Source organism: Micropterus salmoides, unplaced genomic scaffold, assembly GCF_014851395.1.
Source record: "Micropterus salmoides isolate LMB-PRFRI ecotype aquatic unplaced genomic scaffold, ASM1485139v1 Ms_hic_scaffold_2, whole genome shotgun sequence".
Classification (NCBI taxonomy): Eukaryota; Metazoa; Chordata; class Actinopteri; order Centrarchiformes; family Centrarchidae; genus Micropterus; species Micropterus salmoides.
Window position 1 is genome coordinate 42724459 of NW_024041150.1, and position 71271 is coordinate 42795729.

General features: G+C 40.5%; 3 protein-coding genes and 2 long non-coding RNA genes across 10 annotated transcripts in view; 3 read left to right on the forward strand and 2 right to left on the reverse strand.

The window, feature by feature from the left end:
- Window positions 1–6042: 6042 nt before the first annotated feature.
- Window positions 6043–10882, reverse strand: LOC119911986 (Fc receptor-like A). Its single transcript, XM_038730958.1, has 5 exons — window positions 10860–10882; window positions 9001–9242; window positions 6760–7005; window positions 6401–6685; window positions 6043–6257 (listed from the first exon to the last, which is right to left on the reverse strand). Exons 1-5 carry the CDS (start codon window positions 10880–10882, stop codon window positions 6145–6147), a joined length of 909 nt encoding a protein of 302 aa, XP_038586886.1. The 3' UTR covers window positions 6043–6144.
- Window positions 10883–21652: 10770 nt separating this feature from the next.
- Window positions 21653–26714, forward strand: LOC119911654 (programmed cell death 1 ligand 1-like). Of its 3 annotated transcripts, none has more exons than XR_005445940.1 (4): window positions 21653–21730; window positions 22404–22577; window positions 24488–24828; window positions 26579–26714. XR_005445940.1 is itself a non-coding variant. In XM_038730611.1 (3 exons), exons 1-3 carry the CDS (start codon window positions 23011–23013, stop codon window positions 26690–26692), a joined length of 513 nt encoding a protein of 170 aa, XP_038586539.1. In that variant the 5' UTR covers window positions 22603–23010; the 3' UTR covers window positions 26693–26714. The 3 variants fall into 3 exon arrangements, 1 of the variants encoding a protein (XP_038586539.1); XR_005445941.1 differs by lacking the exon at window positions 21653–21730 and adding an exon at window positions 21856–22211; XM_038730611.1 differs by lacking the exons at window positions 21653–21730; window positions 22404–22577 and adding an exon at window positions 22603–23068.
- Window positions 26715–44622: 17908 nt separating this feature from the next.
- Window positions 44623–56739, forward strand: LOC119911604. Of its 3 annotated transcripts, XM_038730525.1 has the most exons (18): window positions 44623–44806; window positions 45889–45922; window positions 47501–47678; window positions 49927–50122; window positions 50203–50334; window positions 51119–51175; window positions 51296–51352; window positions 51448–51471; window positions 52687–52725; window positions 52817–52855; window positions 52947–52985; window positions 53067–53111; window positions 53217–53258; window positions 53353–53418; window positions 54877–55043; window positions 55633–55697; window positions 56105–56205; window positions 56442–56739. In XM_038730525.1, exons 3-18 carry the CDS (start codon window positions 47604–47606, stop codon window positions 56549–56551), a joined length of 1254 nt encoding a protein of 417 aa, XP_038586453.1. In that variant the 5' UTR covers window positions 44623–44806; window positions 45889–45922; window positions 47501–47603; the 3' UTR covers window positions 56552–56739. The 3 variants fall into 3 exon arrangements, with proteins under 3 accessions (XP_038586453.1, XP_038586454.1, XP_038586455.1); XM_038730526.1 differs by lacking the exon at window positions 47501–47678 and having other exon boundaries at window positions 44625–44806; XM_038730527.1 differs by lacking the exons at window positions 44623–44806; window positions 45889–45922; window positions 47501–47678 and adding an exon at window positions 47833–49458.
- A 3715-nt stretch (window positions 56740–60454) lies between these two features.
- LOC119911686 overlaps window positions 60455–71271 on the forward strand; it is a 16317-nt gene continuing 5500 nt past the window's right edge. The window contains exons 1-2 of the long non-coding RNA XR_005445970.1: window positions 60455–60538; window positions 66799–66802. This is a non-coding gene — a long non-coding RNA (uncharacterized LOC119911686). The remainder of the gene's footprint in view (window positions 60539–66798; window positions 66803–71271) is intronic.
- The window catches only part of LOC119911664, a 10875-nt gene continuing 74 nt past the window's right edge, over window positions 60471–71271 (reverse strand). The window contains exons 1-3 of one of the 2 annotated variants that reach the window (XR_005445946.1): window positions 71190–71271; window positions 68800–69140; window positions 60471–60582 (exon numbers count right to left, since the gene is read on the reverse strand). The exon at window positions 71190–71271 is cut by the window's right edge and continues 74 nt beyond it. This is a non-coding gene — a long non-coding RNA (uncharacterized LOC119911664). Of the gene's footprint in view, window positions 60583–67476; window positions 68635–68799; window positions 69141–71189 lie in introns of those variants that run through there. The other variant, XR_005445945.1, reaches the window with a different exon arrangement.

Consider the following 71271-nt stretch of genomic DNA (forward strand, 5'->3'; position numbering starts at 1 on the left):
CTCACTGTATCGTCCTGTGGAGTCCTTTTGAAATGTAATTACTTTTTCTCTCTGGATGTTTTTATTGTTTTTAGATGTGGTACGAGTGAAACCTGGAGATGACGTCACTCTGTCATGTCAGGCTGGTGAAGCCTCCATCAGAGCTGTAGAGTGGAGCAGACCTGAGCTGGAGCCAGAGTACGTCCTCCTTTACAGAGATGGACGCTCAGATGAAACCCACCAGCATCCATCCTTTAAGGACCGGGTGCAGCTGGTGGACAGAGAGCTGAAGGACGGAAATGTGTCTTTACTTCTGAAGAACGTGAGCAGCAACGACGCTGGAACATACGAGTGTCGAGTTGCAGCAGGAGGTTCAAGACGTAAGAGAGCCGCCATTGAGACTGAGCCAATCAGAATCTACCAGCTGGAGGTTTCAGGTGAGTTTGTGGAGGTCAGTGTGTCTGTGTGCCATGTTGTAGCTGCAGTTTATTCCATGTTGATTCTGAGAGTCAAACATGAGGAATATAGAAGATATAGAAGAGTAAATGGAGGCTGTTCCACTGTTCACTCATTTCCTGACTAATATGCACTTTGATCTTCAGGGTCAAACAGCGGAGACGTCGAGGAGGGAAACTACAGACTTTACTACGGACTGGGAGCAGCTTTTCTTTGTTTAGTCATCTTCGTTGCTGTCATTGACTTCAAACGTAGAAGATGCAGGGAGAACATGGTGATTTGAGCCTGTGAGGAAGTTGAGCTACACATTTTTGAAGACTTGGAGGTTTTGCTCTGGTTTGTTTAGCTGCTGTTGGATTGGTTGTTGGCTAGAAATATAAAATGCTGTGTTCACACTGAAAGCAAATCCAGCGTTTTGGGCGACTTGAAAGAGAGGAATTTGAACTACCTGGTGAGTACAGAAAACATGTGTCTGTAACTTTATTCCAGCTATGGTTGTACTTTACTGTGACCACGTTAACATAGCATAGCCCTGATCGATCCGACCTCCATTCAGAAAACAAACATTTCAACAGTTGTTGTCCGGCTGTCTTGCTGACTGATTTGGCAAAGCAGGAATTCATATGTTTAACAATAGATAAGATGCTTGCCTGTGGTGTGGGAGACCTGGGTTCGATTCCCACTGTGAGATCCGACCATCCTCCATTGTGTCCCTGAGCAAGACACTTAACCCCTAGTTATCCAACGAAGGTTAAAATCAAGGGCTCGTTCTTCAGTTCTGACTGACTGGCAGGGAAACTCAGCTATTTAACCTCAGCCCGGGCCATCGATACCGTTAATGTTCAAAGTTCCCTAGGTTTCTAGTTGCTGTGACGACAGTCGTTACAGTCGTTAAGACTACCTGTGGCCAAGATTGAACGACCATCGTTGGTATCTTCACCTGAGGCCAATAGGTTACGTTTGTTGAGTTTCCTGGGAAGGACTAGGACTAGTTAACCCTAGTTGCTTCAGAGGAGTGCGACCTCTGACATGTATAGCGATTGTAAGTTGCTTTGGATAAAAGCGTCTTTTAAATGTAAAAAGAGGAGGAAGTTACCTGACGGCTTTACAAAATAAAGTGCGTTAACATGTTACAGTAAGGAGAGTAAATGTAGCTGGTTGCTTGCAGCCTCAGCACTCATGTATCACAGGGAGCTTCATGAACAGATTAACCAGCTTTAAACAGAAAAACAGCCTCTGATGTCTGAAATGTCAGCAGACAGAGCGCAAACCAAGCCTGCTGAAACCAGGTGGAGAGAGGTGTGAGTGTCTCAGATCACAGCTAACAACATATTTTATCTATATTGTGAATACTGTATTGTAATGTCTTCTGTTGTAATATGATGATGTTTTTATATAAAACCTGTGGTTTCTGTATATATTTATATGTTATAAGCTAATGATATTAGCTGGTATGTGGCCTTATGTGATTTAAAACTCTACTACTACTTTTGAATTGTATAAACAAACCAAAAAGACTGGACCAAAGCATCTGATATACCTCAATCTGTCCCACGGAGTTCACAGAGTAAGAAATAAACCTGAGTATAATTATTATCTACAAAGCAGAATTACATGATATGTACAGAAAGAACGTGGTTATGTAATAATATGAATTAAACAAAAAGCAATAACTTGCAATCTGCACAAATGTCCTTAAAGTGATTCTTTTAACTATATTTTGGGACAATAAATATTTTCATGTTACATTTAGAAACTTGAGTTGTGTTCTTTATTGTTTTGGTCCATGCTGTATCCAGGACACGTTTAGTTCTTTGATCAGGTGTGTTGTTCCTCATTTATCAGGTAGTTTCCCTCTCATGACTGCAGTGAAGAGAAAGGAGCGACAGAGAGATTCAGATGGAGGATCAAATAAGGTCACTTGTGATTGTAAAGTCAGTCTGACCCAGTAGGTTAGCCTGTTAATTTTTTTTTTTTTGCAGTGTAAATGTGTCTAAAAAAGTTTTAGACTATTTTACATTAATAAAATTGCTCATTTCCTAATTTGATGAAAGACACATTTGGACTTCAGCTAATAATTAAAAAAACTCACTTTTAAACTCCATTAATTTGTTTCAGCTGCACTGCAGTCATCCTCACTCAGAAATTTTCACATCATCTTCAACATGATAACTAGGACAGGAATGTTTCAGTGCACCTGTTTCCAGCTGCCTTGTGTCCACAGAGCTTTAAAGAACAGTGCTGTCTATAGATTTTATTCTGTGCTGAGGATAAATCCACGATGTCCGGAGAGAAGTCTCTGTCCATACATGATGACAGAGTGATCATAAAAGCGGTCATGTTCAAGATCATGTTTCATATATGATTATTATTACTGACACATGCACATGAGCCGTGTGTTAGTGATCTTACCTGATGTTGGCAGTTTACATCAGGAAAATCTTTTTGGTGGCTATAACTTTCCAATTCTTTCAGTGTGTGTGTATCAACCTTTGGACGCTTAAAGCTCTCAATTCAACTTGAAACTTGTGCAAAAAAAACAATGTGAGATGCACACAGGAAAACTTACTTGCAATCAATCCATCTTCCATCCATCATTCAACCATCTTCAACCACGTATGTCTGGTTGGGTCACTGGGGCAGCAGCTCCAGCAAGGGGACCACAAACCTCCTTTTCCTGAGCCACATAAACCAGCTTTGAGAGGGATTACACCGAGGCGTTCCCAGACATATATCTCCACCTAGTCCTGGGTCTTCCCCGAGGCCCCCAGGGGGCGTCCTTACCATGTCTGAACTTTCTTAACTGGCTCCTTTTGATGCAAAGGACTCCATTGTCCCCTCACTCGCAAATAAGACCCCCAGGTACTTGAACTCCCTCTCTTGGGGTAAAGACTAACTGGAGTGAGCACTCAGAGACTTACTTGCAATGTTAGTTTATTATTGCAGAGACAGACATACATCTGTAGGCTGTGGCCAGCACATCTTCCAGGTGTCACTGGATAGTAGTGTAATTCCCTGGAAATCATCCAAAGTGATCCCGGTTCCTAAGATCAGCAAACCAGGGTAACTAAACGATTTCAGGTCTGTTGCTTTAACATCACTAATTATGAGTATTCGAGGTATTAGAGGAAATCATTAAAAACCTGGTCCTATCCCCTGCAATTTGCCTATCGAGCGGGGAGGGGAGTAGAGGATGCAAAGCTTTTTATCATGAATAGCTTATATAAGCATTTAGACAAACCAAAATCCCATGCCGGGCTTCTGTTTGCAGACTTTTCTTCAGCTTTTAATACAATGCAAACACATATTTTAATAGACAAGCTGCGGTGTGATTTTAGCTTGCCTCACCAACTTGTTTTATGGATTTTAGATTTTTAACTGTTAGAGAGCAGAGGGTCTTTGTAAATGGTAATTTCTCAGACTCCTTATTGCTTTCTACAGGATCACCTCAAGGGTGCCTCCTTTCACCGCTTCTTTTTGTCGTGTACACAAATGGCTGCAGAAGCGCCCAGGAGAGCAGCTATTTGGTGAAGTTTTCCGATGACACTGCGTTGTTGTCACTTCTCCCAGGTCCAGTATCTGACCATGGGAATGCTCTGACTGACTTTATCTCATGGTGAGATAACAATTTCCTTGACTTAAATGTATCTAAAACCACATAATTAATTATAGACTTTGGGCAAAATAGAGATGCTGCTTCAGAGAGCATCATACATAATGAAAAGGTGGAAATTCTCTCATCGTATTAAAACTTGGACACCATTTTAAGTTCTATATAAACAGCGCCGCCATTGTGAAGCAGGGGCAACAGAGAATTCATCTTCTCCTCAAACTAAGCTTCACTGTCACGCCGGTCATCCTGTCTAGATTCTATCAGTCTTTTATTGAGAGTCTTTTAAATTTTTATGTTGGTTTCACTATCTGACAGTTAAAGGCAGAAACAGCCTGAACAACACTGTAAAGATCTGTTCTAAAATCATTGGTGTGAAACAGAGAGACCTTAATGTCTCCTGCATCTAACAAATAGTTTGGAAGGCAGCAAGTATCCTAGCCTCTCTGCTCTGCCCGGTGAATTCTCTCTGTTGGCTTCTGGGCGTCATTATACGCTGAGTGTAAGGCGAACCGCCACTCCAAATCTTTTATCCCCTCGTCGATCAAACTTTTAAACTCCCTGTAAGGTTCTTTGGGGTTTTTAAATGTGCACATACTGGCTGCTTGTATGTTGTGAATAATGTGTGTGATTTGTGTTATGTACTGTTGCAAACATGCTGCTCTTAACTAATTGCCCCTTATGGGATTAATAAAGTTGATTTAATTGAACTGAATTGATTATGATGAAATACTCATCATAATTTTCTGTCACAGCTCCATCCCCTGCAGATCCAATCCTATCTGTGTTGAGAATGACCGGCCACATCATGGTATTCTCCCCGTATACATCTCATGGTGTCTTTGTATTCACACAGGCCCACAGGCCTTCTTGCAGCTGTGCAACATCACCATGCCACCACCAAAAATGCTCACAAGGAAAATGCTAACTTGCTAATGAATAGCAGTTATCACAGTTATCATCTTAGTTAGCATGCTTAAATCAGCTAATTAGCAGTAAACACAAAGTCCAGCTGAGGCTGACGGGAATGTCCTTAGTACTGCAGGTATTTATTTATTTAAATGTTGACCTGATGTTGACGCTAGATGAAATGTTAGAGCATCACCAACGATATTGCATTTCAACCTGAATGTCTGAACCACATTTCATGGAAATCCATACAATTTCTAAGAGACAAAGTGTCGTGTTTAGTACAGATATTGATGTGTAGGATCAAAAGAGATCCAGGACAACCAGAGACATGAAGACTTAATTCTGGGGCTGCTTTCACAGGAGAAGTTTCCCAACATGAGGAGCGAGCCTTTTGTCTGTGAGCACTTTCTGTTTGGATCAACCTACGTGAATCTGCCTTCTCCCACATGAAATCAATTAAGTTGAGCTCCACCATGACACATAGGCGTCTATCTACCAACAACAATTATTGTGTTAAGGTCATCCTTACTTTTTGTCAAACAGACAACACACGTCTTATGTTCAGCTTTAACTTTTATTTAACTTAGCATGACACAGAGACTGAGATTTGGTTGATTGCGTGAGGTTTATTAAAAACTTTAACCTCTTGACGCCTGAATTTTTAGAATCAAAAAATTATTTGTGTTTTCATTCGCTTTCAAGATGATGATAAATTAAGTGAAGATTGTTAATTTGTCTATAGAACATGGAAAAGATATAAATTCAGGTATGTGTAGGTATGATGCAAATTAGCGACAACAGGCATAAACGAGAAACCAGGGCTTGCGAAAGGTTCCTAGGTTCGTATCGAATATGCACCAACAGGCATCGGGGGAATCCATGCGCTATCTTGGCTTGCAGTCTGCAAGGAAAAGGTATGATGCGAATTCACGACAATTGGCGTCAAGGGGTTAAAAGCAGTAAATAAGATTAGAAGAGTTTAAAGTGAGACTGTAGCTGCTGCGGAAGTCTGAGATCCTGAGTTCAACATCATCTAAGTCAAACTAGAACATGAGGAGTTCCACAGGGAAGTGTTCTGGGTCCTCTGCTGTTTGTGACCTATGAAGGAAATCTGAGGTTTATTTGCTGATGACTCAAACATTTCAGCTTCATTAAGAGCCAGAACACACTGAACACACTGGATCAACTCAGAAGTGATGCTCTGTGGTGACAGCAGGGATGACATCATCACAGTCATCATCCAATCCCTCCTCAGCCTGGGTGGGTGGCGTCATCACCATTGAGACAGGTAGGCCATTTCCTGCAGTCAGAGCAGGTTATAAAAAAAATGTAGTGAATTTATCTGTTATAGAAAACTGTCGATCATTAACACCAGTGACAGTGTGAGACTGATTGCTTGATTGATGGATCATTGTTTGTAAGGTTAGTGATTAAGAGTGTCACCTGTGGCCCTGCGTCGATATAAAGACACCATGACGACAGTGGAGATGCAGTACGGACAGAACACCACCAGGTGGAAGATCAGTCTGAACACAAGCTGGAGCGGGTCTGAGGCAGGTGATGTCGGAGTGGGCAGAGGAGCAGAGGTGGGCGGGTCTGCAGATGGTGTCAGGTCAAATACAGTAGTTGATGTTGGGGGCGGGTTTGCAGAGGGTGTCAGGTCAAATACAGTAGTTGATGTTGGGGGCAGAGCTCTGTATGTGGGCGGGGCTGTGGTTTTAGGTTTACCTGTAGAGAGAATCCACCTGGTCAGGTGAATCTCTGGATGAAATAAATCCTGAAATCAAAGGTAACCTCCTCACCTGTGACAGAGATCCAGCTGGATGGAGACTCTCCACGACCGCTGATGTTACACTTGTAGAGGCCTTCATCAGACTTGTTAACATGGTGGATGGTCATGTGACCTGTAGGCTCAGTCCTGATGAGGGAGCCATCTTTATAGAAACCAGCTGGGAGGTTGGAGGGAGGGGTCTTTGTTTTACAGTGCAGAGTGACATCATGTCCCTCCATCACAGGGAGGACAGGACTCTGCAGGATCACTGGTCCACCTCAACACAGAGACAAACTACAGCATTTCATCATTTACACACAGCTTCATCAACACTAACACGCTTTTGTGACCTATATATATTATATATTAGGCAGCAAGTCAACATTGTGTCCTCATAGTTGATTTGTTAGAAGCAGGAAAATGGGCAAGTGAACCAGTGACCATGTACACCAGGGCCATAATTGCATATATTATTTGAAACAATAATATGATATTTTTTGTTAACCAAATGTTGTTTCTAGAGCAGCAACAGGATTTACAACAGCAAAGTCACTAATATCTCACTGGAAACAAATCTAAAATGTCAGTAAAATAAACCATATTAACCAACAACATACTGAGTGATGTTTAGAAGGAATGAACAATTCAGTCCCTCCTGTCCTCCTCCCTCTGCTGCTGCTGGAAGAGAGCAGCGTCTGTCTCTGCCACTGAGCTGAGTTTATAATGTGCCATATTTAAGGTAGGCTACTGGCAAACTAAGCTTAATAGTCACTAAAGACAGACAGCTTTCACTATTAGCTGAACTAGCGCTGTGCTTGTGTAAAACCTAAACAGGGCTGCAGTGGATGAGAGACTCAGCAGATTAAAACATCGGGTTTTGCGTGTTTATGCTTATTAAACTGGTGCGTTGGTAAAGTATGGACTTTTATTGCACCATGTACTTAACGAGTGTAGTTGTTGTCAATGTCTAATGTCCACTGATCAGCTGGCCGACTTTGCTCCGTGGTATGTGTGAAGTAGAGGCGCCCTGCAGAGACACAGAGAAGCAGAGAGGCTGCAGGTCGGACAGTTGAGCCTTGATTGGCGGTGATCGGTGCAGCGCATGTGAAACTCAACAAAGAGGAAACGATACAGCTCACTCTTTAGCTTCTTCCATACACTTTTAGTTTACCTTTGTTGTCATTAGATTATGTGCCACATGGAGGTTGCTGCGGTGCTGGATGTGAATTTATAATCCCTGATGTACACCTTTTCTCGGAAACGTTATTCCCTGATGACAGTGGCATCTTTCAACAGGATAATGCGCCCTGTCATAAAGCAAAAGTGGTTCAGGAATGGTTTCGGGAACACAACGACGAGTTCAAGGTGTTGGCTTGGCCTCCTAATTCCAAAGGTTCTACGTCGCAACTTACAGGACTTAAAGGATCTGCTGTTATTGTCTTGGTGCCAGATACCACAGTACACCTTCAGAGGTCTACTGGAGTTCATGCCTCGACGGATCTGGACTGTTTTGGCTTCAAAAACAGGTCCTATACAATATTAGGCATGTGATCATAATGTTATGGCTGATCTGTGTATATCTAAACTCAGCTGGTTTTCGCTTGTAATGTTGGTGGTGTTGTCTCTGCTACAGTAAAGTTGGATTGTTTTGCCGAGATCCAGCAGAAGGTGTGCGTAATACGATTGTCCCAAAAGCTCAACACCAAGCTTAACTTAAAAAGACAAAACAGGAGCAAAATTAACATGTTGATAAATTTGACAACACATGTTGCATCGCTTCTATTCGTGGTGCTTTCTCACTTTGAAGTGTTTTACAAATACTGCGCATGTGTTGTCAAGTTGGTGAAGATAGTGTGAGAACATGCAGTTTGTTATATGAAGACAGTCACCTCTAGTTCAAATCTGCAGGCCTCAGCATGACACGGATGAAAAATCAAAACAAAAGTAATACATGACATGGACACCTGCTGTTTTCCAGCCTGCAAACACACACTGTGTGTGCACTGAACAGACACTACAACAGTATTACACAAATAATTATTTACGTATGGTGGGTTAAGGCTAATTTCTTGGCTACTCTTGGTTCTTCACTCAGTGTCTTCTTTTCTTTCTTTTTATTTCTGGGTTAAAGTTTTGCCTTTGATTTTAGTCAATAGACAAAGAGAAATGCTGAATAACACTGACAAAGTGTTCAGAGTCCCTGTGTTTGTTATTGATCCGGTCACACCTCATTAGACCCATTAAATCACAGATTACAGTAGTCTGAATTTACCAGTGACAGTGATGTTGATGGTGTTCCTGGTTCCTCCCTCGCTGGACTCACACCAGTAAACTCCACTGTCCCATGCAAAAATGTAACTGATGTTACAAGAAGAACCAGCTGATCTTCCCCAGCCAGCTCCACACTGAGTCCTGTTTTCTCTGGTTGTGTTCCTCCTCGGCGTCCATCCAGCAGAGCTGTCGTCCTCCTCACAGCTCAGAGAGAAAAACTGTCCTCTAAACAGCTGAGAGCTGCTGGGACTCACAGTCAGAGAGGCTGGAGGAAGAGACAGAAAGATGTGGTTTAAGAGATAATTTGCGTTTTTTTTTCTCTGCATTCCTCATATTCCTGCTTTCTCACTGTCACTTCTTCACTGCTGAATTGATCTCTGTGTTTCAGAGAAGAAATCTGAATCAAACTGAGATGTGAGCTGACAGACTAATGTTTTCAAATGTTTTTCAATTTTACTCTCAAAGTTTGTGTCAAACACACAGCAGAAGATCTGGCTACATCTGTCTTTCTTACTTATGTAATTCTTACTGCATCATGGGTCTGCACCCATCTACCTAAACTCTATAATACAAACTTATGTTCCTTCTCGGCCGCTACGCTCCTCCAACGAACGCCGCCTGGCTCTGCCATCCCTTCACACAAAGCAAACCAGTCCCGGCTGGTCTCATCTGTGACACCACGACGGTGGAACGACCTACCACACGGCATCAGAGCAGGGGCGTCCCTCTCAAGCTTCAAGAAGCTCTTGAAAACTCATCTCTTCCGAGTACACTTCCTCTAATAACACCTCTAAACTCTTACATGCACTTCCTGTGCTCTTCTTCTTCTATCCCCTTACAATTATCTTGTGTAGTTTGCACTTTTAGTTAGCTCATACTTATTTCCCTTGGTATTTACCCCATTTATGTGATATGTGCTGTGAGCTCCTACTAGTATTTATTGCTGCTCTTACTAGTATGTAGATCTGTATTTGTAATCTCTATTTGATGCTCTGTTGTTGCTTGTTGTTCCTCAAATGTAAGTTGCTTTGGATAAAGGCGTCTGCCAAATGAGTAAATGTAATTGTAAAATGCATCATGCTGTGTAGTTTCAGAATAACATTTTTACAGCAGCAGTTTCAGCTTTGGCTCCAGTCTGCAACACTGTGGCATCAAAACTGCATTCAGTGTTTTATTGTATTTGTAAAGTGGCTGTTTCCCTCCCCAAACACTGTCCTAAACACTAACTGTTCTATCAGGGAGTGAATAACCTTTCAGCTGTGACAGAAGAAGTTTTCTCACCTTGGTTTGTTGTGCAGCTCAGCAGTGAGGTCAGAACTAAAGAGAAAACAGACTCAGGTTGGTTTGAGGTTTTAACATGAAACAAGACATCTGGACTTTCTACAACACAACCTGCTTGTAGTGAACAGAAAAACAGCCACATGTTGATGTTAGATGTGGAAACAACAAATTATATTTGTTTAAGATTCAGTGTAATAAATATTAGGACTGCTTGAGGTAAAAAAAAAATCATATTTCAATTATTTTGTCAGATATTATGATTTGTGATCATTGGGAATTAATTTTGTGCATCAGAATTTTCATTTTCATTGAAAGAAACACAATTGAAACACTTTTTAGTAATGTTTTATTTTTCTTTGCTGATATATTACCAAAGAATGATCACTCAAATTCTTGTTCTCTTGTCGTAGCTAATTTGTATTTGATCATTTGACGGTATTTGGCTGAATTCTGTCTTTGTATTCACATTATTCACTCTGTAACTCGCTGCTGCTTTCAAAAACACCAGACATGTTTTAGAACTAATTTTTGAGACGACATGGAGACAAACATTCACACATTAAGTAGATTTTTACTTACCTAACAGCCACAGTAAAGACCATTCCTCCATTTTAGATCTTGGTCATCTGAGATCAACATTTACCACTCGCACCAAGCAAATCCCACCTCCTTCCTCTTTCTATATCACTGATACCGTTGTGGTTTTCTCTAAAGCAGTTAGCAGGAAATAAGGTTTGTGTTTAGTCAAAACAAGCATCTAAGTGAATAACTGAGCAGGTTGTGCCGAGCTACATGGCTGACACATACAGAGAAACAAATCACACATTTTTCGAAAGTTAGAGTTGCTAATAAACTTGTATGTTTTTGACTGAGAGGACACAGACAGGAGAGCTGCAAAACAGTAAAGCTCAGCAGACTGTCTATTAGCTAGTCTGTGGAAAATGCCCATGTTGTAACACTGATAATGACCTCAGATCAGACCAGAACGAGCCCTCAGGTGTCCTGAAACAGGACATGGACACCAAGTCGTGCATTGTTTTTTTTTAACCCTGTCACGCCCAGCAGCCTGGGATGCAGTATGAGGAGCTGTATACCGTGTATACTGCTAAGTACCATGTTTGCTTTAACAAGAAAGTTTTAAATTTAAGTCCGGTATCGTCTTTTTGTATTTATTTAATTAGCCTATTGGGCAGAAATGGGGGTGGGGGGCACAAACATCACACAAACAGACAGGACAACCTATTGACATGCATAAAGAATAATGCAACTAACTGTTGACAACCAAGGATACCTAATTTCTTTGTGTTTTGTGTGTGTCTGTGGGTGTATATGTCTGTGTGTGTGTGTTTGTGTGTATCTGTAAGTGTGTGGGTGTACATGTTGGTCTGTGGGTGTTTATACAGTCCCCTCCAAAAGTATTGGAGGGTTCAGACAGAGTTCAGACAGAGTTCAGACAGAGTTCTGGTATTCACATCTTGATGTGTTAAACAACTCAGGACATACCACCTTTATTGTTAGTGAGAGTGCATGCTCCGGGACTCCAGGGGCCCCCCACCCTCAACCCCCTCACCCACCTGTGTAAATGTATTGTATTGTGTTGGATGCATGTCATGGTTTGTTATTTGTTGTATGGTGGAAATTGAAAGTATCTGGAAGCAGGTACAGGTACAACTTTTCCACTATGGAAAACCAAAAAAAGGAGAGTAGAGTCGAGCTGGTACCATGCGGTGGAAAAAGGGGCTCTTGAGGAGCCTCGGGTGGATGTCGTCGGGTCCTCTGGCCTCGATGATCTGGGTTCTGGTGAGCTGTCGTCTCACCTGACTGGTTGTAATGACTTGGGGGGAGGGGTGGAGACTGAAGCTTGATTTATACTTGCCATGCATTCATACTTGTACTTGTGTCGGTGTCTCCGTCATTCTGCAATTACACCTCCAAACACTAGTCGGCGGTAGCGCTACAGCGTCCACTGTGTTTACTTTTGCCAGCTGAGCAGGCTAACTTCCAGTTCAGCTCTCCGCTAACGCGAATGGGGGTAAAATTGTATACGTGCGGCTGTACGGCTGTTGTAGACCAGATGGATCACCTCATTCTGATAGTGAAACCAGTCATTTCGCTCGGGTTGTGACAGTCAAATATATTGATCCACGATCAATGTTGCCTTGCAGCAGCAACATAGCAATGTTTGAACGGGGGAAGCGGGGAGCCGCTGGGACACTCCCGCTCTACCAGCCAGAGGAAGGTGGTAGCAACAGTCTTCTGTGGGTCCAGCCTGTCTGACCAGGCAGGCTGTGTCATATGAGCCCTCAAAACAGACATTACGCTTCTTACAACAACTACAGTGGTGTTATCCTATTGCGGCTCAACACATTACGCATGTCCCTCCCGGCAGAGCCCGGCTGCGGGCTCGTGCGTGACCACAGCATCACCGACGCAGTCCCTCCTCCTGCATCCAGAGGTGTGTGACATCGTTGTGCACTGTGCATGTGTGATGTTTGCCAAACGAGAGAAAGCTCAGTGTGCCCTGTGGTTTTCACTGAGCCCGCGGGACGACCCCCGTTTCTCGCTGACTCACTCACTACTGTGTTTTGGCTGAGTGATTTTCCCTCGTGAGTGTGCGGTGCGCCAGCTGCTCGCGCTGGCCCTGCTCTCTGAGGCGGTCGTGACCTTGCCTGCATCTGTACAGCTGTGGGCCCCCCCCCCCCCCCCCGCCCGATTCCCGGCTATTACACATGGGTCGGTCCTCTGCCTCCCATGTCGTGCCGTTGGTGCTCGTGTGCACGCCAACACCAATGCTGTGGACTGCGAGTGACTGGGTGGCTCATTGTATGGCTCTGGGTAGGTGGGTTTGTGCTTGGTGCTACCTTATGGGCTTGGAGAGGCATTGACTCATCCTGCTTGGCCTCTGACCCAATAACAACAGCCTTAGAGGGCGAAGCGGTAGTTACGGTAGTTACGTATCGTAACTCCAGATTCTACGAGTATAGGCGCAGTCCTCTAACTTGAAGGCCTCACTGGACCTTGCTTCTCAGTGCTGAAGAAAAGGCACGAAGCCACCAATCTAGTGGTATTCATTCAATGAATAATGCAAGTGTGTAATGTTTGTGTATACTGTGACGCCCTGTGGGGTTATGTGTGTGCGTGGCCAATCTCTCTGAGAGTGATTGCAGTAACTCTGGGCACCAGGAGCCGGTTGCACCAACAGGGCTTTACTAAGCCTGGTCCTAACTGCTAAGTAGGTCTTAGTTAAGACCAGTCTTTAGAGTTGACCTAATGCCAAACTTAAGCCTAGGGTTAACTACACCTGTTCTTAGCGATGCGCGTTCATGTGAATGGCCACAGAACTATAGCAGATGCCTAACAGCGTGCGTTACATTGTTCCACTTCCACTGTTTTGTTAACTTGTAGCCGTATCAATGTAAATGCTCCGTACTTGTATAGCGCCTTTCTAGTCTTTTACATACGAAAGTTAATAGAGCTGTACAGTCAGCACAGACACACAGTGATTGCCAATCAATCAAACTCAATAACTAACAAGAAGAAACAAACAACAGATAACAGAGGTGATTAACGATTGCTTGACCGTGTGAATTGTGAAGGTGTGTAGCCTATATATATTAGAGTAGCCTACAATAACAGTTTTAGTAGTTGTCAGATAACAGTAGGCCTATGATAGATTCTCTGTATTTTCAGACTCGATCGAGGCCCCAGTCACTCCACAAAGTTCTCAGCAGTGGTGCACCGCCGGTGAAACGGAGGAGGAGGCTGGACGACCTGCAGCAGACACTTCTTGAGAAAGAAATTACAGACCGAGCAGGAAAATCTGGAACTTGAAAAACAAAAAATATCGTTAGAAATACAGTTGCTCCAACAACAGATAAGCAGGTCATCTTCGCCTGTTTCTGAAGAGGACGGGCGGTCTTTTGTAATTCTGTAAATAAGCCTAATTGCAAATTGTGTGCAATGAATCAATGACAATTGTATGTAAATTTAAAAAAGTTTATTATAAACCTACTGGACTTTCTTTGTGGCTTATTTTTCAGAATTATTTTAAGTGAAGCAATAGTTTACAACAGTTTAATAAAGCATTAATAATGCGTGTACGGACTAGTCGTCCACCGACACCGTCATGCCCTGCATGGTCCACAGGGTCGGCACCTTCCTCCGGCACCGGCTGATGGTGTTGCCTAGGGAGACACAGATGTTGTGGAGGACAGTGCACGCTGCTATTACGGTGCAGACTCACTCAGGGTGCATCCACATCTCTCCATGAAGACAATGAAACCTAGAAAAAACAATGATACATGTTAATGATTACTGTAAAACCTAAATGTGTCACTTTTGGCGAGTTTTGTTCTATAGTCTAGGCCTAGTCTATTTATATAGTCTTCAGTGATCTAGTGGCCGCACTAAATCAGCACCATGGATAGCAGCACAGACACTGTGCTTGAGGACCACGATGCACCGCTCAACGAGGGACCTAGTGGTGGTGTGGATGGTGTTATACCGTCGTTCTTGCTCAGTCCTCGGAGCAATTATAGGCGTCATCAGCCAGTGTTTCAGTGGGTCTCCGCTGTCGCCGAGAAGCAGCCCGTTTACTCTTCCAGCCTTGAAATCCTGGTATAACGCACTCTCTCGGAGGATGCGTGCATCATGGGTAGATCCAGGCCACCGTGCCACCAAATTAAAGATGTTATAATTGGCGTAACAAGCAATCTGCACATTTATTGAATGTTATCCCGTGCGGTTGACATACAGATACTCATGCTCAGATGGTGCCGGACCATTTGCATAAAAACGTAGTGCTATTAACAGCTGTAATGCAGGTGTCAGTGCTGCGTTGCGGGTGTCAGCTCTTCAACAGGTTCATAATAGGCTATCTCTCCGACAGAATTGTAGTGAACAACGGTGTGGATTTGTGCATTTTATATTGAATAAATTTGGAGCTACCCTAAATTCCTTTCTCCTCCCCAGAGAAGAAGGGGAGGGGCCAAAGTTGCTTTCTCTAAGTGCTATCCCGACCATAAAACTGGCACCTTTTTGATTCCGAAGCTGATAACGCGGGGCCTGACTGTTAAACTGACAAAGGGACACGAACCAGCCATTGGCATCTCCCTGAACAGCCTATCAAAACTGGCCCCCCACACACGTTTCCGTGGCAACTGACCTTATTCTTTGTTTTATTACCACATCAAAAGGGAAAACCCCTGTCTCACCTAAGTGTGACATGTTCCAGACACTGAACTTTCAATGTAAAAGGACTGCAGTCTCCAAAGACTCAAAGCATTTCATTGAGTTAATTAAATCTTTAGTTACCTGATTACGTTTGCCTCTATTTGAGTAGTTATGTTAACTGTTGTTGCTATCTGTTGTTAATATTAGTGCTGAAAAGAAGTTACTTGTGCAATGTTTTTATTTTCAGCAAGACACTCCTTCATCTAATGTAATCCAAGCTTTCCTCATGTATAAATATCCTGACCAATAATGTGACAATTGTTTCCTGTTACCAAATGCCTAGAACAGTACAACCGTTCAACCACTGAGGTTTGATTGTGGAAAATCTTTGATTATAATACGTGCAAATAGATTTCTTTTCTTTAGACATTAAGTTTAGAAAGGCAGTCCCTTGGGAAACCTGAGACGCCCCCTGGGGAATCACGCCCCAGGCAACAAAAGCTCTCTTCTCTTCGCTGTTGGCTCTCTTCCACTCTGCTCGGCCCTCTGGACGCTTCGGCACGCGTTGGCGTGCCTCGCCAGGCAACGCCCTCAGTCGACCAGCGAAACAGGCCCTTTTGTTCGCCTGAAGCTACACTCCTGAAGTGCCGCGACATCGATCTGCCTTCAGTTTGTTTTATTTTCTTTATTTCTTTTGTTTGTTAAAGTTATCAGTCCGTTAAGTTACACTGGACTAATTCAGGAACGACCAAGTTCCATTTTAAGCCTTTTCGTCGAGCCAACTTCACCGAGGTCAGACCAAGCCACGTGGTCTCGCCAGCTACAAAGAAGGAAACCTGAAAACAGCCGAATTGCCAGACGGAGGAGGCGTTTTCAATCAGACACGGAGAACCCCGGAGAATCCCTAGCAAAAAGCCAGGATCGGGCAGCTAGCGTGGGACCCGTGCAACAGGCCAAAAGCAGACTGTCGACAAGCAGTAACACTTAACACACGTCCTAAATTATGACATTAGTTTACTTTCATTAGCTCTTCTATGCCGTATGAGTCAAATGCTTCCCACAACCGAACCTCCAGGCTCATTGTTCAGCAAATGTTTATGTTCCCTCATAAATTTATTAAAATGCATAACTAAAATGTTTAGGTCTGCTACAGAATCGACACCTCTCAATCAGCTCCTCATCATTGTAAATGTCCAATGGAGTGCTTCTGTCACTATTAACTCTCTCCCATCTAAAAGCCCGCTCATTGTAAAGTCTGTATAAGGCGCGCCGTGTCTTTACTGCTGAGTTATCAAGTGGTTGCTATAGAAACTAGCCTAGATTTTGACTTAGGCCTGGATGGTGCAACTGTCGTACTTATTAGGTCGGACTTAGAAAGGTAAGTATTTAAGACCTACTTACCTTAAAACCAGACTTAAGTCCTGTTGGTGCTCCTGGGCTAATTGACCCTTTGCTAAGCCACACCCCATATACACAGCTGGCCAATCACAACGCAGTAAAGGACTCTCTCTGAGGTCCGACACTTTCCTGGATGCGCTCCATTGACTCTGATGCAAAAGGAGACGTTTTCTAGCTTTCTTCTGCCGTATTTTTACAAGACATGGTCAAACACTGTTCCTGGGGCACTTGTAATAGTTACAGGTGCTCCCCAGAGAGGTTGAAACGAGAAGTACGATTTATTCACTTTCCAAAACCTACAATAAATCCAGAAAAATGTCTGCTGTGGATTGTTCCTAATGTAATAACTACAGTAACCTAACTTACTACTAAATGTAATGTTATAAATCCCTACTGTTCTGCTTTTTAACCATTGTAGTAATGAACAGAGGCCTACCCGGCTTAACAGGAACAGTGTTGATCCTTAATGTCGTTGTCTTTTGTCTCAATCGTTGGGGGATGCTGTGTGATCAGTACGCTTTAGCTTCTTTAATTTTTTTTCACGTCCGTTTGAGTCAGTTTGACATCCTGAATACAACCTTCAAATGTCTAATGCAACAGCAAAACTGTCTGCTTCTTTCTGAGATTGTTTTTTCCCCAAAAAATTGTCAATATTTCTCCAGGAGAGGGCAGTAATAGACAGTGGCAGCACCGTGATAAAAGTCTAACAGCTATTGTTATTGGTAACGCCTTATTCTCATCCATAGGGAGGTTGCTGCTGGGCTGAGGACACGGACCTCCCTGCTAACTTGCTACCCTCTGATTTCCTTTTCAGGTTCCACCTTTGCCTTGGTTTCTGGACATGGTGTTTTAGTGGTAGTTATTATTTTTTGCACACAACAACACCCTTACACCCATTTTCCATGCATCCATCATCCTGCCCTGACATGACTGAAACCACTGATGTTCATAGACCATACTTCATCACCTGTACTTTGCCACAAACCTTGTGGCTTTCTGAATCAGGTCATAACAAATGGGGGCTCGTCGGACAGATGACGGCTCATAAAATGTGACAGAAAGCGGGAGACCAAGCAATTTAAAGTGCCAAAAAAGATTTTATTAAAGAAACTATAAACAACATAACTATTTACAAAAGATGAAATGTGATAATCAGCGACATCAGTGGTGAGTGGATGAGTGAGAAATGTATGAATGAAGGTTGCCGGCAACTCAGAACAGCAAACCAACCCAAACCAGGATGAGTGGAGCCTGGGAGAGAGAGACATGCAGTGAGACAGGTCTACACAGGGGTCAGCCCAATACGTGGCGAGCCCTCCCAAACTGCCAGCTCCTGCAGGAAGCAACCAATGTAGCCACAGCAGGAAGAAAGGGAGGGGTCGTAACAATCCAATGGGTAAAGAAAAAGTACTATTACAGTACTATGTATTTACAGTAGAGTGGATGTGTCTTTTTAAGTTTATTTAAAAAGTGGATATTTAGGATATATAAATATACAGGTTGTACTACATGTGTATCATTTATACAGATTTTCCAATTTTATAGTCCACTAGCTGTAGTCCAGAGAGAGAGAAAGAGAGAGAGAAATCTAAATCAAGACTCATCAAACAATGTTTTTCCTTCTTCTGTTGTCCAGTTTTGGTGAGCCTGTGTAGAAACTGTAGCCTCAGTTTCATGTTCTTAGCTGACAGGATTGATACCCGGTGTGGTCTTCTGTTGTAGATCAGCAGTTTCTGAAATACTCAGATCGGCTCGTCTGGCACCAATAACCATGCCATGTTCAAAGTCACTTTAACCCCCTTTCTTCCCCTTCCTGATGCTCAGTTTGAGCTTCAGCAAGTTGTCTTGACCACGTCTACAGGCCTAAATGCACTGAGTTGCAGCCATGTGATTGGCTGATTAGCTATTTGTGTTAACAAGCAATTGAACAGATTTAACTAATATGGTGTAAAAGTCAGCACAGAACTAGAGCCCTGCAGGGGCCAAAACTCCGGCCCTGGCCTGTGGTGTTCAAGCCCAGCCCGACAACATTTTCAGCCCGAGCAGAGACCGACATCAATTTGATGCATGCAGGTGGAGCCTACTAACTGGTTTTATTCTTATTCATGATGAATTTAATGTTGCAGAAAAGAACGAGATCCAAGAAATAGATAAATAAAATAGAAACATGTTGGAGTCTTTAATCATTTTAACATCTTAATAAATAGTCGAGCCTGTTGACATTTGTTTGTAATAATAAATTAAGGCAACTGTTATAGGTTGGCTTCGCCTTCCCCTCTTTTCCTCGTGTTCCCAGTGTTTCCCTTCCCTGCTGTCTCTGTCAGTCGTGTCTGCTTTGTCCTGTCTGTGTGTGTATGGGCGTGTCCGGGCAGAGACACTGAGGGCAGAGACATAACGTCTAACACGCCCACATGTGATGTCAGTCCGTGGACACCAGATAACTCAGCAGCCACAAGTGCAGAGCATGTACACAGTGTAAACATCAACAGAAAAATATGTTGATCAGGCACACACGAGTCAGCTTTCAGCCTCTGTCCTAAAATATGACGAAGTGTAATCAGACACAAAGTCAGTTCAATAGAAACACAACCTGTCTAAGGCCTTCATATGAAAAAGAAGATATACTTTATCACTTTGTTATTACGTTAGTATACACACAGGTCTGAAAGACACACACATGCACAAACATGACCCAAAGCAACACACAGAGGTGAACTTGCACCTCGCCACAACTCTGGTCCGAGCGGGATTTGAACCAGCGATGATATATATATGTATATCCTGAAAAGTCAGCTGAATAGGAAAAACAAGATCCGAGCCATTAACACATACATGTCATCAGATAACCCGCTGGTATAATAAACTGGCCAAAGGAGGAGATAGAGGCCACTGACATCAAAACAAGAAAGCTCTTCACAATGCATGGAGGGTTTCACCCCATATCCAGCACTCTGAGACTGTACACCAAGCGTAGCGAGGGAGGCCGAGGGCTAGTGAGTGTCAAGACCACTGTCCAGGACGAAACGACGAAGGATGCCCCTGAGACAGTACAGCACATAACAGCAGGGTGTAAGATGCAGGCAGGAAGTGAATACATGGAACGCCATAACCAGGTAGCTGGCATAGTGTACAGGAACATCTGCCATGAGTATGGGCTGGAAGTCCCAAAGTCAAAATGGAAGACACCTCCTAAGGTAGTTGAGAATGACCGAGCTAAGATCCAGACTGACAAACTCTTGGCTCACCAACCAGACATCGTGTTGATCGACAAACAGCAGAAGAAGGCTGCAGTGATAGATGTGGCGATCCCAAGCGACAGCAACATCAAGAAGAAGGAACACGAGAAGCTTGAAAAATATCAAGGGCTGAAAGAGGAGCTAGAAAAGATGTGGAGAGCAAAAGTAACAGTGGTTCCAGTGGTGATCGGAGCACTGGGGACTGTGACCCCCAAACTGGGAGAGTGTCTACAGCAGATTCCAGGTAAAACATCAGAGGTCTCTGTCCAGAAGAGTGCAGTCCTGGGAACAGCTAAGATACTGCGCAGAACCCTCAAACTCCCAGGCCTCTGGTCCAGGACTGATGCATCTACTGCTACTACTTCAACATTAGTAATATTAATATCCATAGCAGTAAAGTATCTGATCATTTCAAATATATTTAAAAAGATGGATAAGGTTTTGAAAATGTATATTTAATGCTAATGAGTTTCACCCACTGAAACGTCAGCGAGTTTGACAATGATGTTTATTAAAGTCATTTACTGTAAACTCTTCAACAATCTCAATTATTAAGATTTACACAGTTAGACTGACAGAATTACAAGAATTAAAAAGATATATTTGTGACTAAAACTTATATATACAGTATATCAAAGCAACACATTCATATTAAATGCCTGTTCATTTAGGCATTCACACTATCTGAGATTTGTGTGTCTTCCTGCATGAGGCAGGAACTAGAAACCCCGGGCTGACCGACCTGTAGGAGTGCAGGAGCCATGACAGCAGACCTCTATGGTCGTAACTATTCCCGGCATGAAGTGTTGACTGAACCAAATTACATTGGATTTATAATCAGAGTATCTCTTTGTCTTTAAGAAATGATGCTCATTAGTTTTACAGTAGAAGTACTTTAACGTTGTATTGTCTGTGTGCCATGTTGTAGCTGCAGTTTATTCCATGTTGATTCTGAGAGTCAAACATGAGGAATATAGAAGAGTAAATGGAGGCTGTTCCACTGTTCACTCATTTCCTGACTATAATATGAACAAAAGCTGATTTGTGGTAATAACATGCACTCACCTTCAACAGACTTAATGATTAAAGAAATTCATTAAACTACAACAATAATTTCCCCTTCGTGGGTTGCTGCCTCATCTTGGTGGAGAGGTCTGTGTAAAGCTGTTGACTGTGGGAGCTTGTCTTGTCTGCTGAACAGCTCCTTGTAGACACATTGGTCTCAGAGACGGGTCAGACTAAATGCAATTCAAATATCCACCCTGAACCAGGGATGGAAAAGTACTACAATATTCTACTTATGTAAAAGTAAAATCACTTAAACTGCATTCAGATCCAAGTAAAAAGTAAACAGCCACCTTCTGCTGCTGTGAAGGAAAACTGTACAAATATTGTTTCTCTCCTGCTTCTAGATGAAACCAAAGTCACTAAACCTGATAAAAACAGGATCATTCACTTTCTTTAAGTTTAACGCTGTAGCTGTTTCACAACGTCTGTCAGGACCTGTGATCAGATAACAGAGTGTGGGTGTTTCAGAGGGAGGAGTTTGGTATTAAGCAGCTCTGAGCTCATTTTAACTTCACCATCCCCAAGTCACCTCTCTCTGAGTCAGGATGTGGGTTCAGCTCTTCCTCTTTACTGCTGGTGAGTAGAAACTAACATGAGAACAAACTGTTGCTCTTAATTTCATGTATATCTGAAATATCTGTATTTATGTTTTAATTAAACACCAAATTAAGAGTTTGGATAAATCAGACTACACTGAACTTAACACTTCATAATCAGTTAAAAGCTGTGACTGTCTGCTTTGTGTTCTGGTAGTTATATTTGTTATAGATGATTATCTGTTAAAACTGATCACTGTGACCTGAATTTAACACAGAAAAAACACATTTATTAAATATTCAACATGGCGTCTGTCTGTTGGAAACATGTTGATCACAGCTCATCATCTGAATGTGACCAGTTTTATCTGCTGTACTTTCAGTTTGAAAGCTAAACGCTGGTTTCTCTTCCTGCTGATAAAATAACTGCAACAAAGAACCAGCTCCGGGGGAAAAACAGAGCAAACTGAAGAGCAGCAGCTCTGAGTCACAGTGAAGATCGAAGCTTAAATTAAAAGCAGGTTTTGCTCAGTTTAACTTTGTGTCTGTGAGCTATGTTCAGTTTCCTGCTTCAGGAATTCACGCTGGCTGTGAGCCAAATTACAGGTTTCCTTAGTGTCGCAGGAAACACAGTATATATATATATATATATATATATATTTCTTTCTTCACTTTGTACGACAGCCCGGTGTAACAGTGTATTTTACTCACAGGAGGAGAAAAACAGAAACATGAAGTTCCCGAAAAATCAGCTGGACGACAGAAGAGCTGGAGCTTCACTGCTGAGAGTAAAAACAACAGGAAACACCCAGAACTGCACCAGCGACATTTCGTTCAGTAGTTTTCTCCAGGAAACAACAGTTTCTACCTGAAGGGACGATGTGTGGGTGAGTTACTCAGCTTATTGACCGACCATAACACAAATAAAACATTTATTCTCTTTTAGGCCGCAGATTAGTTTCAAAAGTGATCTGAGCCTTATAAAGAGTTTATAGCAGTTAGTCTTTTTGTGTAAACTAGAGTAATATTGTATTTAATTGTATAGAATACATACATGAACAGTATCTGTGGCTGTCACCTTATAATTGAGCCCAGTTCATGACTGACTGACGGCCTCTTGCGAAACAGGCTATTGTGCGAAGTTTATGCTAAACAGGCTATTGTGCGAAGTTGTTGCCTCACAACCCACAAATGGACTTCCCTCTTGTGATCATAAGCACAAGCCGCTCACGCTTGATTATCAGATCAGTGAAAGTCAGCCGCTGCGATCAAGCTCAAAGTTTCTGAGGAGGGGACCAGCTCATTTCTCTCTCAGCTGACATGCGACTCGCGGTTTTCTTCTGTTTCATGATCTTCACTCTGCTCTCTGCATCTGGAGGTGAGCTGTGTCTTTGTCTTTGTGTGCGTTTCTTACCTGACCTGAATCTTGTAATGTAGCGATCGCGACGCCTTGTTGTGGAAGTTTATGCGGGACCTTGTTGATACTGACAGAGTTTGAAACCTTGTAACTTTTCAACCCTCAGGAATTTTGTATAAAAAGGCGACCGTCAGGCTGTGGTCGGGAGTAAATCAGTGATCACTCGGCGGCTGTGTGTGAACTACAGCAGAACAGCTACTCGACACATCACTGACACATCGCGATCTTCTGCCAGACATCTAGCATGCTAAATGTATATAATGTAGTGTGTGACCCCCTGTCACTGATCAGTCACCTAGTGTGAACGCCACAAAAACTTCTTGAAGTCTTGAAGCATCCTGTCGCAAGAAGGCAAGTTGTGTGATGTGAAGGGCACAGCCATCTGCCAAAACTTCTTTTAATGTTTGTAGTTTTGAAGATCACACGTTTATAACAAATTTACACATGCAGTTAACACAATGGCTGTCCATCTGAGTATCAGGTAGAGTCTGTGTGCTGTTACTGTCTTTCTCTACTTCAGAGTTACAAACCCGAAACAAGTGTGAGTAAAAACCGACGTGTGTGCATGTTTGCTGTCAGGCTACTGGAACAGCCTGTCTGAAGAAATCAGGTCAGCTGAGTCAGTGAACTCTTTTAAGCCCCTTCTTAAAACATACTTTTATAGGAGAGCCTTTCCCGATCTTATTGACTTTATTTTATCCCTTTTATTTTATTGTATTTTACTAATTTTATATTTATCTGTATTTTAGTCTTTTCAATGTTTTCATGCTTTTATCTTGTATTGATTTTTGTATTATTGTCTCTTGGGTATTATTGTCTTTACACTTGTTAAAGCACTTTGTAACTTGTTTTTGAAAAGTGCTCTACAAATAAGGATTATTATTATATTATTAGAGTCCAACCCTCAACAGTGTCACTGTGTTCTTCCTTCCTTTACCGCCCTCCCTGTCTCTGCCAGGCGTACGATCCTTCCTCATTGCACTGGCAGGCTACTAGAAGACCTGGGCTCTCTGTCTGTACTCTTTTATTTTTTCCCTCTCTGTCTGTACTGACTCCAGCAACATCCTAGTTCATGACGTCATGGTCGTTGTATACGCTCATTAAAACAGTAATATGAACCAATCAGATAGCTTGATTTGTGTACCACTTTATTCACGTCATAATGTTGAAGCAGCTTCATGTCTCACAACAAGTCTTATAAACAGTGTGTGAATAAAATCCTGTAACGTCTCCACAGTTGTGACTAATTATTGAATGTTCCCATGATCTCAGGTGTGAAGAGGCCTTCTGTTTAAACAAAGATGTTCTCACTGTATCGTCCTGTGGAGTCCTTTTGAAATGTAATTACTTTTTCTCTCTGGATGTTTTTATTGTTTTTAGATGTGGTACAAGTGAAACCTGGAGATAATGTCACTCTGCCATGTCAGGCTGGAGATGTCTTCATCAGAGCTGTAGAGTGGACCAGACCAGACCTGGAGCCAGACTACGTCGTCTTTCACAGAGATGGACTCTCAGATCCAACCCACCAGCATCCATCCTTTAAGGACCGGGTGCAGCTGGTGGACAGAGAGCTGAAGGACGGAGACGTGTCTTTACTTCTGAAGAATGTGAGCAGCAACGACGCTGGAACATACGAGTGTCGAGTTGCACAGGAGGTTCAAGACGTAAGAGAGCCATTATTGAGACTGAGCCAATCAGAATCATCCAGCTGGAGGTTCCAGGTGAGTTTGTGGAGGTCAGTGTGTCTGTGTGTACTAAGGCTATTCTTTATTCTCATAGCGTAGTCTAACTAAAAGTTATTATTACCAAAACTTTGTTTTTTACTTCATGCCAGGCAAGTAGACACAAATGCAGGACTGAGAGAGGGAGGAGACTGGAGTTTGATAAAAGCAGAGTATTTACTGCGGCATTAAAGGAATCAGGTAGTGAGCTGGTGAAGAGCGAGTTAGAGTTGAAGACTAGATACTGCAGAACAGAGCTGAACGATTTTGGAAAATAATCTAATTGCCATTTCTTTCTTTTTTACCAACATTGCATTTAATATGCGATTCATTTTAAGCTCTTTACCTTCTGTTTTATTCAATGGACAAGCAGTAAATCAGTGTATACTATGACCAACTCAATATTAGATCAGTCAGGCCTGTATTACGATGAAATTAGGTGATGCATGAATTATTAAAGAAAGATAATTTGAGTGAAGTCGTGGCATTAAATAATATGATATAAAATCATCAGGTCGGCATACAAACCACAAGAAAAACAAAGTTCACCACAGTGTGTTATACAGTAAGCGCTCCATACAAAACCCACAGTGCAACCACAAAACAATGTGCCCTTATTACGTCAGTTTACATCTCATAGGAGTCCATCTCTCAACAAAAACCTCCGTTTCTATATCCAAGTAAGCAAACAAAAAAATTCTCAGTTTGAGGTGTCGCCTCTCGTGTTTAAGAGACAAGTTTAGTAATTCTCCGACAACACCGGAGTCCCCCCCCCCGTAACCAGGCTGTAACAGACATTTCCTGAGCTGACATGTGGCTGTGCCTGTGTTACTGATGCAGATCACCACAATGCACTTACCTTAATACACGCGTCTTTCTGTTCTGCATTTTTCCTGTCACCAAAGCGGTGAATTGCCCGACGAATTCACCAACCACCACCAAGTTACCCGCGGGTGGCGGCTACTACTTTCATTCCCTGTGTGACACTAAAGTTTATGTAGTTCAGCTTCTGTCAAGCTTAAGCCATTGTACAACAAGAAGGCAAGGTACAGCGTAATGTGCAGACGAAGCATCAACTTTGTCTGCAGACTACTTACCGCTTGGGTGTCATGTGACCAGAGTGTAATCGCACCCTCGCGATTAGAAAGTCTTGTTTTATCACATCGCGATAATATCGCAAATGCAATTAATCGTTCGGCTCTACTGCAGAACAGGTTTCGTTGCTGCTGTACAGAGCAGGTGGGAACCTTAGCTGAGAGTCCAGAGTGAGAGAGTCTGATCCAGCAGGTCCAGAATCCAGGAATAGTTTAGGGGGTTTAAGGAGAGCAGATGGGCTGAGCGGTATTTCATTTAGGATAACTAGAACAACATGTTATGCAAAATTCATTTTTAACTTTTATCATAGTGACTAAATGTTCTTCCTCTACAGCAGGCCTAATATAATTATTTACATTAGTTCATTGTGTTGTTGTTAGTTGTAGCCTACAGTTTACTGATTAACTTTAAAATGTAGACTATTTGACTGTTTTGATCTGTAATGAAATTCAGCAATTGTAAAATTAATAAACGCCATAACTGCACACTGCTGCTGTCATCACTCAGTTTAAAATGCTCCCACACAGCTGAGCTGCAGTTTATTCCACGTTGATTCTGAGAGTCAAACATGAGGAATATAGAAGATATAGAAGAGAAAATGGAGGCTGTTCCACTGTTCACTCATTTCCTGACTAATATGCACTTTGATCTTCAGGGTCCAACAGCGGAGACGTCGAGGAGGGAAACCAAATCAACAGAAACCCCACAGAGAGAAACTACGCTCGTAATTATGTTGGACTGGGAGCAGCCTTATTTCTGGTTTGCTTAGCTGCTGTTGGATTGGTTGTTTTCTGGAAATATAAAAAACATACAGACAGGAAATCAGAACAGTCTGCTGCTGATGAACAGATCAGCTTGTCACAGACTCCTCCCACCTGACCACATGTATCATGTGTTCAACATGATTTCCAGTCTTTCTGTGGGGGTGAATAGGATTGGGTATCTGTTGTTGTGAATTATTTTGGAGCATAATAGCCTAAATTGTTATCATTAATTACTAGAGCAATGGTGGTCTACATTGTCATCAGTTAAAGTGTTATTTTATAGTGTAAAGTTAGGATCACAGTGTGAAAACTCTACAGCTCTGAGTGTATGTGCTCCTTTCTGTATCTAACTGCCCAGGCACATGTGTGTGTGAGCAAGTTCGTGTGCTTTGGGAGAAAAGGGAGGGAGCACAGTGAGATATCATCAAAAGCACCTGCAAAGTAAAATATAGAAGCAGATTTTGTGCAAATTGTATAACAAAACATACATCAATATAGTCCATCACAGTAAGAATGTCCTGTTTCTAGCACGGAGCACAAACAACACCAGTTTATTCCACAAAAGTCAGGTTATGGAAGAAATGGCAGGATCAAGCAGAGTGCATGCAGAGGACACAGAGAGGAGGAGCAGGCAGTCAGTGACTTTCCCAGATTCAGGTGCAGAAGGAAAGAGAGCCAAGAGATGATGTGAAGCCAAGAAACAGAGCTATAAAAGGAGGTCCAAAAGGAGGTGAAAGTCAGTCGTTACATGGTTTTCATGTCGACTCGGGTCTCTGTTCTGGTAACAGAATGGGGCTCTATTTTGCACCGATCTCTGACACACTCTGGTGGAACTGTTATATTCTAATTGGTGTCTGTTTTTGTTGGTGTTTGATAATAAAAATGTTGGTAAAAATTCAAGCTTTCTTATCTGGCCCAAGTCTTGAATTTTTACACGACATTACTGTCGTTTAAAATTTTACGATACCAGTACCCTTAAAGTGATACCACTAGAGTAATTTATTTGATACATTGCATTTTTTGTTGTCAGGTGATTTGTGAATTTTGTTAGAGACAAAGACAGTTGGACAAAGATGTTTAAAGATTTCAAAGCTGTTGAAGTTGCTTCTCAATTTTTCTACTGTTTGTTCAGAACTCGGTTGTGTTTTTTTATAATAAACTGTTTACTTGAACTGTTGATTCAGATGTCATGAGTCCAGCACACCACAGTTTCTTTCAAAATGTTACTTTAGTAACACAAAAACACACAAGCTGAAATATCTGACTTTCAACCTCAAAGCGTTGGAGGTGCATGGTGGTGCCTGATGCCGAAAGTAAACAAAAAACATGGCTGACCAAAATAAACTCTTTGTCAAGTTTAAACCCAGTTGCACCTTCAGCACTGCCCTTGGTGTTAATTAAAATTATGGCCATTTTAATGAAACGAAGTGAGTGAAGTCCTCAAAAGACAGAAAATGTACATTAAATGTTTTGGCATTTTTACATGTTAATAAGTTTTGTTCAGAAAGGATTCTTTTGTGTAACCAGCTACCCAGCAACATATTTCTACCTCAATTTACCCGCAGAACAGGTCTCACTATATGATAGTACTTATACTATTAATTAAATACATGCAAATATGCTGTAGCCTATGTTGCCTCTTAGGTTATTGTTTACCATTTACATTGTGGGCTTCCATGGGAGCTGCCATTGTTGTGTGATGTCATTCAGCTGCTTCTCGGGCACTTTTGTCTCCGAGTTCATGAGTAGGAAATCCGACTTCTGTGAGCAGCAGCAGGATAAACTCGTCTCCTCCCTCATGATACAGTCTGCAGTATTTCTCTCTTTTTTTATTTATTTATTACAGGGACAGTGCATATTCATAAACATTTCTGTCAATATGCCAGAATTAGCCTAAAGGCTATTTTTCATCTGCAGTCCCTAGACATGTGAAGGCCTGCTGAATCAAACTATTGGTAAAATGAATGAATAATAACTTCACCGTAAACAATGACCTTTCATCTGATGACCTCATCCGGGACGAGACACCGTTAGTGGTTCAGCAGAAGTAACGTCAGCTGCCGACTAACACTGCGCCGACAGCTGACCTTGCTTCTACACACAGATAAACAAAAGGTGCTCTGTTCACTTCCTTCTTGCGGTTTGAGGGAGAAAAGTTTCACGGGCGAGGTCTGGTATTTTTCATGTAATTTGACTAAAAACCTTTCACTTGAACAAGGATTATTACAGTAACTTAATAAAAAAACGTAGCGTGCCTCAAAATAATTACAACAACATTGTTAAAACAGGTTTATTACTTATTCCTCCGACTTATAGCCTACTTATCAGCCCCTTTTTAAATGATCGTTTAATTCAGAACAGTATTTGAATAGATTTAATAGCAAACCTATTATATGAACTAAATAAGATGAAATGAAGAAGAAATGGCCCTATATAGATTTCAGACAAAGGTATGAAATGTTAATGTGAAAGGTGAATGCTGCTCTGTCATGGTAATAATGAGCCAACAGAAAGAACACACACAGTTTATTTAGATTTATGATTAGACATATAGTCAATCAAAATACAAATATATCTCAGATTCACAATGTAATATATAAAATCATTATCACAATATTGCCTACACACACACACACACACACACACACACACACACACACACACACACGCACACAGCTGTCTATAGATGTGTCTCACTCTTACTCCTGCCTTGGCTAACCTAGTCCTTTCTCCCAGTACTGTTTCCTTCCCAGATTATTTCCCACACTCTTTTGAATCTGGTATCTTATTTCCTCTCCCTGCAGCTCTCGGTGTGCAGCAGTCTCTGTGAGCTCTTATTTTCTCGTAGCAGTCAGCCTTGGCAGCGGCTGCAGCTGCAGCAGGTCAGTCATAGTGAGCCGGTCCCAAATACTGTCAGTAATCTTTACATCTCGTCATGGTCACATATTTGTTTCATCTGCTTATATATCTCCTATGTTTGTTATAATATCTCTAATCACAGATCACCCCCAGTAGTATCAGCAGCCCCTCAGCAGCTACTGTTCCCTGTAAGTTATGTCAGCCCACTGTGTTTTAAAGCTAGAGTTGGGTTGTTCCCTGTGTTTCTTTTTCAAAACTGTGTCAAAGCATTTGCTGATAAGTATAAATATATATATATAAGCGTGTAATCAAGAAATACATAACGATATATGTCTGGATCATATTTTGAGAACAGTCCTATTTTAATACTTGTTCTATGTCCCCTTTTACACTTTGAGCACCTGTACATGGCTGATTCAGAACAATTATGAGAAAGCCTCCTGAGCATATTTCATGATAAACATTTAGATTTGAAATAATGTTAAAATCACATAGCTTTCAGCGTCAGAAAATTCTGTGTTTGCTCCGTTTTCCACCAAGTGTCTCCCTGCAGTTGTTTGGTTGCTCGATCAGCCCAAACAAGGTGTGACAGCCAAACTAGAAAAGAGTGAGGAAGAGCCGGGACGAATGAAACACAGAGATTTTCTCGGAGCCCATACAAGTCTGATATGCCAAACTACCTCAGCACATTCAGTCCACAGTACTTAACTGAACAGGGAAAAATCAGGTGGATACGTCACACTTTCACAGAGTTATATGAAAGAAGCTGTTTTCAATCACAGAAAGTAAATTCACTCAATTGATCTCTTTTTTTGAATGAGGAGTTGTGTTTATTGTTCCATGTGTCATGGTCAAGATCACATGAAAGATTAGTTAGTACTTTAACACATCCTGAAGTTTTAAATGTCAAAGTTTTACAGTTTAGAAGCTAGTGAAGTTTAAACTTCAGTGTCGCAGCCATTCAACCTTATTCAGATACGGCGGGAGGGGGTCAGAGTCCACAAGGCTGCAGGCTGGACCACCAGGATGCTCACAGCCAAATAACAGGGTCTTCACAGTAGAGCAGGAAAACAGGCTGCAGATGTGCATAAAAAGGGCAGCCGGGATTAAATCCAAATGTGCATTAGCTGTTAGATTCTTAGCTAGCTAAATTGTATTTATACTATTTTTTATTAAGAAAAATGACATAATGAGTTTGCAATTACGTATTAATAAAGGCAGTGTCAAGCTTTCTAAAAAACAATAACTTAAACTAGCCTATTTAAATGTATGTCGATGTGTTTCATCTGTCCCGCACAGTAGGGACGAATGAAACAATGCGCACCTTTCATTCAGAGTGAAATTATACTGAAGTCGTTCCACATTTTAACAAGATAACACCTGGTATTGATAGAACACACACGTGAGTTGTTGATGACAACAACAAATGGTTTCTGTTTCTAACGTTATATTTTAAAATGACATATATCTGAAAAGTGTTTCATTCGTCCCGGTTCTCCCCTACCGGGGCCCTGAGGGGGGAACTATGGGGGTCGAATCAAGACCGTAAGAAACAGGATCACTTCTGCAGAACACAGATGTGATCTGAGTCTTAACTTTTTGCTGAAATCAAGACACACAAACAAACTTTATTCACAATATTCTTCAACAACATAACAACATTCAGTCAGGCAGGTCAGATGGGCCCCTTTGAACCAGGACCCGGGGCTGCCTGACCCTCTGTCCCCACACCTTGTCCCTGCTGAATGGTTTTCTCTCAGTATCATGTTTATATCTTTCAGGCCAGTTGTGTGTGTTGATTGTAGTGGAGAAAAATACTTTCGATGTACTTCTTCTTCCGTGACGTGTTTCCTGACTGTTACAGGACACGTCAGAACCAGATCAGAGGTTTCCTAGATGATGTGTGAAGACCTTTTTATATACAGAGACACTGCAGGAAGAGGACGCTGCTCTGTGTGTTCGGTTTTTTTAATCATTGATCCCGTTTATTTTTATTTTTATGTTCCAGCTGTTTGTGTCTTTCAGGTCATCACATTTAATCTCAGCACTTGGTTTTCCCGAACAATAAATAAAAACATGTCATTTTTACCCAGGGAGAGATCTAAACACACACGGTTATATAAACTGTGAAGCTAATCCTACCATGAAACTTCAGGAGCTAATGCCACAGTTGGCATATTTACTAATTTGTGTGATTTAGATTTACAGATATTGATAGTGGAAGCTATTCTGATGGCAAACATGTGCTGAGACCCATCAGACTTTATTCAGTGGATAATGCAGATCAGTCACTGCCGCCAACTCGTTTTCTAACTGTGTAATGTTTGTGTGTACAGTACAAGTAGCCTACAATAGTATTACAGTACTATGTATTTACAGTAAAGTGGTTGTGTCTCTTTAATCTTTAAAAAGGGGATATTTACATATTTATACATACAGGTTGTTCTGCATGTGTGTTCCTTTATAAGGATATTACAATTTTACACAACAGTCCACCAACTGAAGTCCAGTTCATATTTATTCAGATGATTGCAGTAAAATGTAATGTAAAGGGAATTATGAATGAGAAGTGTGTTTGTTTTTTGAGAACGGCAGGAAGAGAGACTTAACCTGCAAATGTTCAATCACAGTAACAACAATTAATTGACTAAAGAGATTCAGAGACGTTTGAATGTCTCATGACTCCTCCTGAAGAATGACTGCAGTGACAAGAAGCAGCCAGCAGGAGGCAGCACATCAGCAGCAGAGACCGAAATCTAAATCACAGAAACACTCCTCTACTTACAGGAAGACATGCCCGAAGCTGAAATGCCTAATAGTTGCCGCAAAATGTAACTGCTCATGCCTTGCTAATAATGCTGTTGTGGCGTTATGTTCACTTGACAACTACACTCCCGGCCACTTTTTTAGGTAGTACGCCTTGCCAGTACCAGGTTTGACCCCCTTTTGCTTCCAGAACCTCCTTAATTCTTCATGGCATACTTTCAACAAGGTGTTGGAAACATTCCTCAGATACTTTGGCCCATATTGACATGACAGCATTACGCATTTAGTTGCTGCAGATTTGTCGGCTGCACATGCATGATGAGAATCTCCTGTTACACCACATCCCAAAGGGGCTCTACAGGCCTGAGGTCTGGTGACTGTAGAGGCCACTGGAGTTCAGTGAACTCGTTGAGATGTTCAGGAAACCCTTTTGAGATGATTTGAGCTTTGTGACATGGTGCATAATCCTGCTGGAAGTAGCCATCAGAAGATGGTACACTGTGGTAGGCTGTCGTGTTTAAACGATGCTCAGTTGGTACTAAATGACTCTTTTAAGTCACACATTGATAAACTGGTACAAAAGCTCAAACTAAAAATAGGATTTTATCTTAGAAACAAAGCCTGTTTTTCATGGAAAACCTGGAAGAGACTGGTTGCTGCGACCTTTCTCACTGCACTCGATTATGGTGACTCTATAGAAATGCGCCTGGCCGATGTTCGTCTTTGTTGGATACTGTCCACCATAGTGCTTTAAGGTTTGTGAATGGATGTAAAGCATCAACACAAGCCTTTAGTTATGCTGCCCATCCACCTGGAACACAATGCAGACTGATTTGCAGTTGTGAAATCTGACCTCTTGATCTACTTTGAAGTAGACGCTATAAATTGTTGCCACTGCTTTTAAAATAACTAAATCCTTTAAACTTACGGTATGTATAAATTGTACTTTTAAATGGTCTAATGTCATTTGTTTATGTATCGTGTTTATGTATCGTGCTGCTATTTTGGCATCTAGATGCCAAAATAGCAGCATATGGAGAGTATGTGCATATGTCAGTATGTGTTCTGAAACACATACTGACAACTGAACACGCTTTTTAGGCGTATGTGCCTGGTAAGTGTGTTGGAAATGTCTAAATGGGGAATTAAATAAATAAATAAGTCACATTTAAGTAATTATTAAGAAAAGAAAGGAGCTGAGGACTCCAACATTCAGCTGAACCAGAGGTTCAACACCTCAGACAGTTTGAAGCGTCTGGAGGAGAATCATAACATTTAAAGCAGGAAGGGACTTGAAACTTTGATTCCCATGAGACCAAACCAGTACACAGATGTTCAATCATACACACTGATATGGCATTTGAACAGAGCTGTTTAACTGGAAGTTACAGGAAAGAGGCGGGTGGAAGGATTTGCTCCAGTGAGCAAGGTGGTTTGAAAGGGGTGATTTACGGGGTTTCTGTGGAGATAAGGGGCATAGAGGGGCGAGGGTTGATGAGGCCACGTGAATTAAAGTCTTTCGTGATGAAATCATCGACCGTGGTGGAAACTTTTCATGAGTCCTCCCAGAGAAGGTGTTGCTATGGTGACCCACTGTCTGTTGGAAACATGTTGATCACAGCTCATCATGTGAATTTGACCAGTTTTAAACTGTTTTTTTTAACTGTTTTCTCTTCTTGCTGATAAAACAAAGAATCAGCTCAGGAGAAAAAACAGAGCAGACAGACGAGCAGCAGCTCTCAGTCAGTCAAAGTAGTTCAGTTCAGACTCCACAGTGAAGACATTTAAATTAAAAGCAGCTTTTTCTCAGTTTAACTTTGTGTCTGTGAGCAGCAGCAGGATAAACTCGTCTCCTCCCTCATGATACAGTCTGCAGTATTTCTCATGTGACTCCATGATAAAGATTAAATCCCAAATGTGGAGGCAAAGTGTTTCAGCTGCTGTTGAACTCAGAATTTCAAACTCTGACTGATTCTTTCACTTTAAGAAGGAAACATGATGATGTTACTGTGTGTAGTTTTATCTTCAAGACTTCACGCTGGCTGGGAGCCAAGTTGCTCTGAACAAAGAGGTTTCATTAGTGTTTGCTCTGGAAAGAGTCTGACGTGGGATTCAAAGGCTTTAACTGGACGTTTTTCTGCAGTTTGACGCTAACTTTAACTGATAAAACTCAGAAATAAAGAATAATAAAGCAGGAAGTGTTTTGTTACAACAGCAGAGGAGCAGCTGACTCCTGTCGTCCATCTTTACTCAGCAGTCTTTGCACTCTGCACTCCCACACTGTTGTGTTCTTCTTGACAAACATTTGACTTGTATTTGTACATTATGTTGTTGTTCATTGTTGCTAAAATATACAGTGTCTATGTATATGTGTATATTAAATATACAGTAGGCTATATGTCGCCATTTTTATGGGTCTTTTCCCAGAGGACCCTGAATTTCCTTGAAAAATCTCACTGTCCCTGAAGAACTTGGAGGACGAGGTCATCACTGAATAAGACTTTAAACATTAGTTTAATTACTCACTGATTTATTTTTACTGTATAATTATTATACAAGCAAAATGTTAAGGTTATATAAGTGTTTCAACCTTAATGTATGATTCTTTGTTTGCTAACTGTGACTTTCTGCTTCTGTCAATCTGAAAGTTATAATAAACTGTAGGTTACCTCAAATGTTGATTAAACACCAGACGGTGGTTCCACTGACCTTCTGTGTTTGTCAAAGGTCAGCAGGTAGCTTTATTTATCTATTATAGATGATTATGTGTTAAAACTGAGCGCTGTGACCCGAATGTGATGTTAACACATGACAGGCTGGTTCCTCATGAGACTGTAACACAGAAAACACACGTTTATTATTATTCAACATGACGTCTGTCTGTTGGAAACATGTTGATCACAATGTTTCTTCTCCTGGCCTGTTAAATGTGACCAGTTTTATCGGCTGTACATCAGATTGAAAGCCAACACCACACTGTTTTCTCTTCCTGCTGCTACAGTGAAGCGAAGAGCAACAGCTTTTAATTAAAAGCAGGTTTTGCTCAGTTTAACTTTGTGTCTGTGAGCAGCAGCAGGATAAACTCGTCTCCTCTCTCATGATACAGTCTGTAGTATTTCTCATGACTCATGATTAAATCCCAAATGTGGAGGCAAAGTGTTTCAGCTGCTGTTGAACTCAGGACCCACCTCACAACTTACAGGACTTAAAGGATCTGCTGGTGTCAGATATCACATCACATCATCAGAGGTTGAGTGGAGTCTGCTATTTTTAACTTATTTATAATAGTTTTCTTTATTTTGACCTCTTTGTTGTTGTTTTTAGCTGCAGTCTGACAATCACTAACTCCTCATTTCTATTCCTTCAAATTAAAAGCATCCAGTTCTCCTTCTGTCTCCTCTCGCTGTGACCCTTTGGACTGAAGCTTTAGATTTGAAGCAGCAGAAATCAGCTCTAGGATCTTTTTTCATCACAATGGAGATGTTATTATGTGGACTGCATGAGGGCGTGTCTGCTGTCGTTACAACATCTGTCGCCATCTTTATGTGTCTTTTTTTCCAGAAGAACCTGAATGTGACTGTGAGATGTTTTGATCTGATCGGAAGTTTCTTGTTTACGTGCAGACAGATGCAGTGAAACAGTTTGTCACATGTAAACTCTGCAGGACGCTCACTTTGTGTCTTTGTTGCTGACGCAGTTCTGTTCTCCTGCTGTGAAGCTCCTGTGCTTCCCCAGCTGGCTGTCTGACTGCATGTATATGGAGCTTTCACCCAGAGTGATTTACAATGTCTGCAGCTGTTGGACTGTAGACACACACAACATATCATTAAATAGATAATGTACATGCAGAGGTCTGAGGACCAGTTAGTGAGCAGTAAACCAGCCGCTGGACGTCAGTGGTTGGACTGGTGTGAAGGTGTGAAGGTGTGAAGGTCGACCTCAGAGAAGAGTAGACGGCTTCTGGCTCTGCTGGAAACTCTGAACACAAACAAACAATTCAAACGTTACAAAGATTACGTTTGTTGAATGTTTTGATAAGACCACATCCTTCAATCATTTTCTCTTGTACAAGATTCATTCACTGCTCCCTCAATAACACAAACTCAATACCCAGCAAGCAATTTTGCTTCTAAAAGACGTCTAAACATGTCTCGGCTGAAACAGGGCTGAATTTAGGCTGTCAGTGAAAAGTTCATCTGACCATGGCCCAGGAATAGACTAGTCATCAAATAGAGAGCTTTTCAATGATTACATATATGCCTCTTATAGACAACAAAATAACGGCTAAATGATTATTTTTACTCAAATAAAACAGGCTCTCATAATCCAACCAAACTAATAAAATACAAGGAGTTTATTAATAAAAAGGAACTTAAGACAACATGATGAAATATAAAGGAATTAATGACAAAATAAAATATTATAAATACCATGCAATTATATAAAAAATACAAACAATTTAAAAAAACTTGCAGTAATAAAAATATAAACAATGACAAATGACAATTTCTTTCTTGATTTAAAGCCCTTATTTATTACTGACCCATTTATCTCAATTTAAAATATTAAGAAACAAATATCCGGTCTGACCAGGAGCTAAATCGTGGCTACGCACAGGCTGCACTTTAACATGTGAAAGAAATGAAACAAAAAACCTTGTAATCACTGTAGACTTTGTTTACATGATGGAATATCACACCGGTCTAAATCAGGTCTATAGTGAACCTAGACGGTGAAATGACAGCTATTACTTGCTTGATAGTTTCTATATTAGTCAGTGTATTCACATTTCTGACATATTAATCATCAACTCGTTATGTCATCACTTTGGAGTCGATGTTATTTGGACATCTATAAACACCGTAGCCCACAATCTGTTTTCTCTGACTGGATATTTCCAGGACACTTTATAGTGGACACTGTAACACCGTTCATTTGTTTGACCGTGCAGGATGAAATGTCCATGTTTCCCAGCTTTCAATGTTAAAACCATGGACTCTAAAACAATATGTCAAAGATTTTGCCAACGAGCCCCAGCGGTCAAAAACCCTACCCAGAAAGTTGTTTTCTAATCAGTTTGTGTGGGACAGTGACTAATGCCAGCTAAAGTTGGGTTTTTCTGTGAAGGCTGTGACTCACCTTCATCTGCAGAGCCATAAAGTCATGAAGCAGCGTGCCACACAGTTCAGTGCTGCACAGACAGAGCACAGTAACAGCAGCAGACGGACATCACGTCCTCTCTCATGGATAAATTTGTGTTCTTGTTGGTCCTTCTGTCTCCAACAGCATCTGGTAAAGACAAGCTTTTATTGTGAAAGACTTTTAATCAGTTATAAAATAATGTCATCTTGTTCTAGAAAATGTTTATGTGTTTTGAACAGGGCTGGGCAACAGGTGAAAACAGACGCCCCCGGTTGCGGGGGCAATGGTGCTCTGGGTGATATTACTGATTAAAAATTAGCCGTTTTAACTCAATATTGTTGCTCCAAATCTAAGCGGGGCCCATCTTGATTACTGCGCAATACCCGCAAGCTGCACTGCCTGCTGTCGTCTTTTTCTGCAGAGAGGAAACATGCCGCTTGAGAACACACTGTGTTTTTTGCCATTTTGTGGCCGATCCGTTGGAGATATGTAGACATGCAGGGATGTTCCGTTCTCAATCTACAGGCCTGTAAAGCATGCGAGCGCCTTTGGTGACAGGAATGTTGATGAAAAATTCAATGTTTTTTCATTTGGAAATTCTTGTCTGTATGGACAGAAAAAGTGTTTTAAAGATATCTATCAATAAAGTCAACATGTAAACAGTAAAGATTGCCAAAATATGGAAATTCGCATGGTATGTTTGAAGATGTTGTATGAGAACTGTTGTATTTTAGTTTATTTTCATCAGATTTACAGTTACAATTGCATTCTAGGTGTATTAGAAGATATTCAGCTGCATTAAAAGCTTCCTCAGGAAGGTTTTGATGGTTTATTGCATTAAAATATAGCTTTTTTTACCAGGCTAGGATACAAATATCAGATTTTTTCTTTTATTGCATCTCCATGTAGTCTGTAAAAGTAAAATAAATATATTAATACACAATGGATTCATATTCTTTAGCTTTTCAAAGGAGAGAATTATGCATCTAGGCCAAATGGTTGAGGAGATATTACTGATTCATTTTGGGTATGTAATTTTAGGCGTTTTTCTGGAAAAAGGTGCCTGTTTTCAACAGGCTAATGTTATAGATACCTTTTTTTAAAAGCCTAGAATAGGTGCAGTCGGATTCTTTGAACAACACTGTCGTCTTTTCCAAAGTCCTTACGAGTTCAGCTGCACATCTTTCCTTGACCGTGTGAGTTTTTTCATCAAGGTCAAGAAAAAGTGGTTAGGAAAGGACATTTGTTTGACTTTTCAAATGCAGCCAGGACTTTATTTATTTTCTGTGTCAGCAAGACCGAAGCTGGGAGATGTATTTCTCCAGAGATGACACAGGATAGAGGTGGTCACCGGGCAGTTCATACATTATGAATCACTGTGATTCTTTGCGGTGGTTGGAAATTCTCTTAATTCCATTAAATGATGTCACAATGTTGAAGCGGCTTCATGTTTCACAACAACAAGTCTTATAAACAATGTGGGAATAAAATCCTGTAATGTCTCCACAGTTGTGACTAATTATTGAATGTTCCCATGATCTCAGGTCTTCTGTTTAAACAAAGATGTTCTCACTGTATCCTGTGGAGTCCTTTTGAAATGTAATTACTTTTTCTCACTGATGTTTTTATTGTTTTTAGATGTGGTTCAAGTGAAACCTGGAGATGATGTCATTCTGCCATGTCAGGCTGGTGAAGCCTCCATCAGAGCTGTAGAGTGGAGCAGACCTGAGCTGGAGCCAAAGTACGTCCTCTTCTACAGAGATGGACTCTCAGATCCAACCCACCAGCATCCATCCTTTAAGGACCGGGTGCAGCTGGTGGACAGAGAGCTGAAGGACGGAGACGTGTCTTTAATTCTGAAGAACGTGAGCAGCAATGACACTGGAACATACGAATGTCAAGTTGCAGCAGGAGGTTCAAGACGTAAGAGAGCCAACATTGAGATTGAGCCAATCAGAATCATCCAGCTGGAGGTTTCAGGTGAGTTTGTGGAGGTCAGTGTGTCTGTGTGTACTAGGGCTGACCCGAATGTCTTGGCTGGAGTTAGAGTGGAAGACTAGACACTGCAGAACAGGGTTGGTGGCTGCTCTACAGAGCAGGGGGAACCTTAGCTCAGAGTCCAGAGTGAGAGAGTCTGATCCAGCAGGTCCAGAATCCGGGAATAGTTTAGCAGTGCGGTGGTCCAGGCGGAGAGAAGACGGGCTTTAGGATAACTACAACAGTTTTGCGCATTCTTTCAGAGCCAAAGCCATCACCTGTCTGATTCCAACACCAACAATCTGGTCGATCACTTCAATCATATCTGCTTGTCGTCACTAAATATTACTGCTCCTCTAAAGTTTAGGCCTACGTCTAAAGCTAGTAAGCAACCCTGGATAAATGACAGCATTCGCAGCCTAAAAAGGGAATGCAGGAAAGCAGAGCGCAGATGGAAAAAATCCAGTCTCCAAGTCCATTACCTCAGTCTGAAGGATTTATCAATTAACTACAATAACATGGTTAAGGATGCGAGAACACACTATTTTTCTGAACTCATTACTACACATAAACAATCCCAGGTTTCTGTTTAAGACTGTGGATCAGCTGGTAAACCCAACCCCTCCTTGTGCCTCAGCTGGAAGTAATTATGACTGTGAATTGTTATCTTATTTTACCAATAAGGTGGTGTCAATCAGAGCCTCTATTACCCCCGTGGCCTCTTACTCAGAGGTTCCTCACCAGCAACAAGAGAGTTTTAACCAGTTTTATCCCATTGACTTGTCTGAGCTTTTAAAAACAGTATCACAAATGAGAGTGTCCTCCAGCCCACTTGATGTAATACCTACAAAGTTTTTACTGAAAGTAATAGATTCTGTTGGGCCCCATTTGATCTCTGTTTTCAACAGCTCCCTATCTACTGGTTGTGTCCCTGATTATTTTAAAACGGCTTGCGTGAACCCACTTTTAAAGAAACCTGGTTTAGATCCCTCCCTCCCACATAATTTTAGACCAATTTCAAAACTGACTTTTATTGCAAAGATTCTAGAAAGAATTGTGTCCAAACAGCTGCTCACTGTACTGGAAAATAACAAATTATTTGAAAAGTTTCAATCTGGTTTCAGGAAGTACCACAGCACTGAGACTGCCCTGCTTAAAGTCACCAATGACCTTTTAATGTCTGCTGATGAAGGCATGTGCTCAGTCCTGGTACTCCTGGACCTTAGTGCTGCTTTTGACACCACTGATCACAACATCATGTTAGACAGACTGAGGCACTGGGTGGGGATCTCTGGTACTGCCCTAGAATGGTTTTCATCCTACCTGTCAAATAGGAAGTTTTGCGTGTCTGTAAACAACCATGTCTCTTCGTTCTGTCCAGTTAAATATGGTGTGCCTCAGGGGTCGGTCTTAGGACCCATTCTGTTTTCCTTGGACATATTATCCATAAACATGGCATTTCTTTTCATATTTATGCTGATGACACACAAATGTACTTGCCCGTCAGATCCACAGACCTTGGAATGCTGAGTTCACTTAAAAACTGCCTTTGTGAAGTTAAAAAATGGATGTCAAATAATTTCCTCCAGCTGAACTCAGACAAAACAGAAATCCTGGTCATCGGGTCTCAGCAGATGGCAAATCAAATACTGCCAGAGATACTGCCTTGAGATCCTCGGGCAGAGGTCTGTTGTCTGTTCCAGAGTCTCGACTGAAAACTAAAGGGGACAGAGCGTTTGCTGTCAGGGCCCCGAGGCTCTGGAACAGCCAGCCCGAGGAAATCAGGTCGGCTGAGTCAGTGAACTCTTTTCAGTCCCTTCTTAAAACATACTTTTATAGGAGAGCTTTTCCCGATCTTATTTGACTTTATTTCCCTTTTATTTTATTGTATTTTACTAATTTTATATTTATCTTAAACGTGTATTTTAGTCTTTTCAATGTTTTCATGCTTTTATCTTGTATTGTTTTTGTATTATTGTCTTTTGGGTATTATTGTCTTTACACTTGTTAAAGCACTTTGTAACTTGTTTTTGAAAAGTGCTCTACAAATAAGGATTATTATTATTATTAACATGTTATTATGCAAAATTAGCGTTTAACTTTTATTATAGTAACTAAATGTTCCTCTACAGCAGGCGTAATGTAATTATTTAAATTAGTTCATTGTGTTGTTGTTAGTTGTAGCCTACAGTTTACCAATTAACTTTAAAATGTAGACTATTTGACTGTTTTGATCTGTAATGAAATTCAGCAATGTAAAATTAATAAACGCCATAACTGCACACTGCTGCTGTCATCACTCGTTTAAAATGCTCCCACACAGCTGAGCTGCAGTTTATTCCATGTTGATTCTGAGAGACAAACATGAGGAATATAGAAGATATAGAAGAGTAAATGGAGGCTGTTCCACTGTCCACTCATTTCCTGACTAATATGAAATGTAATTACTTTTTCTCTCTGGATGTTTTTATTGTTTTTAGATGTGGTACGAGTGAAACCTGGAGATGATGTCATTCTGCCATGTCAGGCTGGTGAAGCCTCCATCAGAGGTGTAGAGTGGACCAGACCTGACCTGGAGCCAGACTACGTCCTCTTCTACAGAGATGGACACTCAGATGAAACCCACCAGCATCCATCCTTTAAGGACCGGGTGCAGCTGGTGGACAGAGAGCTGAAGGACGGAAACGTGTCTTTACTTCTGAAGAACGTGAGCAGCAACGACGCTGGAACATACGAGTGCGAGTTGCAACAGGATGTTCAAGACTTAAGAGAGCCATTATTAAGACTGAGCCAATCAGAATCATCCAGCTGGAGGTTTCAGGTGAGTTTGTGGAGGTCAGTGTGTCTGTGTGCCATGTTGTAGCTGCAGTTTATTCCACTTTGATTCTGAGAGTCAAACATGAGGAATATAGAAGATATAGAAGAGTAAATGGAGGCTGTTCCTCTGTTCACTCATTTCCTGACTAATATGCACTTTGATCTTCAGGGTCCAACAGCGGAGACTTTACTATTCTTTACTACGGACTGGGAGCAGCTTTTGTTCTGGTTTGTTTAGCTGCTGCTGTTGGTTGGAAATGTAAAAGACATGGACCAGAGACCATCAGAGACCCTTCCCGCCTGTTTGATTACTTTTCCATCCATCGTCAAACTAAAAAGACTGGACCTGTAGTCAAAGCATCTGATATAATGGAGTCTGTCTCAGGCCCCATCTACACTACAAATACACAGTTTTAAAACGAATACTAGCGTTTTAGCTGCGTATCAGATTTGATCTCCGTCTACATTAAAACGAGTGAAAACGCACATCTAGTGGCCGTTCACGCACATCAGGCATGCGCGTGCCGTTAAACATGAAGCAGACGGTCCATTCCACAGTTACAAAAGTTTTGGCAATAGAATAAAGGAATGCAGATGAAGCATCAGACCAGATATTTTTGCATGGCTCAATAACGAGCTGGGAGTGAATGTCACACGGGACTGTGCCCACTGAGCAAGCGACGTCTGTGGACATACAAAACAGGTTGATATCACGTCCGTCCATACAGGCCATAATCTGAACGTCCATTGACAGCCAGAATTAGTCGATTAATGACAATGAGAAATGATGTCCAATCTGGCCATAATCTAAACGTCCACTGACAGCCAGAACTAGTTGAGAAAAGACGTTCATACTGACTATAATCTGGACGTCCGGTGACATCCAGAGACAGTCATAAATGACGTGAATAAAGATGTCCAATTGGCCATAATCTAAACGTCCACTGACAGCCAGAACTAGTTGAGAAAAGACGTTGATACTGGCTATAACAGTTAACAGTTAACATCCAGATTTTGTCAATAAATGACAGAAAATATGTTTAGGCCACAAGAATGTCCACAAATCAAAAAAAGATGTTCACAATGCGGATATAGCCAGAAATGACAGAAAAAAAAGAAAAAGAAAAAAGAGACAGCATGGCTAAAGGCTATTTTTTTAATTATTATTTAAATGATTGTAAGAAAACTACAACAAAACACAAAAACATTAACAACCATCATCACAACATTACCACATTAGAGTCCCTCAGTCCAGACTAATTTAAGTCTTTCAATCCAGATTAAGTGCAAGTCTTACACAGCCACTGTTCTTATAGCTTTTCAGTTTTTAGATAACTCAATAGACTCATTTTCATTTAATGTTTAAATCTTATTGCATTTAAAAAATTTACATTTGTGAACGTGAAATTTAAATAACAGAAAAAGCAAGGTTTATAAAATAAATATCACTTATTCACATGAAAACTAAAATTATTTCTATATGTAAATCCAAAGTTAGGATTCACATAACATTTGATAAAATCACAAATGTCACACCAAAATGTCACTGTGAAAGAGCAGTTCCAAAATAAGTCTCATGTTTTTCTGAACAGAAAGAGTATGTCATTCTTAAGTCTTTTGAGAGAGCACTTAGTAAAACCTATGAATTAACTTAAATTCTCTAATTTTGTTGGTAGCCTAATGTCCAAGCTTTTTTTCCACGGAATGATCAGTTCAGACTCAATTAAATGGATCAATTGACAGACTCCTCCCAAAACAAGACTATAAATTTCTTATTGTTTTTTAATTTAGATGAAGAATGCCACTGAGCAACAAAGAGATGAAAAAGGTTGCTATATGGCTATTGGGGACAAAGGCAGATGGTGACACTTCTTCCAGTCCATATGGAATATCGAAAGTTTTAGATAAAATTATATTTATTCTAGAAAAAATTTATTAATTATCTTTTTTTTCTGTCTGTTTGAGGGTGATGGGTAGGCTATTTCATAAATGGGCCTTTGAAGGCCATGGTTCCAAAATATCATGTTCCAAGCTGACCAACTTGACCTCAGCAAATGTGTAAATAAAATCAATTTCACCCATATACTCTATTTGTCCAATTTTTTATAGACTATATTTTGTTGTTATTTGTTATTTATTTATTATGTGTATGCTGTTTAGTAAAATTATATTAAAAAGTAATATATGCATATTTTTCAGATAATAGTGTTTTTTTTTTCTCTCGGTTTTTTTTTTTCTGGTGAAAAAGGCGGTTATTAGGTACTCTTTCCGGATTCAAGTAGATTGTGATATACCTCCCCTGTAGAAACACAGTTCTACCTTAGTGTTAATAAATAACAGGGACGGTCAACTTTTTTTAACTTTTATAACATGATACTGAGATTTTTTATATTGATCAAATATGCTCGGAATACAGAGTTTCCAGTTCTGTGGCGGACGGATATGTGACTGCAGTCCGGTCCGCGCAGCAGTCTCCGGCTCTCCGCAGTCCGCACCTTAACTGTCTGAAGGCTGTCTTCGTCTCGTGTCGCTGTCTCGCACTTGACTATCAAGGACTTGTAAGTATGTTGTAATATTGGTAATAATATAGTGAGTGATTCCCGAAATGTTATCATAAATTTTTTTTCGATAGTCGCAGTTGCTCCAGTCAAGTCATCAATCAAATGTGTTTTCCTCTAAATGGACGTGCTAGCTAATCAACTACTTAAGCTAGCTTAGTTTGCGCCAATCAGCCTCAAACCGGACTTTCTATGGCAAGCCGTTTTAACACTAATTTAAACCGACTAAGTTAGTATTTTAATACTAACGTTACTTATTTTTTAGATACTATTCCATTAATTACTAGTACTTATTCATTAGCAACTATATGCTTATTCTTTAGCTAACTTACTAGTCAGAACACAGTTCAATTAAAAATGTAAAATAAATAATCTTGCTAGTAATATTTGGAATAAGTTACTAGTATCTAATATAAAGGTACTAGTATTGAATAAGTACTAGTAGTAGCAAGTTAATAAGTACTAGTATCTAATTAATTGATAGTACTAGAAATAAGTAGTATCTTTTGAACAAGTACTAGTATCTATTGAATAAGTGTCTAAGGAATAAGTACTAGTATCTATGAATAAGTACTAGGCTAATAAGTAAGGAATAACTAGTATCTATTGAATAAGTACTAGGCTATTGAATAAGTGTCTAAGGAATAAGTACTAGTATCTATTGAATAAGTACTAGGCTAGTGTCTAATGAATAAGTAGAGTCTATTGAATAAGTAATGAACGACTACTAGAGTCTATTGAATTAGTAATGAATAAGTACTAGAGTCTATTGAATAAGTACTAGAGTCTAATGAATAAGTACTAGAGTCTAATGAATAAGTACTAGTATCTATTGAATAAGTACCAGTGTCTAATGAATAATTACTACTATCTAATAATAAGTACTAGTATCTATTGAATAAGTACCAGTGTCTGATGAATAATTACTTGTGTCTAATGAATAAGTACTAGTGTCTAATGAATAAGTACTAGTGCCTAATGAATAATTACTACTATCTAATAATAAGTACTAGTATCTAGTGAAATGAGACCCATGCTAATTAATTCACCCCTTTCCTCTCTCTTTTATGTTCTGTGGCCAGGATCTCTCATTCATCAGTGCAGCTACCAAGAATAGTGAGTATTTGTCCTCTACCTCCTTTGTCTCAGTGTTATTTCAACACAATTGGTCTCCAAAGTCAGATATATAATGTGTGTGTGTATATATATATATATATAATTAGAGGTGTAACGGTTCACAAAATGCACGGTACAGTTCAATACGATACACTTATGTAACGATTCGGTTCGTTTTCGAAACAGCAAAAAGAAATAAATGGCAGATAAATTTCCTTGATTTTATTTTTTTTCTATTCATTTTTTTTTTTAATTAAAACTAACATCATAAAGTATCAGGCGTGAGTTCCGCTTACATTAGGTTTTTCATTTGGTGTTGGGCAATGGTGTGTAGGGCTGGGCGATATGGTATATCGACAATGTCTCGCAAGTACCGCGATGTCGATTATAACAGTCTGTTACAGACGATAATTGCCAATGTCAAAAAATGACATATTTCACATAGCCCTATAGTTATAGCCTACACGTATTCACATGCAATAACATGAATGAAATATTTTTTATAGACTAGTTAACAGTGTTGGGGAAGCTACTCTGAAACTGTAGTTTGACCAGCTACAAGCTACTCGTAAGTTAAAGTAGTTAAACTACAGTCAAGCTACCCTTTTGGAAAAGTAGTTAGCTACACTACAAGTTACTATCAAAAAGTAGCTAGCTACATTGAAACTACTTTTGATTTTTTGAACAACGTATATATATTATAAATAACTGAATAAGTGTCTGAGGAATGTTTTAAGTAAAATATTTAGAGTTTAAAACAATGCAATACAATTATGATTTCAAAGAGTATTGTGTTATTACACACAACACTCAAATATCTCAGACTGTATGTCAAAAGTGCAAAATTGCAACAAATAGCCTACAACATTGCAAGAACAAAATATACATTCAACATAAATTGCATCTAGAACATTTTCTCAAAAATACCGATTGAATTTGGACAAATAAGGCCATGGGTAATTAACGTTAGTTGTTTGTCCATCCTCCAAACTGCCGTCACGTCTTGCTCCATCATGGATAATCATAATATGGGTGCGTCAACCCACTTCTGTACGTCAGTGAACCGTTAGCCGCAAGATGCATGATTAAACAACAGGTGGCGGTAATTGCAAAAAAAATTTTTGTAATCTAACAAGAAGAAGAATATCCTTGCATCGCGGTGATCGTGCTGATTCGCGCAGGCTTGACAAACACAATGTAGCTTTTGCTCACACTACACCGCTACTTGATGCAAAAAGTAGTTAGCTACTGGAAAAGCTACACTGTTTAAAAAGCAACTGAGCTACTGCCAAGCTACTGAAAAATGTAGATAAGTTAGTAGTGTCGCTACTTGTAGTTAACTACTCCCCAACACTGCTAGTTAGTAGGACTAGGAATAGAAAATTGATTCTTCTTGATGGCATTCTTTAAGCGCAAGACATGAGAGAACGCGTCTGCATGCGCGCTGTTTTATGTGCTGTGCACTTTCACAAAGCGTGACTCTCATATATTGCACAGACAAAATATTTTTAATATTACTGGGTTTTGTTATGACACTTTTAATTTTGTGATGTTTTGTGATCTTTGTAATGGTTACAGATGGCTTATTTAAGAATGTGGAGAAAACGTAAAGCAGACATCAATGAACTTCTCCAGTCTGACGATAACAACGCGGTGACAATTGACAACGCAGTGACGACAAATGACAGAGAGGAAACAATCAATGATGATGGTGGAAGCAATGCTGATGAACACAGCACCAGTGTTACCACTGATGGTACAGACTTTGACACAGACACCGGAATGTGTGACTCTGATGTGGAGATTTTGAATCCCGAACCAGAGGTCGAAGTTAGAAACCTAGGCGATGACTTGCAAGAGTGGAGTACAAGACACCAAATTACTAATAGGTCCCTAAATTAATTATTGCAGATTCTAAGGGATCATGGACATGTACTCCCCAAAGATGCACGCACATTACTAGCCACTCCTCAAGTCATTGACAGCCATTCAAAATGCAATGGACAGTATATATACTATGGCTTGGAGGGGGGCATTTCCCGTGTACTGTGTCAAAATGATGCTTTCAGACGTCAACACAGTACGGTCAGTTTGGATGTCAACATTGATGGACTACCAATCTTTAAAAGTAGTAAAGTCCAGTTCTGGCCAATACTTGTGACATTTAGCAATTTCAATCCATTTATTGTGGCATTATATTGCGGGGAACGCAAGCCTGAGCCCCTTGATGAGTATCTCCATGACTTTTTGGAGGAGTTCAATAATCTCCAACAGAATGGCCTGGTGTTTTGTGAGAAAAAGTATGCCATAAATATTCGTACCTTTATCTGTGATGCACCGGCAAGAGCATATTTAAAATGCATTAAAGGTCATACTGCATATGACAGTTGTGAGAGGTGCCAAGTGAAAGGCCAGTATGTCGAAAGAAGAGTTGTCTTTAATCAGCTGACATCCACCTTGCGCACAGATGAAGCATTTAGTCAGATAGAGTATTCCCGCCATCAAAATGGGTCTAGCCCTTTAATATCTGCCGGGATACCCTGTGTCAGTGCCTTTGTTTTAGACTATATGCATACGATTTGCTTGGGTGTTGTTAGGCGGCTGTTGGTGTATCTGACTAGAGGCCCAAAACTGTGTAGGCTCTCTGTGAGACAGAAAATTGAAATCTCACAAAAACTGAACGGGCTACAAGGCCAGATGCCCAGCGAGTTTGCGCGACAGCCCCGTGGCCTTCAGGAGTTGGACAGGTGGAAAGCCACAGAGTTCCGTCAGTTTCTTCTTTACACGGGACCCATAGTTCTCAAAAATACTGTCTCCTCACAGCTGTATGCTCATTTTGTGACATTGACCGTGGCAGTATCCATCATGTTGGACTCAGATGACAGGACAAGAGCTGCCTATTTGGATTTTTCTACTGAACTGATGAGGCACTTTGTCTCTAGCTGCCCTGCACTCTATGGAAAAACATTTTCTGTGTACAATGTGCATGCCCTGTTACACATCCATGAAGATGTCTCTCGTTTCAGGTGCTCTTTAAATGACATTTGTTGCTTTCCATATGAGAATTATTTGCAGCAGATCAAAAGATTGGTCAGGACTGGCCAAAATCCATTAGCGCAGGTGTCCAAACGCCTGGTCGAAATCGAACATGCCCAGGGAAATTCCAGTGCAGGGCCAAAAGCTAAGCCCCAAATGTACATTTCAACAAAAAGGAGAGACAGCTGCTTCCTTCTGGACGATGACAGGTTTGCTTTTGTTCAAGAGAGGAGGGGAGATGGGACGGTTGTTTGCGATGTGATAAAACAGAGACACACTGCCGCACTGTTTGACAAACCATGTTCGTCAAAGCTCTTGAACATTGCTTACATAGGGAATGGACATAGATTTCAAAGAAAAGAAGTCAAGGAAACAGACCTCGGACGAAAAGTAGCCTGTCTATCTTTCAACAATGGCTCTGTCATGATTCCTCTGCGGCATGGCATTGAACGTTCATGTTGAAGATTGGCAAGTCATAAAATGCATTGAGTATATACTGGGTATGTATATATATGAAATGTGTATTTCTCAACTCAATCTAGAAACAAGCAACAACTAAATGCACTGTGTTTTCAAATTGAAATAATTTTTATTTATTTTTTAAAATATTGACATCTTTACATTACTGTAGGCTTGTTATTTGTCTTAATAGTACAACAGTAAAAAATAAATGTCATATTTACCTGTGCCCCTACTGTCTTAAGGCTGGACAGATACCAAAACTGAATTCAGTTAACAAACAGTCTGCACTGCATAAATTATAAATGAAATATAGACTAATCCTTATTAAAGCTACAAAAGTTTTTTAGTCAAGAGCAGTCAGTAATTTTCTCTGTTTTCTTTGTACTTTGTTTCATAGTCTTTCTTGACATCGCGATTGTGATATATGTGATATATTTATATATATATATATATATATATATATATATCTAACATTCATTTATTTATTATATTATTTTTTGTTGCAGGTTATGCTTTTCGTCAGAGCTGTGTGGAATGAAAATGGGAAGGAGATGGAGGGGACCATCCCTGATGCCTGGGTGAACGTTGCTGAAAAAACCCTTCGATGGCCAAAGACGAGGGCAAAATATTGTTTCGACAACCATGTGGCTCCGAAGGAGGATTGGGAAACTTTCCCATTGGTGAAAGTGAAATTTACCTCAGGTAACCTCTTATATTTTGATGCAATTCTGAGAAGTTATGTGATTATATAAGCTTTGATGACATGCATGCTGTCTTTGTAGAAAGTCTCCGTGAGTGTGAAGAACATGATCACACCAGCCATGCTGAACAATTAGAAGATGAAGATGAAGACGGAGAGGTTGTAGTGCAAAAGAGAAAGAAAAAAACTAAAACTTTTGAAGATTTTGTTGAAGGTATGTCCCCATCATTGATTGAATAGTGAAAACATGCAAACTCATGTTACAATTGACCCTTCGCAGGGAGCTTGATTGACAGGTGATCTGACCAATCATACTTCGCCATCTGCCTTTTTCTCCGACAAAGCAGTCAGGAGAGATAGTAGATTAACATGGGATGATTTGAACTTGAGAAACGGAGTGTACTGACGCCTTTCCGCGGTTAAAACAACATTCCTTCTGATGTTCATTCATTTTTATGCGAGAATGGAGAGATGATCGATTCACGAGCAGCTTTAATTGATGCTCTACAGCAGGGGTGTCAAACTCAGTTCCTGGAGGGCCACAGCCCGGCAGAGTTTAGCTTCAACCCTAATTAAACACACCTGATCTGCTAATCAAGTCCTTCAGGCTTATTTGAAAACTGCCTGTGTTTGTGTGTTGAAGCAGTGTTAGAACTAAACTCTGTAGGGCTATGGCCCTCAAGGAACCGAGTTTGACACCCCTGCTCTACAGCGATCTGTCACGACACATTAAAGAGCCACAAAATGATAATTATTGTTTACATTTATTTAAAAAATGACCAAATTTGTAAAGTGAGACTTTGTTTAATATGTTTAATATCAAAAGTAACCTGGTCTGTCCTGTCTGTCAGCGTGTTGTCAGTCTCCTCTCTGCTCTGCGATGTGTTTTTAACTGTGTGAGAACATGAGAGCGGCATAGCTTGTTGGTACATGGCGACAGTAACTAAGGGGGCGGGTCTTTTGGAACAGTCAACTGTAATGTGTTTTAATATTCAAAGGATCAGACCTGTGTGAGGCGTCTGCTGAGGGGGAGGATAAAGAGGAGTGGAAAGGAGGTACAGAAATGTTGTGGCATTAATTTAATGTGCATTGAAAGGTTGCCTGTGCTTAATAACAAAATTAAGTTAAAATTAACTGTAGCTTAATTTGTTTTATACCCCTTATTTACTGATAAGATGCCAGTCCTATAATTCCAGTCTTTCCCACCCCACCAATCAAAATTTCAAAAAATGGTGAGTTGTTGCTTAGATGACCATGCACATTTTAACCAGGTTCAAATTTTAAGTTATTTGTGATTGTATTAAACAAAGTCTGTCTTTGTTGTCAGTGGGCCGTGACAGATCAAATAGTGGTGAGTAGAGCTGTCAATCTTCCAATTTAATACCATTCAAATTTCATTTTTCTTTTAATATTCAAATATTTATTGCTCAAATGCAGCCTGTATTTCACTATTATGCATTGTTAACGCAGTAATGATACAATATCTAACAAGTGTATTGAAGCGGCTCTCTTGCAAAGGCTGGTGCTCAGTTAGCACAATTTAAGCATGTTCGAAAGCACAGCAGAAAAGATTTGTCATAAACTAACAATAGCGTTAAAAACTAGCAATAGTTGTTATCAAATAGTAACAAAAGAGCAGGAGAGAGTTCGGCAAACAAATGTTCAAAGATTTAATATTTTACAGAATAATTTACATAACCGAAATACAACCATTTATAAGTCATACCATTTAAGTGAGTTAACACCTTGTGTTTCTTGCTGATTGTGATGTTCCTGAGAATACAGCTATTAGGTAATATATGAAGTTGAAGCTAACTGACAGCTGTAGGGCAGCTAACATTAACTTTAGCTGTCTCCATGAAGCTCCCAGCTAAGCTTCTTTAAGTTGCAATGTAGTAAGGAAAAAATAATTAGCTGACTAATGATAACAAGCACTTTGGCTCGGTGAATGACAATTTTAAAGTTAATGTTAAAGCTATTTCCCATCCTTACGAATCCCGCAGCCTGTCACTCCTCCTGTACTAACGTTACTCGGTACATCTAAAGACCTCACATTGCCTTGTGTTTCTCACTCTCGCTAACTTGAATTGTTCATCAAACGTGACATGAGAAAAGCATTTTGTAATTTTAGGATTTAAATAGTACTGTTTTTTTTACTATTCAAATTATATTTGACTTTAAGAATTCGTTCCAACTGCCCTGCTGATGAGTTTACTTTTTATTGTTACAATACCAAATCAGCATGCAGGTAATCACTACTGTGATCACAAGATGTAAGAAATGAATGAAAATATCTAGTTGCAATTTTTTTGACTGATATTGCAATTGTGATATTGGAGGGAATGATAATTTTTGTATCATTACTCTCATTGTAAAATATTTAAAAGATTTTAAGGAGGAAGAGGATCTGTACCAAACAAAGATTTTCCCTTTACACTGTAGGATACGATTTGTAGGCCAGGATGTCTCTGCAGCATCACAATTCGTTCATATTGCCATTTTGATAAAAATGCGATTAATTGTGCAGCCCTACTACTGATCATGACTGACTGACATTTTTGCTCAGGTTCACCCAGGTCTGCGGGCAGCGACAGGTCAACCAGTGGTGAGTTTAACATTTCATTGCTAAATATTGCAGGCAAGTCACTAGGACTATTGATCATGACTGACTGAAGGTTCTGCTCTACGTTGTTTAGGTTCACCCAGGTCTGCGGGCAGCGACAGGTCAACCAGTGGTGAGTTTAACATTTCATTGCTGAATATTGCAGGCAAGTCACTAGGACTATTGATCATGACTGACTGAAGGTTCTGCTCTGCGCTGTTTAGGTTCACCCAGGTCTGCGGGCCGCGACAGGTCAACCAGTGGTGAGTTTAACATTTCATTGTTAGATTATCAATCAGGATGCAGGCAACTAACACTATTGACTATTGGTTTGGGTTGCACAGGTTCGTCCAGGTCTAGGTCCGTGGGCCGGGACAGTTCAAGTGGTCGTGAGTATTGCCAGTTACATTTGGCTTGTCTTATTGAATATCAGATTAGCATGAGGAATACCATTGCTACTGGACTGACTAATGTTGGTGGTTTGGGTTTCTCAGGTGTACCCAGGTCCCAAGCCGTGGAGAGCAGGTCCTTAGATGGTGAATGTCATTGGTTGTATCACTCAATGAGGCAGATTGCACATATGTTCTAAACATATTGATTGCTTCACACACTTTTTTCTTTCCTGCTTAGGTCTTTCGCATGCAAGGCCCATTTACAATAGGGCTGTGCCAACCACATTCCCCCTGTCAGAAGCGAGTAAGTACAAAAATATTTTCATGTGAAACCCAGACTAATATGTATTATAACATTGCATTCTCTTTGTAACTGTTTGGTAAATCAGACTTCAGGTTTTCATCTTGTTGCTTTGCCATTTATGACATTTGGTCTAGAACCATCTCTTAATAAAATTGTTCTTTAATAAAACTGATTTGTCAAATACATGGTTAAGGTTTCCCTTTGAATAAAGTATTAAAGGTGGGGTAGGTAGAAATTTTCTAAAAATACTTTTTCCCAAATTTGTTTAAACTGTCTATATTTACCAATACATAATTAAAATGTAAGTACTCTGAAAAAAGAAAAAAAAAGTATACAAATCGAGTGTCTGTAGTCCTCTCAGTGCTGCAATAAACACAGCTCATTATTTCATTCACCCCCACCCGCCTGGGATCCTAACAAAGCCACGCCCCCAAAACACAGGAACGCGCGCTGCCGACCACGCTCAGCTAGAGGACGCGTTTACCAGCGCCGCGGAGAGGAGCAGTGCATGACATCATGTCAGAATCACATGTAATTAAATGCCTAACTTTATCATTATTAATATAAACAACTAACATGGCTGGTAGTACTCACTATCAAGCTAGCATATCGATACTGGTAATGGTGAAGTTTAAAATATATTGAGTTTGATTCAGTAACGAGCTAGTAACATAAAAACTAAAAAAAGGTTGCATTGATACACGTTTTCACGTTACCATCAGTTACACTGTGATGAAGATGAATTTCGTGTAAGATTCATAACATATATGGTGTTTTACGTGTAAAAGATTCCACGAAAGCAATGTCTGTTGGCGTGACCCTGGTTGTCAGTTGTCGCCACGGCTGGAAAGCCCCGCCGATATTGACTCGCGTCTGACTTCTTGCTTTATCCAAAGACTTTTGGGTCATAGCCTTTTCAAATACTGTTTTCCTTTTTTTCCCGGTTTTCCTTCGCTGACTGTATATGCAGGTAACTGGGAATTTTGACTGCTCTTGCTCTGCCATAATTGTGATTCTTCCCAGTGCCTCTTCCAATCCTTGAGCAAACGTGTGCGGGCATGTGGGCAGCTCTTACGCAGCAGTGCTGGTAGCCATGGTAGCGAGGCAGAGTAACAGCCGCTGAGCCTATCACTTCTTTCGTCCCGGTTGGAAATAATGAGCTGTGTTTATTACAGCACTGAGAGGACTACAGACACTCGATTTGTATACTTTCTTTTTCAGAGTACTTACATTTTAAGTATGTATTGGTATATATAGACAGTTTAAACAAATTTGGGAAAAAGTTTTATAGAAAATTTCTACCTACCCCACCTTTAAGTAACTAATTGAATAGTCATTCATTTTTCTGGGATTGCTAGAGAGCACTCTTTTACTGAAAGGCTGAAATGCCTTGCTGTTACCAGAGAACCATGATTATAGTGAGTAATCATTTTTTTCTTAATTTCTCATTATTGCCAGAATTCCAGAAAATAGTGGTAACAAAGCTGGTGACTCTCACTGATGAGGTCAAAAAACTCCAGAGGACCTTACCTAACTCTGGGATTGATATAAGCAAGATCGACACCTTGGAAGAGTTCGAGAGGGAGGAGGCTTCTCTTCTGGAGAAAAACAAATTTGAAACCTTGGTAAAATATTTTTCAACCTCTTCCAATAGGGGGTTTATGCGGTGCGCTAAGCGTTCTAACCGACAAACAGGTCTAATCATTTCGGCTTTTCACTTCAGTACACATCTGCAGCGTAGGTGATCTCTTAGGTAACTTAAGTTTAGTTTATTATAATACAATTTTTCTTTCTGATCAAACTTTAGTGTACTTAGAGAGTAGAGTTTTTGTTGTGTGCCAAGCTGCAAGTCAGTCAGGGTGATTCGGGTCCAAAGATTAGGCGTGTTAATTGCGTTATAAGGAGACACACCACTGACTGCAGTCGGCATTTTGTGCCAGAAGATATATGAAACACAGTAATACAGCTCATATTGATACATTTCAATATCGTTCTAGCAAATTCTATCTGAATTTTGTATTTTACCTGCTGACACAATGTGTTGGAAAGTATGTGATATTAGAGTTAAACAAATCATTCAATTATCTCAAGACTAGACATATAATTTTCAAAATTGACAGTTTTTCAAGGCAGCAAACAATTGGACCACACTGGTTGAACTTTTTTCTCTATCCGTACAATGTTCTCAATTTTTTACCCTTGATATATTTGCAGGTTTGTCAGCTGGCAAGAGTCGGGGGGAAAGATGTAAAGGACTGCACGCACAAAGTGATGGACAGGTATTTATTTACACATTAACTTTAACAGACACAGGTCTTTAGACATCTGACCAGAACAGTTTTTCATGTTAGTTCAGCTCTGCTTTGGTTTTCTTGTGTCCCCATTTTTTCATTTGGTGCTTCATTTGGGGGTTTGGTTTAGTTGATGTTTTAAGTAAGGAGCAGGACTGTGTACTTGGGCACAGTGAACGCACAGTAAGGCTGACGATGGTTAATTTATGCAGCCCTTTGTCCATCTCAGCCAATGCTCTATCAAAATCGCTGTTTGTTTTTTTGTCATTTATTTTGAATTCCTGCCGAAAAAAGCCTGCGGTCACCATGCTATGTGTGTGTGTGTGTGTGTGTGTGTGTGTGTGTGTGTGTGTAAGTAATAATTGCATATTAATTTTGTCTTGTATTGGATTTAGGCTCTTCACCAATCAGCTGATGACCTTTTTTAATATGAAGGGGAAGGGCAAAAAGGATAAAATTGGAATTGAAGACAAGAAATTGTTTTCAGCAATAAAAGGTAAGCTTCATATTATGGCAATTTAAAAAAAAAAGTGTGTATAATATGTATGTATGTGTGTGTGTGGAATGTTGAATATCAGGCTTGATGTAACTTGACTTGATTTAATAACTATTTCATTTAATCAAGTACTCAAATTTTCATCTATGTATACTATGTATCTGTGCTGCAAGATAGACCACAACAGTGGCGTTTGTTATTTATTTTTCATGTGCATGTTTTTGCTTTGATTTTAGCTGCTGTCATGAAATGGGACCCAGCTGCTACAGAGGCCCAAATAAAGTCTGCTGCAGCCGATCATTTGAAACATGCTCCCGGGAGAGTCGGGGGTGGTGGCTACAAATAAATATATTGTGGACCTAATAGCAGCCATATTTTGTTAATTGTTTACTGTTTTAACAACATTTTATAGTACTTTATTTATAACTTTACTGTTCTGGCAGTAATACAGTTTTATTGTGTTAATTTATACTTTAATGTTCTGGTTTTAAGTTTGGGTAAAATTAGTAATAAAAATATGTTTTGAGATTTAAATCATTGATTTCTTCAAGTGATCAGTTTGGTTTACAGGAAAATACTAGGCAGTTTATTAAAATTATATTGATAAGATGCAGTTTCATGACACGACAAACATTAAGTAACTGGGTTTTTCTCAGAACTAACTCTGCAACTATTTTGAAGTAAACATTTTTTAAAGTTGGATCCTACCAAATATTCACAGATGGGATTTTCATGTCAGTATGGGTCTTAACAGTCTTTGGCATTTCTACTAAAGAAAACGTGTCTAATATTTATTCTGCCTTTAGATGGCTCCTGTGAGGACGTCTTCTGGATGTCTAACAATTACATCTGTAGCACGTCTTTAATTGACGTCTAAACAACATCCTGAAAAGACGTATAAAAAAACTTTCATTCTGGCTCCTGTGAGGACGTCTTCTGGATGTCTAACAATTACATCTGTAGCACGTCTTTAATTGACGTCTAAACAACATCCTGAAAAGACGTATAAAAAACTTTCATTCTGGCTCCTGTGAGGACGTCTTCTGGATGTCTAACAATTACGTCTGTAGTACGTTTTTAATTGACGTCTAAACAATGTCCAGAAAAGACGTATAAAAAAACTTTCATTCTGGCTCCTGTGAGGACGTCTTCTGGATGTCTAACAATTACATCTGTAGCACGTCTTTAATTGACGTCTAAACAACATCCTGAAAAGACGTATAAAAAACTTTCATTCTGGCTCCTGTGAGGACGTCTTCTGGATGTCTAACAATTACGTCTTTCAGACGTATTCTAGACGACTTCTTGCTCGCTGGGTGGCGGCAGAAAACGGACTGGGAGTCGTTACAAAGTTAATACGGAGACACACATAGTACAAGTGAAGGCAGATAAGTGTTATTTGCAAACTACAAAATGCTTTAATAAAATACCAAATCAAAAACTCTGTCATTTGCATCGTGTTTCTGCTTTGCATAGTTGATAAGACCCAATGAGAGAGCCAAACATGAGTGTCTGCGTCATCGTTTCTTGTTAGGGTGTGGTGTGGGGACAGAGAGGACCCAAATGCAACTCTGGGGATTAACAGGTTTTATTAGGGGAAAGAAGGGGTTGAGGGACTGGAGTTGAGGGAGAGGTGGATGCCGGGGAAACGCAGGCACGGGGAACCGAGGAGACTGAGACCAGAGAGGCGAGGGAGAGAAGAGGCACGAGAGCTGCTGGCTGTTGGAAAGCATGCTGGCTTGATCTGCACTCGACTTCCTGAAGGACCTTGAACTGTCTTTGACCTTGAATCTGAATCTTGAAGTGAATTCAGTTTCATATTTATTGGAAGTCAGTTTCAAAATAATTAATTGAATTTCAAATTATGCTTTTCAGGTTCAGTTTTCCAATACAATTATTATCAGTTAAACAATACAAATTCAAACTAATCTATTCAAATTCAGTTTTTTAATGTGATTATTCAAGTTAAGCAATTCAAATTCAGATTTAAATAATTTAGATTCTAACACAAATATCAGCCCATAACAGTAGCATTAAATTAATTCTACTGAATTACAGTTCTTGTGTTCAGATCTGTTGTTGCAACCCTATAAAGTAGCTCTGAGCTATTTTTAACTTCTACCATCCTCCACTCACGTCTCTGTAAAGTCTCATCAAGTCTGAATCAGGATGTGTTTTCTCTGCATGCCTTGTCTTTACTGTCGGTGGGTTGAAACTGACCAACATGAGAACAGACTGCTGCTCTTTCATTCATAATCTGAAGATGCTAAAGTTTCAATCAAACGGACAGTTCAGATAAATCTTCTGTTTCTGTCAGACTGAACTAAACTCAACACTTACTGACTCATAAATGTGACATACTGAGTTATCTGTGAAGGTTCTCAGTCATCGAGGTCGTAGTTATTAGTCCAAAACCCTGTTTTCCTTTTCCAATGACTCTATTTCTGTCATGAGTCACCAGCTGCTGCTTCTATGTGCGCTGCTGGTGAGAGTGAGATATCAGATAAGCAAACCAACAGTTATTGGTTATTTCATCTTTATTACCATCATGTTTTGTAGTTTCAGGTGTGTTGACTTTATTGTGAAATACATTTTAAGGTATATTCAGATATTGTCAACAATCGCCTATTACATCTCTTTAATAAAAACATTTCCACCATAAATTGTTGCAGAAAATGTCTCCTGAATGCAGGAAATGATGTGTTTAATGGTTAAAATCTCCAGGGGGAGGACCCACAGACTCCTCACTAATATATTTGATCTTTGAATATTTAATTAAAATATCTTTACATCTTGTTCTTGTGAACCCAATATTGTGAATTGTCACATATTGTGAGCCAAGTGTCTCGCACCCCTAAGCAGTGCCCTTATGTCCCCATCCCTTTTCAACACAAAGTGGCGCCCTTGCATGTCGGTGACATTGTCTATACCTGTTCAAAACACTGCAGAGGTCAAAAATCGTCGAAATGTTAATATTGTCCGTCTTACTGGTGTCATGATCATCAGGGGCCGACTGGCACAATAATTTAACTCCACCCCAGGCCACCCTGTTCATGCAAACGCAGTCAAACAGCACAAAAATAAACACATCTATCTTTCAATAATTTCTACTAGATATATATTAATGTTTTCTAGCCTAAAAAGAAAATAGAGTTGTACCGGCAGGGATAGCTCACAAAAGGCATTGCCTTGTTCACTAGAGCATCTGGTTTTCACTCTCGGAGCGTTTTGTCTGCCTGTCTGTTCACGAGGAGCAGAGAGAACTCCGCGGATTGAAGTGAGTACAAGCTTAGACTAAACTGGTGCACAGCTCTGTCCCGTACACAGACTGCACATCCTGATAGTTACATTCAGTTTACAGATGAAAGAACTGGTTGTTAAAAAAAGGAAGTTCCAGTGACCATGGAGGAGCTGAGGTTAGTGAAGTAAATTTGAGGTTCAAAATACAACTTTTAAGCTACTGAGGTTTCATTTTGATTATAATGTGCAAATTAAATGCTTAGTAACTATCCAGAAATCCTGTGTAGAAAAAAAGAGATGCATCAATAATCGTTTTATAATCGCATCAAAGCCCTCTGAATCTTAATCAAATCGTGAGGTGCCCAGAGATTCATATCCCTATATTTACAGCAGGCCAGCACCTCCTCAAGATACCAGGAAATCTCTCGGTGCTCCCAGTGGCCAGTCTGCTATTGATGATGGTTTTTAACAGTCTGAGGTGTTTGACCCTCAGCTGGAGCGCTGAGTGGAGGTCGCTGTCAGCTGCAACAGTGCAACCAGATAAACTTGTGAACATGATCTCGCCAGTCTGACTTTGGTATCATGTATCGTCAGTAATCTGACATCGTGTTGATCTGAAAACAGTTCATTCTGTCATACTGTAATTGAAACTGAATGTTTACACTTCACCATGCACAGTCAGCTGACATACGCTCAAATTAACCTGAGATACAACAGCTGTATCTGCTGTCGGTGGTGTAACACAAAAAAAACTAAATTCAAAAGTGACCAAAACATCAGCCAGGAAGCATAGGAACTGAGAAGCGGTCTGCGGTCACCACCTGCAGAACCACTCCTTTATTGGGGGTGTCTTGCTAATTGCCCTATAATTTCCACCTGTTGTCTATTCCATTTGCACAACAGCATGTGAAATTGATTGTCAGTCAGTGTTGCTTCCTAAGTGGACAGTTTGATTTAACAGGAGTGTGACTGACTTGGAGTTACATTGTGTTGTTTAAGTGTTCCCTTAATTTTTTTGAGCAGTGTATTTCCAGCCAACAGCCAATCCAACAGCAGCTAAACAAACCAGAACAAAAGCTGCTCCCAGTCTGTAGTAAAGACCGTAGTTTCCCTCCTCGACGTCTCCGCTGTTGGACCCTGAAGATCAAAGTGCATATTAGTCAGGAAATGAGTGAACAGTGGAACAGCCTCCATTTACTCTTCTATATCTTCTATATTCCTCATGTTTGACTCTCAGAATTAACATGGAACAAACTGCAGATACAACATGGCACACAGACACACTGACCTCCACAAACTCACCTGAAACCTCCAGCTGGTAGATTCTGATTGGCTCAGTCTCAATGATGGCTCTCTTACATCTTGATCCACCTGCTGCAACTCGACATTCCAGCGTCGTTGTTGTTCACGTTCTTCAGAATTAAAGACACGTCTCCGTCCTTCAGCGCTCTGTCCACCAGCTGCACCCGGTCCTTAAAGGATGGATGCTGCTGGGTTGGTCTTGAGAGTCCATCTCTGTGAAAGACGACGTACTCTGGTGGCTCCAGGTCAGGTCTGCTCCACTCTACAGCTCTGATGAAGACATCTCCAGCCCGACATGGCAGAGTGACATCATCTCCAGGTTTCACTCGTACCACATCTAAAAACAATAAAAACATCAGAGAGAAAAAGTAATTACATTTCAAAAGGACTCCACAGGACGATACAGTGAGAACCAGGGCTATATGACTATATATATTTTGTTTGATGATAGAAAAAGTCTATCGTTTACAATTATCCTCCATTGTTTATTTTGTTGTGTCGTCATGGTCGAGTTTCAGTGTTTCCACTGGTTGCTTCTAATGGGTAATGATAAATGGGGAATAACACTAAAAAAGCTCACGTGTTCACTCGCACAGACTTCACTTGGTTAAAGAATTGGTAGCCTATGACGTTACAAGTCGCGGTGGATATTTTACGCATGGACCAGGTAAAGCAGCAGTGAACACACAGGGTGTAGATGATTGTTTCGGTTATTTGAGAGGCTGCGTCATTAACAAGCCCACAAGCGGCTCAGCTGCTGCTGTGATAACAATTTGCAGGTGGAAAAATACAGAAAAAAGTTCTGTGTCTTTTAGGCAACTTCTGGTTAAGTGAGGATCAAGGAGACACTAAATAAGAGACTTGAGAAGCACCCAGAGTGAGGTCACCTATCAAGGAATTGTTTTGGTCAAAAAGGTCAAAGTTAACAGAAATGTTGACAGTCTTAATTTTCACTGTTGAAGGGATTTTTAGAGTATAACATCTCATAGCTGGTACAGTAATATGTTATTTCTACCAGTGATAGACGACACTAGGAAGGAGATGAAATGACGATGAAACGGCGATGTCACCTATTGTAGAAATTGTTTTGGTGAAAGGTCAAAGTTAACAGAAATTGTTATGTTATATTCACAAAATATAAATCTCCTCCTGTACAGAGAGTTTACTCACGGCGGTGAGAAGCCACACTACAGCTAATTAACTCAAAACACCTGCAAAGGCCTTTAAATGGTCTCTCAGTCTAGTTCTGTAGGATCCACAATCATGGGGAAGACTGCTGACTTGACAGCTGTCCAAAAGACGACCATTGACACCTTGCACAAGGAGGGCAAGACACAAAAGGTCATTGCTAAAGAGGCTGGCTGTTCACAGAGCTCTGTGTCCAAGCAATAGGGATAACCGCACCCTGGAGAGGATTGTGGAACAAAACCCATTCAAAAATGTGGGGGAGATTCACAAAGAGTGGACTGCAGCTGGAGTCAGTGCTTAAAGAACCACCACGCACAGACGTTTGCAAGAGATGGGTTTCAGCTGTCGCATTCCTTGTGTCAAGCCACTCTTGAACAAGACAGCGTCAGAAGCGTCTCGCCTGGGCTAAAGACAAAAAGGACTGGACTGCTGCCGAGTGGTCCAAAGTTATGTTCTCTGATGAAAGTAAATTTTGCATTTCCTTTGAAAATCAAGGTCCCAGAGTCTGGAGGAAGAGAGGAGAGGCACAGAATCCACATTGCTTGAAGTCCAGTGTAAAGTTTCCACAGTCAGTGATGGTTTGGGGTCCCATGTCATCTGCTGGTGTTGGTCCACTGTGTTTTCTGAGGTCCAAGGTCAACGCAGCCGTCTACCAGGAAGTTTTAGAGCACTTCATGCTTCCTGCTGCCGACCAACTTTATGGAGATGCAGATTTCATTTTCCAACAGGACTTGGCACCTGCACACAGTGCCAAAGCTACCAGTACCTGGTTTAAGGACCATGGTATCCCTGTTCTTAATTGGCCAGAAAACTCGCCTGACCATAACCCTATAGAAAATCTATGGGGTATTGTGAAGAGGAAGATGTGATACGCCAGACCCAACAATGCAGAAGAGCTGAAGGCCACTATCAGAGCAACCTGGGCTCTCATAACACCTGAGCAGTGCCACAGACTGATGGACTCCATGCCACGCCGCATTGCTGCAGTAATTCAGGCAAAAGGAGCCTCAACCAAGTACTGAGTGCTGTACATGCTCATACTTTTCATGTTTATACTTTTCAGTTGGCCAACATTTCTAAAAATCCTTTTTTTGTATTGGTCTTAAGTAATATTCTAATTTTTGGAGATACTGAATTTGGGATTTTCATTAGTTGTCAGTTTTAATCATCACAATTAAATGAAATAAACATTTGAAATATATCAGTCTCTGTGTAATGAATGAATAATATCCAAGTTTCACTTTTTGAATGGAATTACTGAAATAAATCAACTTTTTGATGATATTCTAATTATATGATCAGCACCTGTATAATATATTCGACATACCGACCCAGCCATGTTACAAACACATGAAGACTTTCTAGAATAAGAGGACATGGTTTTATAACACTGGTCAATAGTCTTTCACAATAAAAGTTCGTCTTTACCAGAGGCTGCCGGAGACGGAAGGACCAACAGGAGCACAAAGTTATCCATGAGAGAGGAGGTGATGTCTGTCTGTCTGCTGCTATAACTCTGCTCGGTTTATGGATACTGTGTGTGTGAAGCATGCAGGAAGTGACCTGCTGTAGTTTCAACCATAGACTGTATGTTTAACAGCTGGAGTGGGCAGATCTCACAGCAGGGTTCACTGGAGGACATTTAAAGAAAGAAAGGAAATTCAGGTGTTCTGCATTTTGCAGTCAGTTTTTTCCGCTAGGATTTTCTCAGCAACACAACATGTCTCAACATTGCTCTTGCGTCCATAATTTTATGTTTTCCAACGAAAAACATGTAATTTTACATCATATTGGGCCATTATTTTCACCATATCTCTGAACAAATAGTTGGAAAAGCTGGAGCAGATAATAAACAAGCAACACCCAAAGATCAGTCTACTGGAGGAACTACAACCGTTAGATCTGGAGAATTGGTTGGTTCTGTTGCTCCACAGTGCTTTTACAGTGATGGCACAGCATGTTTTGGGCATCACCCCCTAAAACCCAGTTAATGTGACCTCAGAATCATTATAGATACGACGGTTCATGTTTGCCTTTTGTGTCTTCATTTTACAGCCTTTGACATTTATCTGTAGACATTAAAATAAAAAAATAGGCAACATGAGAAACCTCCTCCCTTCTGAGGTGCATTTTATTTTCACATTAAAATCCAAAAAGAAACACCTCATTAGCTTAAAAGGACTAGTTTGCATCACTAATTAGCCTTACTAACCTCAGCTCCTCCAGTCACCTACGTCCTCTGTTTTCAAAAACCACCTTTTCAGACTGAAAAATAATTGAATCAGTCTCTACAGGACAGAGCTGCAGGCTACGTCAGTTTAGGCTAAGTTTGTACCTGATGTTCTCAACATTGGACAAGTAGGCAGTAATAAAACACAGCTTCCAGTTACTTTCTATAAATTGAGCCAATGTTAAGTTACATAGCAGCTATGTAGCTGCTGCTTCCCTGCTCTGTTTCAGCTGGTGGGAAACAACAGACTTTTCCTGGTCTTGAGAACACACGGTAACAGACACCGTACATTTACTGCCAGAATATTTTCCTCCACTCGCCTTCATACAGGGTGCGAACTAGGCCTACTGATTCTGATCCTCATTAGCATACAAAGTGATGTTCTGTTTAACTCAACGTCTCATTTACACTTGCAAAACTCTGATATAAATCTCACATCTGCATTAAGCACAGTCCGTTAGAGTCTTACACATTGCAAAAAAAATGCAAGTTGTAAGTTACAGGTAGATGTTACCAAGCGCTAACCTTCACTTTTCCAGCAGCTGGGCAAACAGCAGACTTTATTAATGGTCACACTGTGACCTACGCTGCACAATCACAGGTTACTTTATTCAGAATCTTCCGCATCTCGATGCATCTGAGCATCTTTTTCTCTCCCACCCCTGATGGAAGCGCGTGCATGGGATGAAAAAAAAACCCAAAATCATCATCAATGGAGATATTATGATTCACCTCCATTTTAATCAAGTGGCACTAGAAATATGAATGATTGATATTTATCCCCAAAACAGGAGTGGAGGAAAGATCAGTAAGTTAACAGTATTACTTTTTATTATTTGTCAGACTTGTTTTAAATTAATGTTAAAGTGCTGGAATCCTCCTATATTACATAAATTAAATATGTTGAATCAGACGACAAAATGTTGGTGATAATAACTAAAAAATGAAAATACGGATCAAACTGATCAGACAGTTTATTCATGAAACCTGAAATGATAAACCCAGTCTGATCCATAATTTGTTATTTTGGTGATTTACAGTTGAAAATGTGTCTCATTTTCAAACTGACAGTAAAGCTTTAGACGTCTATTTTACATTAAAAATTCTTTCTCATTTCACATTAATGCACCACAATCATCCTCATCTCCAACATGATAACCAAGGACTGCTCCATCAGTGAGACTAATCATGACAGGTGATTGATTATTGATAAGTTACAGCTTCATATCTTAGTTTGATGTAAACAGTGATCACTGCAGTAATGTAGCCCACACTGTTTCAGTGCAACTCTTGCCAACCTGACAGCTGCCTTAATGTCCACAGTGTAGCCTGTAGATTTTATTCTGTCATTACATTGATGACACTGATAATACAATAAGCTGAGTTACTCACCCACACATCTTCCCTTCAGGCAGAAACTGCTGCTTTCTGAGGAAAAAACTGAACGAAATGTTGCTGGTGCAGTTCTGGATGTTTCCTGTTGTAACTCTCAGGGTTTTTGCTCTCAGCAGTGAAGCTCGAGCTCTTCTGTCGTCCAGCAGATGTTTCGGGAACTTCACGTTTCTATTTTTCTCCTCCTGTGAGTAAAATAGGCTACACACACTGTTAAACGACGGTCGGTGGTCGTCTTCTTGGTTCGTCTCCCGCGAGGTTTTAAGGTCATGTGACATGGTAGTTTTGCAGCGCCAGCCGGACACAATTTCTATCCAGCAGGCCTTGTTTGAAGTCCAGCAGGCATCATGTTAAAGTCAGCGGATACCCCCGCGGATGTAAGTGAGTACAAGCTTAGACTAAACTGTGTTCAGCTCTGTCATCTGGATGTTTACACTCAGTCAGCTGACATGAGATACTGAACGCTCAATTTAACCTGAGACACAACAGCTGGATCTGCTGTCGGACTTGTTTTATATTCTTCATATTCATCTCCTGTCATCATTCAGACCCACCAAAATCGAATCCTTCACACAGGCAACACATCAGCTGTGGTGTAACAGCAAACTAAAGTTTCTACATTTAACACGGTGCACAAATTAAAGTTCAATATGCAACACAATCTAGCAGCTCCAGTGAGCTGTTACTGTGAGTGAAGAAAGACATTAATGATAGTAATGAAAGTGTGAAAGAGGGACAGCTGACACACCACATGCTGCAGGAGGGACCACTCAATCTGAAAGGGAACAAGAACAAACAGATAATTGCCAAAGACTTTATAAGGTTCACATCACCCATGAGAAGGATGCACAATAAAACTCGTTAAGAGTGAGAAACATGTTAATTCAGCCAGTATCATAGTGTGGAAAGCTTAAAAACAAAATAGAGAGGTTATTAAACGTGGCACATTGATTGCAACATATACTGTAGCCTGTAAACACGTGACATGATGCATCTTCATCGTGCTGATGTTTCAGGTCTGCAGACAAAAGGAGAATCTCTAGGTTATCTAACTTGTCCTGATGGGATGATTGTTTCAGAAAATATTTTACACAAGAACATTTAAGCAAGTTGTAACATGAAGGAACTTTATGAAACGTGCAGTGCTGCAGGTCGTTTATTTTCCCCATCATGGTCCTAGTCTGACACCTAGTGACCCTTTCCTGACATGCACTGTGAGCTGTAAGGTCTTATATAGACAGGTGTGTGGCTTTCTTAATCAAGTCCAATCAGTATAATCAAACACAGCTGGACTCAAATGAAGGTGTAGAACCATCTCAAGGATGATCAGAAGAAATAGACAGCACCTGAGTTAAATATGAGTGTCACGGCAAAGGGTCTGAATACTTATGACCATGTGATATTTCAGTTTTTCTTTAATAAATTTGCAAAAATTTCTACATTTGTTTTTTTTCTGTCAAGATGGGGTGCTGAGTGTACATTACTGAGAAATAAAATGAACTTTTTTGATTTTTGGAAAATGGCTGCAATGAAACAAAGAGTGAAAAATTTAAAGGGGTCTGAATACTTTCGTACCCACTGTATCTGTACTGTTTAGCAAATGTTGAATTTCTAATATTTCACAATGACAGGGTGGACATGTTAAGCTTGACAACCTCCAACTATAAACAATGTGAAAATTAAACAAATTATCAAAATGACTTGTTTTATGAACGAACTTGCTAAAGATCATAATTACATATAAAACATTTTAATTTTGTCTAATTGAACCACTTATTACACTGAAGTTACGTCACGTGGGATTTTACAATTTGAGTGATTCTGAGGACGCCAAAGGCGAGTGATATTGACCCACCTCATGAAAGGAGCTCAGGTGTGTTGTATACCGTGTTGGAAGTAATGACATCTGAATCAACAGCTCAGGTAACCTACAGTTTATTTCAACATTCAGGTAGAAACAGAAAGTCACAGAAAACAAATTTTTTGTACATATGAAAAATTTAATATAAATGGCTTACAGGAAACAGTCAACTCATACCAGAACCTGCTGAGTATGAATAGACCTTTACAAACAGAGAAAAACCGAAGCAGCTTTCAAAGTAAAATATTTAACCATCATTGTCTCCAATATATATAAATATTTGCAGACATCACAAGCCTTTCTATGACCCACCATCAGCCTCTTAAAGAAAAGAAAAAATTACAGATCAAAGATTAAATGTAAAAATGAACCTGATATGAAACACAAACCATGGATCTTCTAATCTATTGTCAGACATGTTTGATTGTCAAAGGCCACAGAATAACTCTTCCTTGTGGAGCCACAATAAGACTGCATCCTCTGACAACCCTGCCGTTTTCAGAAGATCTTGTTGATCGCTGGACTGTGTGTGAGAAGCACCTTACGACAGCTACAGTTTTTTAAAGGCACCAGACTGTGCAAAACGAACTTTTGGACTGCATGCTGTCAGTTATCAAAGATTACATTCTGGAGGAAGTAAAAAATATTCAGGCAGACGAAACAACTGACATTTCCACCCACTGTCAGTTGGTGCCTGTGCTACAGTACATCGACAAGAAGAACAACAGCTTTCGGCTACAGAGGCAAGCTGTTTAGTGTACAGGCAGCTCTGAAGTGTTCAGATGTGGTGGGCAGGAACTTAAGTCGGCCGACTGTACTGACGGACAAAGTAGAGGTATTTGCACTTTATGTTTATGGCACAACAACAATAAAGTGGCAACGATATGCAGACAAGATAACTCTCAGGATCAACGCGTACGCAAACCCTCCAACATTATTTTTTCACGTTGATGAGCAGATCATCATGGTCCCTTTGCCTCAAAGGCCAGATTTACATATTCACACCCACAGAAAGACTGAAAATCATGTTGAATGTATGAAACATGTGGTGGAAAGAGATCAGAGGTCGTTCACTGCGTCATCAGCAGCAGGCTGTCCTGATTTCTTGTTCTAATGTCTTTTCCATTTCCAGCCAACAGCAGCAGCTAAACAAACCCGAACAAAATCAGTGCTCCCAGTCCGTAGTTTCCCTCCACGACGTCTCCGCTGTTGGACCCTGAAGATCAAAGTGCATATTAGTCAGGAAATGAGTGAACAGTGGAACAGCCTCCATTTACTCTTCTATATCTTCTATATTCCTCATGTTTGACTCTCAGAATCAACATGGAATAAACTGCAGCTACAACATGGCACACAGACACACTGACCTCCACAAACTCACCTGAAACCTCCAGCTGGATGATTCTGATTGGCTCAGCATCAATGTCGGCTCTCTGACGTCTTGAACCTCCTGTTGCAACTCGACACTCGTATGTTCCAGCGTCGTTGCTGCTCACGTTCTTCAGAATTAAAGACACGTTTCCGTCCTTCAGCTCTCTGTCCACCAGCTGCACCCGGTCCTTAAAGGATGGATGCTGCTGGGTTTTAACTGAACGCCATCTCTGTAAAAGAGGACGTAGTCTGGCTCCAGGTCAGGTCTGCTCCACTCTACAGCTATGATGGAGGCTTCACCAGCCTGACATGGCAGAATGACATCATCTCCAGGTTTCACTCGTACCACATCTAAAAACAATAAAAACATCCAGAGAGAAAAAGTAATTACATTTCAAAAAGGACTCCACAGGACGATACAGTGAGAACCAGTACTGTGCGATATGACCACATATTAATCGTTTGACGATAGAAAAACATTGTTGTGTCACAAATTTCACACTCCACAGTAATATTATCTTGAGGGGACTGCACCGAGGTGAAGTTAGTTTGAAATTGGTTATTTGTTGCAGGAAAGAAATTTACCTTCAGATTAAACAAACACAGAGAAGTTTTAATACTGAACAGGATGACTCAGAACATGCAGGCAAAAACAAGCAGCTCACACCAAAGAGAGAAGTCTGTTGAGCCACACATCACTCTTCCAGCAGTTCCAGCCATGGATTTTTCAGAGTGCAATTAAAAGACTTTCATAGCTCCTCAGAACAAAAGAGCTTTGGGATGATCTGCAAGATGGCCAAACTTAGAAGCTAAATTAGCCATTTAGCAGCTAAATCTAACTAGCCAGGCTAAAGTTATTAAAACAGCCTAAAACCGTAAATATCATAAAGACGTTTTCAAAGCTGGAAGCCTCGGTAGAGTAATCAAGGCGATCAGATGATTGATCGCATTTTTTTCTTTGGCATTTTCCTCCACACTGAAGCTAAATCGATGACTGTAGCTGCAGACAAGCTAACGTTAGCATCCAACCTCGAAACTCGACGATTTATAAACACATGAAGACCTTTTAGGACAAGATGACATTTTACAAACTCGTCTTTACCAGAAGCTGCTGGAGACAGAAGGACCAGCAGGACCACAAACTTCTCCATGAGAGAGGAGGTGAAGCTGCTGCGGTTACTGTGTTAGCTGCGTGAATCCTGGATATTATGACTGCGTGACTGAGGCCGAAACTAGTGAATGATTGGTGCTGCTGCAGTGACGTAGCGGTCACCAGCTGAGTCAGCTGATCTCACAGCACGTCACCAGCTGAGTCAGCTGATCTCACAGCACGTTTGGGTTCACTGAAGGACATGAGTCAAAATTCAGGGATTTTGCATTCTGCAGTTTGGCCAAAGACAAGAGGAGTTAATATAAATATATAAACTAATGAATCTATTTTGATCTCATGTTGACAGAATAAAGTTTTCAGTGAACTAGAGCTCTAAAGTGTGAAGAGGCCAATAGGCTGCTTTCTGTTTGCAGCGGTGATGTGGAGAAACTCTTCACTATAGCGATATAATCCTACAGAGACTGATTAAAAGCCTTAGACTATTGTTGCCTACAGGTTTTTACAGTACAGCAGGATAAGCCTGCTTACTGCTTTGAAATGCGTTTAATATTTTTTATTTGCTCTTTATTTTTCTTATGGGAGGCTGAATATTATGAGCAGTTTGGTAGGGGTATTGAAATACTAAATTTGAATATGATCTATCTATTTCAGGTTAGTATAGCTTTCTCAGGCCTACTACAGACACTGTCATTTTCCGCACACCATTTGTGATGTGGGCGCAAAAGGTTTTCAGTAGCCTAAATGTTGAGATTCAGTCTTTCAAACATTATTTGAGCACATTTTATGGCATGAATGGAGTTTTCGTGCAGGTTTGAACTGTGAGTCAACAACAAGCAGCTCAATCGTCGACATGCGGAAAACCACAGAAAGCCAGTAACATGTCGACAGATGGCCATGAAATCGGATCCCTTTCTGCAGGAGGTACTGAAGCAGTTTCTCTGCCTCTGATTGGCTGGTTTAGTTTGCTTATATGGTTAAGGGTGACGTTAGCCAATCACGCAAAGCTGTGTGAGTGAGAGGCTGGTGGAAAGCTGGTGGAAAATCTCCTCTGCTCTACGGTTACATGACCGCCACGTTCACACTACACTAAATATTTTAAAGTAAATGTGAATGGTTCTGTCCAACAAGTTGTTTATACTGTTCACACAAACAACAGCTATACACTTTTTAGGCCTCAGCGTCCCTTTGAAACTAGAATCTGCGCCACTTCTAGAAATCTGCGGCCTAAAACAGAATAGGCCTACATGTTTTAATTGTGTCACGGTCGGTCAATAAGCTGAGTTACTCACCCACACATCTTCCCTTCAGGCAGAAACTGCTGCTTTCTGAGGAAAAAACTGAACGAAATGTTGCTGGTGCAGTTCTGGGTTT

What these genes read in the sequence shown, in the direction of transcription:
- LOC119911986 (XM_038730958.1), bottom strand. Translation starts at nt 10,882, where the DNA reads ATGGTCTTTACTGTGGCTGTTAG. An exon ending in GTCTTTACTGTGGCTGTTAG is followed by an intron (nt 9,243 to 10,859) that starts GTAAGTAAAAAT and finishes TGTGAGTCCCAG; the next exon opens with CAGCTCTCAGCTGTTTAGAG. An exon ending in CATCAACATCACTGTCACTG is followed by an intron (nt 7,006 to 9,000) that starts GTAAATTCAGAC and finishes CTCTGTGTTGAG; the next exon opens with GTGGACCAGTGATCCTGCAG.
- LOC119911654 (XM_038730611.1), top strand. Translation starts at nt 23,011, where the DNA reads ATGCGACTCGCGGTTTTCTTCTGTTTCATGATCTTCACTCTGCTCTCT. An exon ending in TCTGCTCTCTGCATCTGGAG is followed by an intron (nt 23,069 to 24,487) that starts GTGAGCTGTGTC and finishes TATTGTTTTTAG; the next exon opens with ATGTGGTACAAGTGAAACCT. An exon ending in CATCCAGCTGGAGGTTCCAG is followed by an intron (nt 24,829 to 26,578) that starts GTGAGTTTGTGG and finishes TTTGATCTTCAG; the next exon opens with GGTCCAACAGCGGAGACGTC.
- LOC119911604 (XM_038730525.1), top strand. Translation starts at nt 47,604, where the DNA reads ATGACAGAGAGGAAACAATCAATGATGATGGTGGAAGCAATGCTGATG. An exon ending in TTTTGAAGATTTTGTTGAAG is followed by an intron (nt 50,335 to 51,118) that starts GTATGTCCCCAT and finishes TAATATTCAAAG; the next exon opens with GATCAGACCTGTGTGAGGCG. An exon ending in TAAAGAGGAGTGGAAAGGAG is followed by an intron (nt 51,176 to 51,295) that starts GTACAGAAATGT and finishes TTTACTGATAAG; the next exon opens with ATGCCAGTCCTATAATTCCA.